Source organism: Rhamphochromis longiceps, linkage group LG14 (genome assembly GCF_057381845.1).
Source record: "Rhamphochromis longiceps isolate RC_006_pf linkage group LG14, R_longiceps_female_GT1.1, whole genome shotgun sequence".
NCBI lineage: Eukaryota > Metazoa > Chordata > Actinopteri > Cichliformes > Cichlidae > Rhamphochromis > Rhamphochromis longiceps.
The window spans coordinates 3,385,340-3,457,173 of NC_140570.1; the positions used below are offsets into that span (position 1 = coordinate 3,385,340).

Genomic DNA, 71,834 nt, shown 5'->3' on the forward strand with positions numbered 1-71,834 from the left:
TGATTCACCTATCTGAGTCCCCAGCTCACCAATAAGCTCTCATAGCTCCTTGTGTGTGCTGTCATCACTCAAAGCAGGGGTTGAAAACTGGCACCCATGAGCATTATTTTGGATAATGTCATCTGATTCTGATGGCTCATCATGAGACATTATGGATCTGTCCCTAACTTCATCTACCCCAGACAGTCTCCAACCTCTCCCAGCAACTGGTGTGAAAAGGTTAAAGGAGCCTTGGCCCCTACCAGTCATGTTACTTACAGTAAATTAACAATAACTACAAAAAGAATTGGAAACAAGAAAAATACGAAAGTGCTTATCACCCAGAAAAATACAACACATGTAAATGTAGCCCAGTTAAACTCTAACACGTGTATCTTGGAGAAATGCCTACTAACAAAACACTGAGGATTTTTTTGAAAAGGATCCACAAGATAATTTGGCTGATATCGCAGGTTTCAGAAGTGTCCAGCTCAACCTCAGCGATCGGCAGCGGCTGATCAGATGAATCCGGGTCACGGCACCACTTTTATGTAGCAGATTTCAAATGGTTGACTGCGTTGTGACGACAGACACAGACTGGCTGGAAACTGGATTTATTTCTAAAAGACAAAGTGCAGCAGCAAAATCAGTGTCACACAGCAACAGCAGGCCTCTCCTCATCCTAGTGTGGAGTCCATGCAGCACTGCTTACAATATATAAAAGAAAATACAATCCATCAAAACAACAGTGTGGTTTCTCTCAACAGCCACTAATAATAACTTGTAATATTTAAATCCCCAGTAAGATGGATCAATTACACAATACATATTCAAACAACTTTAACTTTTCCCAACATGGCTGAAAATACTATTCAGTGTGCAGCCTCAGGTCATGAACTCATTATACACATAAAACAAAACCTATACATTTACACATACCTAAAAGACAAAGTGCAGCAGCAAAATCAGTGTCACACAGCAACAGCAGGCCTCTCCTCATCCCTGTTTAGCACAAGTAAGGAACACATAAACGGATGGTGTAACAGATAAAATGCAGTTCCAATTACTATTTTTCTCGTTCAAAGCAATCAAAAACACTTTGGGAGCTTTTAGCCATAAGAACTAATACTTAGCAAAGACAAATACACCAAATTTAAACGTATAATTTAGTACAGGGAGAGGAGCTACAGAAAGTGTGCCTCACCAGTGTGGAGTCCATGCAGCTCTGGCTGGGAAACCCCACACATGCAACATGTTTACAAGTGGCGTCACACTGATTAATGCCCCACTTCAACAGTGACACGTGGAACCTTAGTTTTACAAAAATTTAATTTACACAATAAAAAAAAAAAAACTATATACAATACAGTTTTGAGAATGTTCACACTCCGTAGATTATACCTTGTTTCTGTAGAGAAGGTGATCAGGGTTTTTCTTCATTTCCTGAGACCAGCTGCTCTGGATCATCACCAGCTTGTATCTTCATCTTTTTTTTTTTTTGGGGAAGTCTGTCCTTTCCTTGGCCATTGCTCTGCACTGGGAAACCAAAGTGTGTGATCAAAGGTGAAATAAGGGATATTTTTCCATTGCAGGACTTAGAGGGCTTCAAGTAGTGATAGCTGTTGATCCATTTCTCAAATAATCTGTAAGGATCTGGATTTTTAAGAAAGATACAAATATGCCCCTCTGTTGGTCCTCCTTGGTCTCTTGTGTTCTGGGGGCCTCTGGATGTCTGGAGTTTTGATCTCCTCCATACCTGCTTCATGCCCTGGAGGACGGGGCTGTGGCCCCCCCACACCCTCTAGCAGATCATTACATGAAGGAACCTTTTAAAAAACAAAAAACAAGCTCGTCCATGCTCACAGGTGTACACACGGGTGATCACACCCACAAACTACACCCTTTTTGGCTCCTACCTCAAAGCACACTGTGTTCTGTTGATCTTATGTGCTGCACAATAATGTTTAATATTTAGTATTTACTGTCATATTCCCATATATCATTGTGATGTTGTTTATTCTATTACTCTTGTTCTCTTCTGCTTGTTTTCTTTTTTCTTTCTCAGCAGGTGATCCAGGTGATCGATATATGCATTTTTTTCTTTTTTTTTCTTTCTGCTCATTCTGTTGGTTTTTGTTTTTTGCCCTTCTCCCCCGTCCCTCTTCTCAGCTGTTTCTCTTTCCCTCTTTCTTTCTCCCCTTCTTTCCCCCAGTCAAGTCTGTCCCGTATTCAGTAAGTGAAAATAAAATAAACAATAAAAGGTGAATCAAATGGACCATTACGGCAAGGCTGGGATGGTCAATTTGGTAAAGTAAATCCGTTGGGCATCTTTCTTTGCCTTTAGACAACAATTCTGATGGCAAAAGAGCCAAACGGGACAGGCAAAAAAAAAGAAGAAAAAAAAGAAAAAAGAAAAAAGAAAGATACAAATATCTCTGCTTATATTTGGCTAAAAGCTTGATATAGATAAGGCATATAAAGCCCCTGCACACCAGCACTGCGCTTACATTATAGTTCAATCAAGAAATAGTTATTATTGATTTATTATTGAATTTTTTTAGTAATCATTATTAGTATTTAATCACATTAGCACAGTGGAGTGACAAAAATATTCCACATACTAGAAATGCTGCTCAGCATTTCATAAAATACATTTTCAACAAATGTTGGAGTAACAACACAGTTACAGGGAAAATGTGTCTGTCTGTAAATATTAACTAAACATTTCTATGTGCTACAAAATAGACATAATTGTAAATGTGCTGAGGTGAAACTATACTTTCAATAATTTTACCACTACAATCTGTTAACCACCGAAATAATCTATGCTGGTCAGCTAGCTAAAAGTATTTACTTTAGCAGCCCAAATCAGAGGCTAACATTAGCATTTGCTAGCGTCAGCCAGGAAGGTCTGAGGCTTAAACTAGGGTTAGTGTAACTTTCCCTGAAACCCTTTAAAGTATACAGTAGAGCCAACTGTAAAACACAGGTATTGATACAGTACTTATTAGAGTCCTAGAATAATTTCTAGGACCATGAAGTTCTCACTTTTCCCAGTTATCCACATTGCTGACTTTCGCTAATCAGCTAGTTAGCAGTCACAGCTGTGTAATACCCAGAGAGACACAGACAGCTAACTATAATATTTATGAAAACTGGTTCAGCCACTGAAGGGCAAAACTGGTGGTATCACAGTAAAGATTATTTTAACATTAACTAAAATGGAAAGCTTAAGTCATGTTAAACCTAAATAACAATTATTTTAAAAAATGAGTCAGCAAAATATTCCTGACTTGTCTGGAGACAGCTGAAACCAGTTAACAAATAAATTAATAATAATAATAATGGATTGCATTTATATAGTGCTTTTCGGGACCCCTCAAAGCGCTTTACAAAGCCACTATTCATTCACTCTCACATTCATACACTGGTGAAGGCAAGCTACAGTTGTAGCCACAGCTGCCCTGGGGCAGACTGACAGAAGCGAGGCTGCCATATTGTGCCATCGGCCCCCCTGGCCATCACCAGTAGGCGGTAGGTGAAGTGTCTTGCCCAAGGACACAACGACCGAGACTGTCCGAGCCAGGGCTCGAACCGGCAACCTTCCGATTACAAGAGGAACACCCAACTCTTGAGCCACGATAGTGGCATTAATTAACAATTTAGAAAGAATTAACAATTCTTTCTAAATAAAAACGCGGAGTCTTTTGAAAAACATTATTTTAATAAAAGGAAACATGAGTTTTAATACTTACCACAGAAATGTGAAGGCAGTTCCTCCAACTTCAGAGTCCAAAATCCAGATGAAGCCTGAAAGAAGCCTAATGGCTGCTCTTGTGCTTACTTTTCCCTCCTTTTCAGGTTCTTTTTCCCACAATGCATTGCAGTAGTTGAGAAATACAGAAAAATACCTGTAAATGACTAATACGGAAAATTCCTTCACGTTTATACAGTAGATTGTACTGTATCTTTACTGAATTTTTTTTACAGTGTGTGTGGTGAGGCAGTTAGATAATATGATTGTTCCAAAGTAAGACAAGAAAGAATGTTCAATGTTAAAGAAAAAAAATGACATTCAAACTTTAGTCTTAAAAATTTTAATCTAAGGGGGATGTCATGTACTGAAATATGGCTGTCTTAATGTGATGACTTTTAAACTGGATGTGGTAGTCCGAAGGAGGCCCCGTTACATGGCTAGTTGTCAGATCGACAGCATTCAATAAAGCAAGAGAAAGACCGTGCTTTATGTCCTGATTTAATTCAGCGTGCTCTGCCTAATTCAGTAATAATGTGGGCACACAACAGTTACTACTACTTTTACATGCATTACCATGTGGACCTACGATCAACACTGAAGTTCCTTCAACGGTAAAATTTCTTTTATTATGGATTTATTTTTGTGCTTACGGAGATAAATTTCCAATAAAAATGTTATAAATGCAGCAGCTTATTGAGCTTAAATACTAACCTTCATAGCAGAGGTGTGGACTCGAGTCACATGACTTGGACTCGAGTCAGACTCGAGTCATTAATTTTATGACTTTAGACTTGAAAAAATGTTCTAAGACTTGTGACTTGACTTGGACTTTTACACCAATGACCTGGGACTTGAATTGGACTTGAACCGGTTTACTTGAAAAGACTTGATATTCCACCCCAAATATAAAATTTAACATGCATATTATATAGAGATTGAAAATGTGACGTCATTCACGGGTAGAACCGCAAAGGATTCTGGGAACTCGTGGCAAGAGGTACTAGCGCACGCAGGCTTTCAATTGAAATCAGTCACACAGCGATAAAAAGAAACACAAAAATGTCAAGAAGCCGTTGTATTATTAACTGCAATAGCCGGTCGCATGACAGCCACGGGAAGCCGACGGGTAAAGAGATCGGTTGTTATCGGATTACGTCGTTGAAGAGAAATTGTTCGAGCCATGTTTCCGAAGTAACAAAGAGGCGACGGATGGCCTGGATTGCAGCCATTCAAAGACCAAATATAACGTCCCAGAACCCTCCAGCTCACAGGTTACTCTGCTCCAAGCATTTACACGAAGGTCAGTCTGCTGTTGTAGTTAATGCGTCATTTTCACAACATAACTGGTGATATAGGTTACAAGCAAGTCTGGCGCTGAACAGAAATTGTCGCGTTATGCTCCTGTCATGAATCGCTGTGCGGCAGGCAGGAGTTGGACCCAAAATGCAGGACTCACAGACTCGGGGAGGTGAACTCAAAACACAGCTTTATTTGCTGGTAGAACAAACATACAAAACTAGACTAAACTGGGAAACCATAAACTAAGAACTCACAGGGAGACACAGGGAGATCCACACACAGCATGAGGGACGACGCGACACTGACTCAGAGAAACACAGGGTTTAAATACACTGGGAAGTAACGAGGGGAATGAGACACAGAAGGAGGGCACAGCTGGGAGAAATCAGGACTGACGAGACAAGCAAAGCAGGACGCATTCACATGAGACACGGACCATCAAAGTAAAACAGGAAGTATCACACAGAGACGCGAACTTGACACAGTGGAGACAGCAACTAAGAAATACAGAGACATAAACCATAAGGCAGAGGTCTAAGAACCAAAATACACAGGGAAATACTCAGCTGGGAACACAAGAGACTAGACTAGAGAGAGTAACAAAAAACCAACCATGAGAACATAATGCACAATGCAGAGTGACAGAAAACAAGAAACTCAAACATGCAAAGACACACAATTACACAGAACAGAGGGGACACAGAGAGACATGAAGGGCAAGGGATCAAAACTAGAAGCCATAGAATAAATCACACACAAGTACAATAATACAAAAATCACAAAGAACTAAAAACGCTGGGTCAGGAGACCCAGGACCGTGACAGCTCCTTTGTTTATTGTGCATAAATAGTGAATTGTCCTGACACAATATTGCGTTTCGCTTCTGTTATTATGGTACATTGACAAAAACTATACTTTTATTCACAGGATAAAACAGGTTTTTTGTATCACTAATTGCCCAGTACGATTACAGCATACAATATTATTGTCACTGCTACATTTCTGTAATGCTACCAGAAATTATTTCCCCTACTAATTAATTACCATTGAGCTCAAAGGTCCTATTAATAAACGGTTAATGAATGTGTATTTATGAAGACAATTTGTGAGACTGGTAAACTTATGATACGTACGATGGTCTTTCGTTCTACACGGTGCATTTCAAGGTCCTGCACCCATCCGTCGGTAAACTGTACCTGGGCTTGTTGCAGTGACCTGAAGTTACTAAACTTCATGAGTGTATGCACTCACTCCAAGAACCATATAATTATAAATATGCATATAAATGTGCTACAATGAGATAGCTGACTTCATCTAACTAGCAAATGTTGTCCAGGCTACGTTGGTGATGCAGTTTTTTTTAATATGTATGATATTTTTGTCATGCGATTTTAAAGCCGGTCCTACAACCGCATCCAAGAATAACATGCAGCTTATCTCAGAACTGTCGGTGAAAATTATTCTAGGAGCTAGGTTTAATTGAGCTGCATTTTAAAGAGGTGCAATTTCACAATTTGTGTATATTTTCTAAGTTCACTATTTTGTCATGTGTTGAGAAAAACACAGCTTTTAAAATTACATGGTCTAATATTTACATTTAGCATATAACTGCAACATTATTTTTTCGTTTTGTTTTTTTTAAAGACTCGAAAGGACTTGAAATTCAAAGTTTCAGACTTGTGACTTGACTCGGACTTTTACACCAGTGACTTGAGACTCGACTCTGACTTGCCTGACATTACTTGAGACTTACTTGAGACTTGCAAAACAATGACTTGGTCCCACCTCTGCTTCATAGGCTATTGTAAAAGCTCAAGGGATCGCTATTTATTCAAGTTTCAAATTCGCGTTTGTAAAATAGTTTAAAGTCAGAGTCCTCAAAAATTGCGCATAAATCACTGTACACAAGAGTTTGAAACAAATTTCAGGTGAATTTCACTCTGTACAACTACAACGGGGAAAAGGGGAAACCTTTTTATCAAAGGCACAGTTAAATAAAGTGACATATTTCACAGTACAACGACTTTATTATACACGTTTCGTTTGTTTATATATTAATTTTTTATTCATTCATTTGAATATTTTTATTTACTTTTCCCGAATAAATGTGATTTCTTTTCTTTAAATATTTTTTTTTAAACGGAGGGACTAACTCGGTTCATTTTAACAAAGGAAATAAGCAGACTTAATTAACGTGATGAATTTTCTTTATGGCTTTCAGTTACTTGTTGTTTATAAAGAGACGAATTCATGATCAAAAAAACATTACATATTACATATTCAATAATTAAAATACTTATGATTAGAAACTGCGAAACTAAATGAGAATTATTATTTTTAAAAATCTGATAATTATAGGAAACTTATTCTGAATCACTCCGCGTCGCCTGCGTGACCCTGGGAGTCAAGGTGATGAGGATGACGTGTAGCGCGGCAGGTATAAAAGCAGAAGCCAACGTTCGAATTTGGTTTTCACATGAGAGTGCGAGCAGGAGGTTTGTTTAATAGCGCTGTGAAAATCTGTTTGTTTCCAAAGTTTTAAAACTAGTGCTTGAAACGAGGATTCAAACACCCCAAAAATGAGCTCCGGCGGAGTACGGCGTGAGCAGTACCTGCTCTCCATTGGTGTCACCCGTATTCTGGATGAGCGCTATGGTAAAGCTTAGTGAGCTAATAAGTATAATAGAATATTTAAGCAAACAAATACACCTTAGACTGGCCTTTTATTACTTTAAAGTGAGGAAGATTTCATGAGTGTGAACATTTCAGGTGAAATATGTCAAACTTTAGAAACTTCAATTTTGGTTTGAAAAATGCTAAAAAACAAACAAACACTCAATTTAATGCACGCGCCATGGAAACGACGTCAGTCATTAGAACCTGCGGGAGGCTGACGTCTGACGTCAGTGCGGTCATCCTGGAGTCCTGTTTTTGTATGTGGAGGGTTTGAGTTTACATGTTTTAGCAACTGGCCCTGAATTTGACGATTAAGTTAATAAATTACGAATCTGTATAGAAGCATGATGGAGCTGTGAGAGTTCACAGAGGCACTCGTTGCATTTATAAAGCTGGGAAATTTTGAGGGAGGTTAGGGAGTCCTCGGAGATGTGGCCAAAATTTGATCTTGCACGCATTATGTGCAAAATCAGTTATAGCTACTGATGCTGAATTAAGTATATCATATTTATGTGAGTGCATTGTGTATTGCCGTGTCTGTACAGGTGTCCAGATGTATGTTATGTGCTCGGTGAGAAATTGAAACTGTGTGCATGCAATAAGCAGGTTGGAGGTTTCTCACCTGACTTTAGCTGTTTTATTTCCAACAGACTGATGCTTAAATAAAATAAGAATAAGTGCTGAACATGAATTCATTATTAAACATCACTGAAACTCTATGCAGCCTTACTGACAATGTGTCCATAATTCACAAATATTATGGATGACATTCATTTATCATGAAATGTTGTTCACAGTCACCAAGAACACACAAAGTTATTCTTTACTATGAGCTGTACATTTTTAATTTACATGCAGCTAAAATGTGAATTTGCAAATGAATTCTATCAGCAGGACATTTTTACTGTTTAAACATGCTAACAAGCAGAGTTTGGTGCTGTGATCTTTGGTTTAAAACATGAAATTTAGTCATTTACAGTGCAAAACCATTTTTCTCACCTTCTACCAATCTTAAGGCTTTCATAAAGAGTGAGTTCTGCTGCGGGCCTCTCATTGTCTGTGTGTAGAAATAGCATATGATGATATAAAGCCATGTTTTGACATTTAAATCCGTAATTTGTCTGATTATGTCACGATTAACACAGATGATCTTTTTGTTTTCTCGTAGCTGAGCTGGTGAGTCCTGTCAGCGTACGCCAGATGTTAATCTCCAACCTGAGGAACCGTCCTTTGAGCCCTAGCCATGTGGACTCTATGAAAAATCTGGTCCTCTCATTAAACCACAACCTGGTTACGGGGACGAAGGCGTTTCCTTATATTGCCTTCAGGGGATTCTTTAACAAACTGCTGCTGACGACACCTTTCACCCATGTGCCAGAGAGCCAGTTGGAGAACACCACTCCATCTCCTCCTACCAACTCACCAGCTGGTTTAATGGTGCTGCCTGCAGGGTCCCACCTCCATTCATGGTTCCTCACACCTCTGCTTCCAGAGAAAGCAGATCTTTCTGTCCTCAAGGCAGATCAGAGGAACTGCGTCTGCACCCTGGATGTCGATGGCGACACCATCACCAGAGTCATTTCCACTGTGTATTGCACAGAGGAAAGGGAAATGACAAATCGATGGAGAGTTACAGACTACACCTCTGACGGCAGAGTAATCATGTCGGTGCTCTGCCAGTTTCTGAAGAGGTTTACACAGGGTGCAAAGAGGAAGCCTGCAGAGGAGGAGAGCAGCAGCAGGAGCCCCACTCCACCAAGGAAACGTCTCCGGCTGTGATCAGCAATGAAGCCTTTCCTGGACATATGGAACATGGATGTTACATATGGATGTTTCCTCGTGCTTTGGAGCAAACTTTCTAACTCCTCATGTCTGCGATGTGTCTGGAAAGGCTGGAAACATCTCTCCATCTTACACAGAGACCATCATGATGCGGCTAGTCTGAGGAGTTATTTCTGTACATATGTATATAGGTTTTTTTTTTTATTGAGATACACAGGTCAGCGTTTTCAGTGCGTCTTGCACTTTTCTTTATTTCTTGGTGCTGGCCTGTGTGTTTGATATGACTGCAAGGACTACAAGACTGACTTTATTATGTAATCTGCGTAAAATGAACCAATAATCCATGAAGACAGTGCAAAGTGTAAATTATCATCTTCTGCATCTCAGACATTGGCGAGAATGAACAATGTGGTAAGTAAAAAGTAATGTTCTGTCTCTAAAATGATGTCCCAAAATACTAGAAAACATCTAGTCCAGCCTAGAAGTAATAAATGCATGAAGTAGTTTTTCAGCGTCACTCTGAGACAGGATATTTCTTATTTCAGAGATATTACACAAAGATTGGAATTGGAAGAAATCAGTTCTAGATATTTGTTTAATATGTGCGTTGAAGGACATGTCCTGGTCAATAATGACTCCAAGGTTCCTCACAGCGTTACTGGAGGCCAAGGTAATGCCATCCAGAGTAAGAGTCTGGTTAGATACCATATTTCTAAGATTTTCAGGGCGAGTACAATAACCTCAGTTTGATCTGAATTTAGAGAAAATTAGAGGCCATCCAGGTCTTTGTCTTTAAGACATTCCTGCAGTTTAACTCATTGGTGTGTGTTACCTGGCTTCATAGATAAATAAAGTTGGGTGTCCTCTGCATAGCAGTGAAAATGTATGCTATGCCTTCTGATGATACTGCATTTAAATTGTAAACAGAATTGGTCCTAGCACATCCATAATTAACCTTAGATAAATATGATACAAACCACTGCAGAAATCAATAGGATGCTCTAATTGCTTTAATAAAATATTACGGTCAAAAGTTTTGAACGTTGCACTGAGGCCATGAGAAGATGATGTGTAACCTTCACTAAAGCTGTTTCTGTGCTGTGATGAGCTCTGAAATCTGACTGAAACTGTTCAAATAAGCCATTCCTCTGAAAATTATCTGTTAGCTTTTTAAAAATTATTTTTTCAAGAATCTTTGAGATAAAAGGAAGTTTGGAGATTCACCTCTAACTAGGTAGGACAGCAGGGTCAAGAGATGGCTTTTTAAATCAGTGTTTGGTTTTTTTATGTGTCTATGTACAGAACAGAAGTCTGAACAGACCAACGACCTGCCAGAGAAATCCTCCTCCAAGCGCTCTGCTTCTCCATCTGTGGAGCTGCAGCTCAACGCTGGCCGGCTGCAGCTTGACGGTCTTCCTCCAGGGGCCGGAGCTGCAGGCCCTGGTCTATGAGTGGCCCAGGTACGACTATTGGACCTCAGAACCAGCAGCAGGCCAATCAGCCGACCTGGGACTCCAAATTCCAACACTTCATCCACCCCAACCCCCTCAGAGGAGCAGAACGATGGAGAGGAGGAGGCAGCAGAGCCTGAGGATGAAGTTCAGGGTGCAGAGCTCGAGAGTTCTACAGTTTCTGCTCCGACCCTGCGACTCCTCAAGAGACTCTTTCAGCTCCTAATAGCGGCTGCTATGGAGAGAAACCCCACTCAGTTTCAGCTGGATTCAGGACGTCATCGCTCTCCAGTGCAGTATCATGCGACACCATCAAACAGAAGGCCTCATCAACAGAGTGGCACTTTGAGAAGCAAATACACAATCAAGTGGAACATCAGGGGACATGAAAAAGGCTGAGCTACAGAACAGACTGAAGGCTGGGAGAACGCCATCAGCTTCTGCCTCTGGACTGGTGAACCACATAGGAACAGAAACGGTTAAGAAGGAACCTGAGAGCACTGTAAATGCATGTGCCCAACAGAACTGCCCCACTGCCCCCACGATATGGCCCCACAGTGGCCAACAGAACCACAGGAGCCAGACAGAGCCCCAGGAGGAGTGTGTGAGCACCGATGAAAAGCCCTCCTCAATCACCAGCAGTTCCTTCACAGATGCACCATCTAGAGGCAGCCAGGAGCACGACACAGTAAAGTTTGGATCAGCACCTACTCCAGGTACACATCAGAAATGTCAAAGCTGCAGTCTAAATGTATCACTTTATACAGCTAATAATAATAATGATGATAATAATAGTAATAATGATAATAATAATAATTTATTCTAATAATACTTTAAAGTGTAAGAGATAATGTACAGTAACCATAGTGATTACGAGGGCCCCACCCTGGAGCCAGGCCTGGGGAAGAGCTCAAGGGAGTCTAACCAGAGACTGTGTTTTAGCCCATGCAGTCTGGCTGTGTACAGGCTAAAGAGATGACATAGGCCCACCCCCCATGTGCTCACCACTTGGAGGAGGTGTTGTGGGGGTTTTGAGCAGTGTGTCGGTTGGCAGCCTTTATGTACATGGGATGATCATTTTTTTTTGGTATTGAGAATTGCATAATTCTATTGTATTAGTACTGACTAGTACATTTCTGGGATGGTGACAGATGACCGAAGTGTGAATCCATTGTCACTGCTATGGTACCAATAGTATTACAGTGCAATATTAGTGACACAGCACGAGTTAAATCTAAGCACAAAAACAGCCTTTAGTGTTTTCTCTGGAAATTGTAAGTACAAGTAAAAACATAACACTGTAGTTTAACAGTAATTAAAGTAAACTAAACTTGTAATTCTAAAGTCATCATACAGGCTTGTTGTTTCTGCCTGTAGTACTAGCCAGGGCTGCAACTATTCATCGAGTAATTTGATTACAAGAAATACTCCTGCTGTTTCATTTAATGCATGACTCTTTAGAGCTTGTCACATAGAGCTTGTTAACTTAACACTGATGTCAGATCAGTTTCTTTCACCAGCAGATGCAAAATTATCAGAGTGGATGGTGTTTGGTCAGTGAATTATTTATTTAGTTTACTAAGAGTAAGACAAAAAACAGCATTTTTATTTGGTACAGACTGCTCAGGTGGGAAGCTGACTTGGTATCTGACATCTCTTTACGTTTACTTGCCACAGACTGGACAGAGCAGTGTCAGGTGACAACATACATGTCTGTCTCAAAGGGGACAGTAAATCATGGGTGGACTATTGACAGATTTTACAAACCAAAATAACTGACATGGGCAAGACCGTATCGATCGGAGGTTCTGAGTTTTGATTCATTTTCGATGTGATAGGAGAGAGGTCCAGATAAACGACTGGCATTAACTGGGAAAAAAGTGGACATTGGTGTGGTCAGAAATTACTTCTGATAACAGTGCTTCTGTCAGTTTGCTGTAACTCTTCATGCAGTAGACACAGCAGTAAGATGTGCTGTTGATTTTTATTGGGATCCTTGACTCCCAAAACCCCAAACACACTCATGATAGTTAAAGGAGATGAAATAATGTTGCAACAAGTTCTCGTGACTCTTTGAAGTGTGTTAAATGAAGTCTTTTTGTAGAAATTTTGCAAGTGTATCAACCAGTTGGAGTGACTTTTTAGACACTGAAACACTTACACAGCTGGGCCGTCATATTCAATGTCAGTTTGTCTCTTTTTTCCTCTCCTGTCCCTCAGACATAAAGGCTGCTCCTGCACTGACGGACTCACTGCTGCCCAACACACTGCCCTCCATCACCAACCTGTCCAGCTGCATGAAGGATGGAAAAGAGGAGGATGGGGGTGAGTTTGTCACTCTGCGGCCACATGTGACAGTTTAAGAGCCTTCGTATTGCTGTGTTCTGCTACGAAGCACACGAAGATGTAATTAGCTTCTAGCGGTTGTGTGTGTGTGTGTGTGTGTGTGTGTGTGTGTGTGTGTGCAGGGATCGAGCTGGACAAACTGGATGCAGAGATGATGATGTACAGCAAAGTTGATGTTACATGTTGTAAGCTGTCATCTCTGCTGGTCATGCACTTCTCCATTTTTATAATCTGGTGTGTTGTTGCATTGCTGCTGCAGCTGGGTTAAAGTCTGTTTTTAATGGCATCCTAACATCATATCAGTACAGAAGTTTAGAGGTTCACAGGTTTCACAGAGGGAGATGTTGAAACTTTGAAACTTGGCAAAAACTTTAAAATTCCTCGGCTTCCAACTTTGACTTCTTCTCCTTCTATACCAGCGCTGATTTGGAGGACGGGCAACACCTATTGTTCAGAAGAATACTGCAGCACGTACATGCACCGTAGCAGCTAGCATGAATGGATATAGCTGTGTGATGGTCTTACTGGTGACACACAAAGCTGCCAACACAGCAGGTGTACCAGGGCCCTTAGTTTGATCTGTTAGCTTTTTAAAAATTATTTTTTTTAAGAATTTTTGAGATGAAAGGAAGATTAGAGATTCATCTATAATTTGCTAAGACAGCAGGGTCAAGAGATGGCTTTTTAAATCCGTGTTTGGGTTTTGTTTGCGAATATGTACAGAAAAGAGAACAGAAGTCTGAACAGACCAGCGGCCTGCCAGAGAAATCCTCCTCCAAGCGCTCTGCTTCTCCATCTGTGGAGCTGCAGCTCAACGCTGGCCCACTGCGGCTTGAGGGTCTTCCTCCGGGGGCCGGAGCTGCAGGCCCTTGTCTACGAGTGGCCCAGGTACAACTGTTGGACCTCAGAACCAGCAGCAGGCTAAGCAGCTAACCTGGACAAATTCCAACACTTCATCCACCCCAACCCCCTCAGAGGAGCAGAACGATGGAGAGGAGGAGGCAGCAGAGCCTGAGGATGAAGTTCAGGGTGCAGAGCTCGAGAGTTCTACAGTTTCTGCTCCGACACCGCGACTCCTCAAGAGGCCCTTTCAGCTCCTAATAGCGGCTGCTATGGAGAGAAACCCCACTCAGTTTCAGCTGCCGAGTGAGCTCACGTGCACCACTGCACTACCAGGTCAGTCAGTCATAATGACTACCAAAATATGATTTCTTTCAGCACCCTAAGTTTAAAATACCTCTTTATATATGCAGTTTAGACTGTTTCTTCAATGTTGCTCTTTTGTTTGGATTTCTAGGCAGCAGTAAACGGAGGAAAAAAGAAGAGCTGCTTGGAAAGCCCTTCAGGCGGCCTCAGCATGAACTGGATCCCAATGGTCTAGTTAGTCCCTTTGCCAGTCAAAATCTGCTTTTCATGCAACAGGTCAGGAGTTCTGGAGCACAGTGCAAAGAGGTAGACGAAGCCCTGAAGTGATGACAGCAGGTACTAATTCTATTTATTTGGTCTCTCAGGAGTTGCAGGTTGGCTCCATTGATCCAGTGCGATTACTGTCCCCTCCTGTTCCACATGGACTGTCTGGACCCTCCACTCACAGCTTTACCTGCCGGCAAATGGATGTGTCCAAACCATGTGGAGCACTTAGTAGTAAGATGCACTGTGCTGATTCTAAGCTAAAGCTGCTTTCCCTTTCCTTTTATTGATGTAAATTTTTATTGATATATTTTTGTTTGCTATGCAGCTGAATCAGAGGAGCCTCAGCCTGTCCAGCCGCTGTCAGCTCTTCGATCAGTTCCAGGACAGGATGTCCCAGCACGCAGTTAAGTTGGACTTCCTGCGTAGAGTACATCGACAAAATGCTCCCAACCACCACTCACCAGCGCAACAAGAAAACCATCAAGGTAGACGTACGTCTGAGTGTGACGGTGCAGTGTGTTGGATTTCATATAATCGTTTTTTCTTGGCCACTGGAACACAGGTGGAGATCTAGGAAATGAATGGCTTTAATAATATACCGTATTTCCCGGACTACAAAGCGCACCTGAATATTAGCCGCACAAGCTAAAATCAGGGGAAAATCCTGTTTTGTACATACATTAGCCGCACCTGACTAAAAGCCGCAGGTGTTTCAATGTTGACTTATCATATGTAAGAGAATATGCACAAAGGGAATTGTCAGGAAAGAGATGGCTGTTTGGAGACACACCCCTTTTATTAATATTTTGAAAAACAAGTTATGGGTACATATTTGCACATGTAGTACATAACAGTAACCTACAGCACACCAGAACAATAGATTCGGACTACCTTTTAGGCTCAGGTGCAGCGACACGGCTTTAACAAGAAGAAAAGTCAGTCATTCACCATCTTTCTCTTCTTCCTGCGCTCTAAAACCACCAAAGTCCTCTTCTCCAATGTCGGAAACAAACAGGCTCAGGATGGCTTCGTCATCCACTCTCCGCTTCTCTCCTTCGTTGTCACTTTCAAAACCAAAGAAATCCTCGTTGTCAGTGTCAGAGTCGAACACCCTCAGAAGGGCCGTGGCAGTGTCCTCTCCATCATGCAGCAGTCCAGCCCTTCAAAATCCGTTGGTGATCGTGGATGTTTTCACACTTTTCCACGCTGTCAGAATCCACCGGTGGAGTTGAGCATAACTTGCTTTTCGCAAGTTTATCGCCGCTCGTCATCCACGACTCCCGCTGAATGCGTAGCGCTACTTTGAAGTTTGTTTTTCGCGCTACTTCGTACGGGACTACGTTGCCTGGCGGACGGACATGTGACCAACATACCACTCTTGAACCCCGATCCTTCCGCCAGGCAACGTGCAAGGTGTTACTAAAGGACAAGATCAGAGAGGCTAAGGACAATTACAGGAGGAAGCTGGAGTGGAAACTCCAGCAGAACAGCATGAGAGAGGTGTGGAGGGGCATGAAGACCATCACTGGATTCAGGCCAACCAACAGCAGGGGAGCTGAGGGAGGTGAGAATAGAGCCGACGAGTTGAATCTGTTTTTCAATAGATTCGACACCACAGTGTCTGCTCCCACCCCCACAACCTCACCTGCAGTCAGCCTGGAATCCAGAGCCACACCACTGTGCCAGCCTCTCTCCTCACATGTTGCCTCCTGTGAGATTCCTGACACCCCTCCCCCACCCATCACCTTCACTCAATACCAGGTTGAGATGCAAATGAGGAGACTTCACTCAGGCAAGTCTGCTGGACCAGACGGAGTGAGTCCCCTTGTCCTCAAGACCTGTGCCCCCCAGCTGTGTGGAGTCTTTCATAAACTGTTTATGCTGAGTCTGAGTCTGCAGAGGGTCCCGGTGATGTGGAAGACATCATGCCTCGTCCCTGTACCAAAGACGCCACGTCCCAGTGGCCCCCAGGATTACAGGCCCGTGGCACTGACCTCCCACATCATGAAGACCCTGGAAAGGCTCATCCTGGACCAGCTGCGACCCATAGTAAGACCACATCTGGATCCCCTTCAGTTCGCTTATCAGCCTCGTCTCGGAACAGAGGACACCATCATCTACCTGCTCAATCGTGTCTACACCCATCTGGACCAGCCGGCGAGCACTGTGAGGGTCATGTTTTTTGACTTTTCCAGTGCTTTCAACACCATCAGGCCGACCCTCCTGGGTGATAAGTTAGCAGCGATGCAGGTGGATGCTTCTCTGGTGTCCTGGATTGTTGATTACCTGACAGGAAGACCACAATATGTACGTCTCCCACAGTGTGTGTCTGACAAGGTGATTAGCAACACAGGGGCACCACAGGGGACTGTCCTCTCCCCCTTCCTCTTCACCCTCTACACCACAGACTTCAGCCACTGCACAGAGACCTGCCATCTTCAGAAGTTTTCTGATGACTCTGCGGTGGTTGGATGCATCAGCAGGGATGATGAGACAGAGTACTGGGCTGTGGTCGACTCCTTTGTCACGTGGTGTGAGCAGAATCATCTGCAGCTCAACGTGGCAAAGACCAAGGAACTGATCGTGGACTTCAGGAAGACCAGGAAACACTTGACCCCTGTTTCAATCCAGGGGGTCAGTGTTGACATTGTGGAGGACTATAAATACCTTGGAGTACACATTGACAATAAACTGGACTGGGCTAAAAACACCACAGCACTTTATAGGAAGGGCCAGAGTCGTCTCTATTTTTTGAGGCGACTGAGGTCCTTCAACATCTGCCAGAAAATGCTGAGGATTTTCTACGAGTCTGTTGTGGCCAGTGCGATCCTCTATGCTGTTGCATGCTGGGGGAGCAGGCTGAGGGTCGCAGATGCCAACAGACTTAATAAACTGATCCGTAAGGCCAGCAATGTTGTGGGGATGGAGCTGGACTCCCTCAAGGTGGTGTCGGAGAGGCGGATGCTGTCCAAGATAAAGACAATGTTGGATAACACCTCCCACCCACTCCATGACATGTTGGTCAGTCACAGGAGCTCGTTCAGTGAGAGACTGAGATTACCGAAAAGCACCACTGAACGACACAGGAAATCATTCCTGCCTGTGGCCATCTCCCTGTACAACGCATCCACTTAACACACTGTTTGCTGCTACAACTACACATGTTTCTTTTCCAACTATTTATTTATAAGTGACTTATGTATGTATGTATGTATATATATATGTATATATTGTACTATTCTTAGTTAGCGTATTGTCTGTCTTGTCTTAATGTTGGTTTAAAATGGAGCACTGTAACAAAAAATAATTTCCCCCAGGGATCAATAAAGTATTCTGATTCTGATTCTGATTCTGATACATGCGCACATGGCGGCGACGCAGAATGAGAAGGGCGAAAGCGGATTGTTAAATGAAACGGATGAACCAGAACTGGTTTGTAAAAATGCTGCAACTTCAGTGGTGGAACTGGTTTAGCTTTCGTCCCTCAGATACACAACAAAGCACTATTTTTGGTAGAGCATGCTAGCGGGCCGACGTTATTACCGTGTTTTTTGGAAAATACGGCACACTTAAAATCAATCCTTTGATTTTTCTCAAAATAGACAGTGCCCCTTATAATCCCGTGCGCCTTATGTATGAATTCTGGTTGTGTTTACTGACCTCGAAACGATTTTATGTACACGGCGCTCGAAAATCTGTCAAATGTTTCAGTACAACTTTGCTAAGCTACGAAGCTGCACTGCTTGATGGATTGTCGGAGCGTTACGGCTGTCGTAGGCAGGAGCCTCGCGGAGTGATATGTACTGTGCTTCAACATAATATTACCGTACACTGTGTGTATAACCTCTTAAGTTTTGTGGATATTATACATGGTTATGCTGAGGATATGTCGGCCAATTTCCACTGGAAATGTCTTTTTGGTTAAACTGTCAGCAAGGAATTTGCATTTGCACTGTTACATTTTTATATAACTTTAATGCACATAAAAAACAGCTGCTTGATTAAGTGAAAATACATTGATGGGGTTTTCTTTGCACTAATAAAGTTGAGGAGTTGTAAAGTGTTTTGTCTAGTGTCAATTATATAGTTATCGCAAATTTTCAAATGTATATTGTGATAAGTTTTAAGAACAGGCTCAAGACCCACCTTTTTAATTTAGCTTTTACTTAGCGTTTATTTATTTTTTATGCTTATTTATTCTATCCTGTTATTCTATTATTAATTTAGGATTTACCTAATATTTTTTGATTTTATTCTTATTCATTTTTTAATCTTCTTACTCTATTTATATTTATATTTATATTGTATCCTGTTGTTATTTATTTTATCATTTTACCCTGTATATATCGTATTGCGTCATATCTCCAGTGTTTCCTCGGAGGGCGCTCTCTGCACCGGGGCTGTTATTGACCGTGGCTGCTGGGTCTCTGGGGTCCTCTCAGCCTGGTTGGGGGGCTCCTTGGCCTCCCTCCTGCTGTGTGCCCAGCCCGGAGGCTGCGGTCTATGACCGGCTCCCGGTGCAGACGGCTCTCTGTTATAATGTTTCCTCACTTGGCTCATGCGAGCCCAGCCCAATTTTTACTCTTTAAGTGTGCGCGTGTGTGTATGTGTGTGTGGGTGGGGGTGGGGGGGATATATGTGTATTGAGAGTGTGGGGAGTGAGTTGGAGGGTGGGGTGGGCTGCTTTTAACTATGTAAAGCACTTTGTGCTACATTTTTTCTGTATGAAAAGTGCTTTATAAATAAAGATTGATTGATTGATTGATTGATTGATTGAAATATTTTTGGTCATATCGCCCTGCTCTACCTAGATACTGACATACTGTCTTTTTTTCAGCTTCTGAAATTTAAGCAGTTGTGCACTTGTATATGAAGTGATGCTATGTTTAGACACATCTGAACGTACTGGTTAATTTGCTAGAAAGTGTTAAATTGTCTCTAACACCAAGTGTGGTTCAATTTCTTACTCTTAAACCCCCCAAATTACTATCCAAAATATACAGAATGCTTTCTAAAACAGATGAATCAATATCACTTCCTATTGCAAAATGGGAAGCGGATTTATCAGTTAACTTAGACCTAAACTTCTGGTCTCAGATTTGCTTAAAAACCTTTCATCTAATTAGAAATCCCAGTCTTCAATTAATTCAATACAAAATATTACATAGAGTGCACTATACAGGTCATCGGATGTTCAAGATGGGCTTTACGTCTACCAACAACTGCTCACACTGCCAAACCAATTCACCGGACAATTATATCCACGCTCTTTGGTTCTGTCCACCAGTTCAGAAGTTTTGGCGCGAGATATGTGAAAACTTATCGAAGTGTCTGAAATGTAACATTCCAACTTCCCCCTTAGTGTGTTTGTTGGGCAGCTTAGATAATGTCACTTCAGAAAAGAATATCGCCCATATGGTTTTCACTGCCCTATGCATAGCCAAGAAAACTGTCCTCATGAACTGGAAAAATAAAAATAATCTTAATTCTAACCAATATAGAAATTATCTATTAGATTACATTAGTCTTGATACAGCCTCTGCCACCACATCAGATCAATTGCTCTGGGCTCCTTTGATCAGCTCCATCACCTAGTGGGGGTGGGGGGTCATAGTTTGGTCCCGCCTTCACTGTTGTGATTGGTGTGGGGGTAGGGACAGGCTTAGGGCGTCGGGGGGTTCCCCGGAGGCATCTTCCTTGGGGGGCTCAACCCGGGGTAGCGGTCATGTCCGGTTAGGGGCTCTGTTGGCTCTCAGGTGACTGTTTCCTCGCGGCTGCGTGCAGCGGGGCTAGGGGAGGGTCTGTGCTGACGGACGTGGGTTACTGACCTGGTAGCCTGGCTGCCCCTGGGTGGGTCCGGGATGGGCGTGAGGTTCTGGGGGCGCTCCGTCTCTGGGCTGGGACCCGGACCGGGCCTCGGGGGCTTGGGTCCTGGTTGGTGTGTTGCCGGGGTTGTGGGCGGGTGGGTGCATGGGGGCCCAGCCCTGGAGCAGGGTGCCGCCGGTGCGTCGAGCCACCTGGGGGGCTCTTCAACTGGTGGGGGAGATTGTCACATCTTGCAGGAGCTTTCCTCTCCTCAGGAGCTCCCTCTGCAGGAGGGGGAGATACAGGAGAGGTGGAGGAAGATCTCAGCCTGGGTGTTTATTGTCTTATGTAGTCTGGAAGATGAGTGGATGGTGGGGTGGGTGCAGTTTTCTCTGTGGTGGGGTTGGGTGGACTGTCCCGGGCTCTGTGGGGCCGGGCGGCGCTGCTGCACTGGGCCCGGTCTGGATGGGCCTGGGCCCCCTTTCCCTGGCGGGTCGCGGAGTATGGGGGTGCCTACTGGGGTCAGCGGGGGAGCTGGCCCCAGGGAGGGGTCACTTGCCCCTCCCTTCCTTCCCTCCCCATCTCCAGCTGCCTCCCTCTTCCCGCTCCACCACAACCACCCACACATGCAGGGCCTTGGAGTAGGGGTATGTCACCAGGGTGCAGAGGAGGCTACCCCCCCCCCCCCCCCCCCCCCCCCCTCTGTCCCCTTCTGGCTGCCTCTGCCTCAATTTTATCCCACAACTTAGACATTCACATTATTCACACTCTCATTACACATACATATAGGATCTTGGGGGTGGGCACGATACACGGAGTCCAAAGTACCATCAGGGTGTACACCCCACCCCTGGCATCGTTGCCCACCTCTCAATTTTAAATACACGTAGACATTGAGGGCTAGCAGGAGGGACCATGCGCTTACCTGCTGCTCTCTGGCAGGTAGCTCCATGCCCTCCTGGGTTTTAAATGCACCTTAGAACACACATGCATCAACACTACAATGAGCGGGTGGAGGGAGGTTTGGAGTCTTCTCTCACCCCCATTCTCTGCGACCTGCTGGAGCGGGGGGGCTAGGAGGAGGAGTTGGCCGTCCGACTGCGGTCTGGAGTGTGGGGCCTTCCTGCTGCTGCGGAGTTGGGGCGGTCTGCCTCCCCCCACCGCAGGGAAAAGGGAAACACCACCTGGGTCTGGGTGCAGTTCCCCCCTCCAGGGGCAAGGGTACCTAGACCCGGTTTGTAGAGTACGCTTGGGGAGTGTGATCGTGTGTACAACGTCTCTTTATGTCTGTCTCCACGTTGGTTGAGTGTGGAGTAAGTGCATATGAGAGCATGAGGGTGGGAATGGATGTTTGTATCTGTGTGTGCCTGTATGTCTGTGTCTATATGTCAGGTTGGGTGTCAGGCGCCACCTCTCTGGGGACATCTCAGGCCCTCCAAGGTTTGGAGGCCTATCTCCCCCTACCACCACTTCCCCTGCCAGTGGCGGACCCCCTCAGACATCGGTGCGTTGGTGGTTCTTTGTGTCCGGGGATGGGCGTCCAGGTACACACCGGCTCACTCCTTGGCGGCCGCTTATCGGGGCCTGGAGCCTGGGGCTCGCTCGGGCCAATTCGGAGGTGGGGTGCCCCCGGCCTCTCGGCCTGGGGCTCGGTCACTCAGGCGCAGCTGGCTGCCGGCGGAGCTCACGGGCGCGTCACTGCAACTCCCCCTGGCTTCTGCTCCGCGACTGCTGAGTGAGCCCTCATCTGGGACTCTCCTCAGCTCTTTCCGGGACAGTGGCGCGGCTGCCCCTCTGTTGGTCTTCCTTGGTCTCTTGTGTTCTGGGGGCCTCTGGATGTCTGGAGTTTTGATCTCCTCCATACCTGCTTCATGCCCTGGAGGACGGGGCTGTGGCCCCCCCACACCCTCTAGCAGATCATTACATGAAGGAACCTTTTAAAAAACAAAAAACAAGCGCGTCCATGCTCACAGGTGTACACACGGGTGATCACACCCACAAACTACACCCTTTTTGGCTCCTACCTCAAAGCACACTGTGTTCTGTTGATCTTATGTGCTGCACAATAATGTTTAACATTTAGTATTTACTGTCATATTCCCATATATCATTGTGATGTTGTTTATTCTATTACTCTTGTTCTCTTCTGCTTGTTTTCTTTTTTCTTTCTCAGCAGGTGATCCAGGTGATTGATAGATGCATTTTTTTTTCTCTGCTCATTCTGTTGGTTTTTGTCTTTTGCCCTTCTCCCCCGTCCCTCTTCTCAGCTGTTTCTCTTTCCCTCTTTCTTTCTCCCCTTCTTTCCCCCAGTCAAGTCTGTCCCGTATTCAGTAAGTGAAAATAAAATAAACAATAAAAGGTGAATCAAATGGACCATTACGGCAAGGCTGGGATGGTCAGTTTGGTAAAGTAAATCCGTTGGGCATCTTTCTTTGCCTTTAGACAACAATTCTGATGGCAAAAGAGCCAAACGGGACAGGCAAAAAAAAACAAAAAAAAATTGTCTCTAACAGTCAGTGTTTTTATTCAGGTGCCAGATGCCATCAAGTCCCAGTACCAGAATCCTCCGCCCATGCTGCTTCCTGCAGGGGTGCGCCAGCTGGAGCTGGTTTGTAGTGGCATTCCTGACCATCAGCCCACAAAGCATTTCACCACAGAGGCTGAGCAGCAGGAGGTAGGCACAAGAGAAACCAGCAGCTGCCTAACATGTTCTTTAAGTCAGATTGTAATGATAGTTCCCTCAAAACAGGCTTTTGTGTGCTACAATCTGTGTCATCTGATGTAATAGGATGTGAGATTAATAGGAGAGCAGCGTAACCTCCTAAGACCCAAACTCTTTCATGGCATGCATTTTTAATTTCTCTTTGCTATTTGGGCTGATTGGGACCTGATGAATGTAAAACCAAAGAATTATCAGATTTTATTTTTTACCTGATGTTTGTTTCTGAGAAAAATGAGATCCACATATGAGGACATTCGATTTAAATTTCAATAGAACAGTGGCAGTATAACGTCCTCGCATGTGGAAATCAGGCCTTTGTAGAGCAACATTTAGTATTTTGGTCTAGCCAACCCATAATGTGATGTTCACATATGTGGACACCAGGTCCTAGGAGGTTAAGGATGATTGATCGCTTTCCTTTTCATTTTGGATGATTGGATGAGAGTTTGGACAAGAAGTTTTTAGAGAGTTAGATTTTTGGTGTAGATGAGTGAAACACTGACACATCCTGTGTACTGTGTTTATCAGAAAGTAACAGAAAATTCAGTTTCAGAAGTTCTGAAAGCTGAACCAACTGCTTCACGGCACTTTGCAACAGTTGCATTAGAAAGTCTGTTTTTTTCACAGACTGTAGAGCTTTGAGTAATTTGAAAATTGCAGCAAAAGATAAATTCTGGTATCTGTTTGTTTGTGTGATATAAATGAATCCTTGATGAAGGGGAGGGCCTCTCAACAGAACTGCTGGTTGCTTCTTTATAAAAACATACATGTGTTGTGTTGAACAGTGGCTTCAGGATGTCATCGCTCTCCAGTGCAGTATCATGCGACACCTATCCATCAAACAGAAGGCCTCATCAACAGAGTGGCACTTTGAGCAGAAAGCAAATACACAATCAAGTGGAGCATCAGAAGACATGAAAACTCAGGCCTCATTAGAAAGGACTTCTTCCCCTGACCCCTGCTCTAAAGCTTGCAGTACACCCAGTGACTCCCAGGGGGCCTCTCTTTCCAAGGACAGCCCATCAGGGCTAGTTCTTTGCAAATGCACCGTGACACCATGTCAGAACTGTAGGAAACCTAATGGGCCTCTGGAATTGGTTCAGCCTCCCAGAGCCAATGGACCTGTAGACTGTAACAGTGCCTCAGATTCCTGCAGGCAGGCTGAGCTACAGAACAGACTGAAGGCTGGGAGAACGGCATCAGCTTCTGCCTCTGGACTGGTGAACCACATAGGAACAGAAACGGTTAAGAAGGAACCTGAGAGCACTGTAAATGCATGTGCCCAACAGAACTGCCCCACTGCCCCCACGATATGGCCCCACAGTGGCCAACAGAACCACAGGAGCCAGACAGAGCCCCAGGAGGAGTGTGTGAGCACCAATGAAAAGCCCTCCTCAATCACCAGCAGTTCCTTCACAGATGCACCATCTAGAGGCAGCCAGGAGCACGACACAGTAAAGTTTGGATCAGCACCTACTCCAGGTACACATCAGAAATGTCAAAGCTGCAGTCTAAATGTATCACTTTATACAGCTAATAATAATAATGATGATAATAATAGTAATAATATACTCAAGTAATCATTATGTTACTCTCTCCTCATTATACATGTAACGGGGGCCATGGTGTGCATGAGAGAACATTTAATTTGAGGCTATAGCAACATTATTTTGCATATTTATATTAATATAAATACATTTTTAACTTTAAGAAATTGTGTTAATAGTCATGCTGTTAGGCTGAATTATTATTAGTATTAACATCTCCACTTTCATAAAGTCTGTTTTGCATTAAAGCACAGAGAAGGCCTCAGAACTGAGAATGGTTATATGCTCACCTTTCTTCACTGCAGGCACTACATGCTTGTTTGAAGGCTTACACACATTCACTCGCACACTTTAACACACATGCATTCATACGCGTGCACACTGACCAACTCTGCTTCATCCAGGAGATGCAATACTGTCAGAACTCTTTTTTTTCCCCTTATAATGTAAGAAAGAGCTCCAAGCAGATGGGAAGAAGGCCTTTTTATTTCATGCCTCAGTCTAGGATGCATAGCTTATTTTATTTGGCAGATCACTTAAAATTGTGATTCTGTTATTTCTACTTCTAATAATTTATCAGTTTTTTGTCTTTAGGAAAATGTTTCTTCAAGAAAGTGGAAATGTGATTGTGATATGGGATGTAAATACAGTGAAAGAGTTGAGCTCTTTTGGCAGATACTGTGTATTGTTAAACTATCAAAACAAGCATTTTCTAAAGTGGAAACAAATGAAACGTTCATTTTAAAAGACCTGAGTTTTCTCTCTTTTGAATGTTTACTGTTGCTATTAATTGAATACTCACTGCTGACATAATCGATGGTGCTAACAGTTTTCTTGCATATTTTGTGTCGTGCAGCCCCATTTACCAAAAGGATACATGGCCATTTAAGAGCACATTTTATTTTCAGTTACTGAGTTATGAAGAAAAAAAAGTTATTCAGATACAACTTGCTTTGCCTTCTATCTCAGTAATAGTTCCTGTGCACTTTTTTCCTTTATAGTGAACTATCAAAACTGTCTTTTTTCTGGTCCTTCTTTTATCTCATTTCATCAGTTTGTCTCTTTTTTCCTCTCCTGTCCCTCAGACATAAAGGCTGCTCCTGCACTGACGGACTCACTGCTGCCCAACACACTGCCCTCCATCACCAACCTGTCCAGCTGCATGAAGGATGGAAAAGAGGAGGATGGGGGTGAGTTTGTCACTCTGCGGCCACATGTGACAGTTTAAGAGCCTTCGTATTGCTGTGTTCTGCTATGAAACACACGAAGATGTAATTAGCTTCTAGCGGTTGTGTGTGTTTGTGTTTTTGTGCACATTGATCGAGCTGGACAAACTGGATGCAGAGATGATCAAGCTCTTGGCCTATCAGAGGATCCAGCAGCTCTTTGCTCCCAAAGTGCCCAGCACTCAACCTCCCCCCACCACCAGCACTACCCCAAAAACCTCAGCACCCCACCCAAACAGTAAGACACCTTTGCACTACAGTTTAGTCTGTTTACTTGTCAAGAAGTCAGTTTTTCTGCTGTTTGATTGCTGTTTTGTTGTAATTATTAAAACCTACACTCTCCTCCTCCCAGGTCAGAAAAAGGTGCAAGCCAGAGCGGTCTTTTACCCTCTGACAGGAAGAGGAGCAGCTGTCAGCATGTGCTATAGGACGTTACACATAGGATCAGGTAGGACATTCAGTCGCTGTGACTTTGACCCTGCTGCATTCTGTGCCCTGGCTCTGAGCCACTCTTAGGTTTCACCTGTGATGGGGAAAGGTTCACGTAGGAGAACAGCATTAAAGCTGCTCTCACGTAGTTTTTTGAAATCATACCAGTTCACCAAACTCCAGTTAATCATGTTTGATTTAGGTTATATTCTTGCCTCGTGACTAAAGTTTAGTAAGACCGAAGTAGAACATAGGTAGGGCCCCATCATACCTGCTGTGTGGTGCCTGGCAAATGTCACCGTACAGCAAAGTTGATGTTACATGTTGTAAGCTGTCATCTCTGCTGGTCATGCACTTCTGCATTTTTATAATCTGGTGTGTTGTTGCATTGCTGCTGCAGCTGGGTTAAAGTCTGTTTTTAATGGCATCCTAACATCATATCAGTACAGAAGTTTAGAGGTTCACAGGTTTCACAGAGGGAGATGTTGAAACTTTGAAACTTGGCAAAAACTTTAAAATTCCTCGGCTTCCAACTTTGACTTCTTCTCCTTCTATACCAGCGCTGATTTGGAGGACGGGCAACACCTATTGTTCAGAAGAATACTGCAGCACGTACATGCACCGTAACAGCTAGCATGAATGGATATAGCTGTGTGATGGTCTTACTGGTGACACACAAAGCTGCCAACACAGCAGGTGTACCACGGCCCCTGGTTTGGTGTCTTGGCTCTGAGCTAATCACTCTTACAGATATAAAACTGGGAAGTGATGCAGAAGCAGTGTGATGGTCACCCCATCATTCATCAGCTTGCAGAACCACCAGACAGATTTGCTGACGTGCTTGGAGTCATTGCACTGCCTGATCCTTGGTGACTGTTTTTGGACTTTAACTCCTGGGAATGTTTTGCAGTTGTCTTGCATGTTTTCCACTTGAATAGTAAATAATCTTTCTCATGGTAGAATTATGAGCGTGTTTGGGACTGGCTTCATGCAACTTCAGATACTGACATGCAGCACTCATTTATTCTTTAAGACATCTTTCCTCTTTGGCATTATGTCGACACACACCAGAATGCTTCTGAGTTTATAGAGGTGGTCACTCGTGCTGATAATCAGTTAATCAGTTGTGTTTGATCAGCAGTATGTACCTGCTACTTGTCATCTTTATTTCTATGGAAGCAACAAGGGTTTGCTTAGTGCTTCATACACTAATTCTGCATTCTGGCTTCTTTTTTGTCAAATACATGACAGTAATGTCATATTTTATAGTTCATCTGAGGTTATATATCAAGACTTAATTTCAAGACCTGCTAAAAACAAGATGATTTTTATTTTGTCCCAATATGTAAACCTTGACAGAAGGTATCCTTTTAACCATGACTGTACTTCTGCACGACAGGCAGCAGTACACGACAGAGTATAATATAATAATGTACTGAGCCTGTACTAGCTCCCAATCTCTGCATCATTAGTCAGGTTGAGTGATAGTTGATACCGTCATCTTTAAATCGGAGTATTTTAAGCAAGTTGGCTGTGAAAGTAAGTTCTTAGACCTGTGAGGGTCACAACAGGACCATGTGGAATAAAAACTACTGAACAAAAACACAATATGTCACATTGGAGTGCAGGTCATTAAAATACATTTTGACACGGCAATACTGCAGAAAAAAATCCATGTTGCAAATCTGTATTCTTTGTGTTGTGGGAAAGGGTGTTTAAGTCTTTAACTGTTTCTTTAAGGTGCTGACATGGATGTGTGCCTTACAAACTACGGTCACTGCAACTATGTATCGGGGAAACATGCCTGTATTTTCTATGACGAGGTGAGGCTGTTAAACTACATCACTCTGCAGAGCACTCCTGTGGTTGTTAGTGACCAAGATGTAAATTGTGTGTGTGTGTGTGTCTTTGTCGTCCTTCAGAATACCAAGCATTATGAGCTTCTGAACTATAGCGAGCATGGCACCACAGTGGATAATGTCCTGTACTCGTGCGATTTCTCTGAGAAGACCTCACCATGTCCACCCGGTGGCCTGGTAGCCAAAGTCCAAGGAATCATTCGTAAGTACATCTCCGTCATCTGTTTGGATTGGCTTGAAGGAACCCAGGTCTGTGTGCCCAGTTTGACTTGGACTGCTGATGAGGTCGTCACTCATAGATTTTGTATGAACCTTTTATGAATATCCATCCATCTTCTTCCACTTAGCCACTCATCTGTATGTGTTCTGGTTAAAATAGTTAAAATTTTAATTGTGAAGAAATCATAACATCATTGCTTCTGTAAATTAAAGGAATACTTTAATTTATACTCTAATACTGAAAAGAATCAGTTTTAGTTTGGCTAGAATTTCAGGAAGTGTAGCCCCCCCCATGTGCTTAATGTCAGTGTGCTGTTTGTTACGCTGACACTGCTCCTGCAGTATTGGTCAGCTTTTAGTGTTCTTCATCCAAATTGTGGTCAAGGTCACATTTGTCATTCTTAATGGGTACATGTAATTAGTTTGAGTAGAGAACCAGTTCTCCATCTGTTGTAGGTTCTGGTTAGAGTGCCAGCTTGAAGTGCAGGAAAAAAACAAACCATGAGTTTGGTGTTGGAGTTCATCTCCATCCATAATGGCGATCTAGCCAGCGAGCCTGCTGGTAGAGAAAACACCAAATGGGAAAGAACGGGCTGGCTTATTATTAGCTATTGCAATTGCAAAGTAAAAGTAAGGATGTAGTAAACGTACAGTACAGTGGTAAACTTGGTGCATGTGGCATTGTAGCAATGAGAAAGGTAAATAAAGTGTAAAATGAGCAGTCAGATATACTTGTTCTGTGGCAGACCACGTTATGTAAAGTCTGAATGTTGCTGTATCACATAAAGCTTCCAGTCTTAATCTGTTATTAAAGATCATTTGGACAGATGTTTGATTAGTAAAGAGCTGCAGTGTGAAACAGCATTAAATCAGATTTCTCTGAAACTGTTTATAGATGATGAGTGTAAAACATGTTTGCCAGAGTTCAGCTTTCCACATGATTTTAGTCTCATTTTCAAAACAAAGTGTTCATTTTTTATTTTGTGGATAAAATGTAATCAGTGAAATCTTTTCATGGTTGCATTGTCTCCACATTAATGGAGTTTACTGTGACACTAGTCTGTACAGACGTCTTTCTCAGACCTGCTGCATTTCTTCTTTGCGTAGGTCGCAGTAAGAAACGGGAAGAGAACGAGGGAGCCAACTCCATGGTGGGGTTGTTGCCAGTAGGAGGAGTGATGAGTAGCCAACGTCAGGGTGGTGCTGAGCCGTCTTGTAGCTGCAAAGCGAGTAGCTCCAGCCTAATTGGAGGCAGCGGGGCGGGCTGGGAGGGCACGGCCCTGCTCCACCATGGCAGCTACATCAAACTGGGCTGCCTCCAATTTGTCTTTAGCATCACTGAGTTTGCCAGTAAGCAGCCCAAAGAGGAGCAGGCCACTACACCTGCTGCCAGTTGCACAAGCACCACCACCAGCAGCAGCAGTGTCATCAGCACCACCCTCAGCACCACCGCTAACACCTCCACACCACCACCACCCAGCACTGCCACAACAAGCGGCTTTTCCAACCAGGATGAGGCTGACTCTGAGACTGTACCTCCCCACCAAGTGCCCGTACTGCGTTCTAACTCTGTTCCATAATCCGCACAGGAAGCCCCGCCCTCCCTCTTATTTTGCACCTTCTGTGTCATGATGAAGGGAAAGCTGCACAGCTGGTTGGTCAACAGGGAAAAGTTCTTCTTTTTTTTCTTTTTTTTTTAAATGGTTTATATCTTTGCATGAACTTGAAGTATTATTGACAATCTCTTTTTTTCTTTTTTCTTTTAAATGACTGACGTAACCGTTAGGACCGTTAGGACTTTGAGCAAACATTACTTCCTTGGGCTCAATCTTTGTTTTTGCCAGTATATTAGTTATGTATGGTGTAACCTTTTTGTCAGTCAGCCCATTTAGCACAAACATTTTTTTTTCTTTGTAGTATTCAATTCCATACATTCTAATTTCTTTTGCTGCTTTTGCACCACAGGTAGCTATATATGTATGAAAACATACATGCTTATACACTATAACATGTATATATAATGTAAATACATTTTAATTCAGTGCCTCTCGATTGGAGAAACATTGGATTTCATGTAGATTTGCCATTTTTTGGTTTTTAACTGTACAGCTCATTGAATTTGTGATACTGTGTAGAGTACCAGACGTTTTGTGATAAAACTTGTTCTTAGTCTGTACTTTCCGCTGTAGTCCATCTGTAAATACCGTATAGTTTTAGCACTCATTTTAACATCTTGTGCTGCTGTGTATATAAGCACTCTGTCTGTACCTGCTTGTCTGTTCAAACCTGTAAATACAGAAAGATTTTCTAAGAACAAACTCAGTGTTTATGCCTGTTATTTTCAGCCTTGTTCTAGGTCCACTTTGAGCTCTAGTTTGGTTTTCACTTTCTGAGACAGCAAGTTCAGTACTGACAGGGGTGGATCTACAGGGGTGGCATTGGGTGGGCATGTGCCACCCTAAAATAATCTTTGCCACACCCTAGTTGTTTGCATATGACATGTTGTTTATTAAAATAAGCTAGCATTAACACTTTGAGCCTAGCTGCAATTAACGTTGAATATAAATTCTAAAAAATGAATATATTGCATAGCGTTATCCTCCCTCCCCTATTAGAAAATGGTTCAGCCCTGCTTTATTTCTTGTTGTCGGTAGCAACCAATGCCTATGATTGGGCAGAGCACATTTGGAATCAAGAGTTTATCAATGAGGTCGACGCGGACCTGGTCATCATACTGTTCATTCAGAATGCTGGTGGGCTCGGCTTGTTTTAGGACAAAAAAAAAAAGTAAAAATGGACAAAGTGATGACGTGCTCCATGAAAAGCAGACCGTGGGTTGGAACAGAAATAAACAGAGATGTGTTTTGTTTTAATTTCTGTACCTCATGGTTGTTTAATTCAAAAATACAGGAAGCAGCAACAGATGCAAATACAGTTATTAAGGTGTCACACATTAGGGCTTTCACAAAGTTGGTGCATTAACTGTTTAGAAATGACAGCTTTAAAAAACATTGTTGTCTCTAGCATGATTATATCTTTGATATGATTTACTTTTAAACTCAAATGTTGCACGTTCTTCACAAACAACTACGCTTTAGTTACACCACTTGACACAACATTTTACTATTTATGTAATCTGGAGTATCTGGGTGCTTCACACTATCAGCTACATTGCTTTATTAGTCCACCTGACAACTTACACCAGTTTAGTCTAGCCCATTGTTAATTATACACCGGCTACCGAACTACACACCTGAATGCAGCCAGGCTGATTTCATTCTGGCTACATTCCTGTTTCCTATCCTGTTTCCTCAGTTGTCGCCAAATCGTTGCACTGGACTCATTACTCAACCTTGGCTCCCTCGCTTGCATACTCACTTTGCTTAAATTCACCTTGGTGTCCTTTTGCCAAAGCTGCTGCTGCAGAGCTGAAGAGCTGTGGAGAGAGGGCTTGAGTGGAGCGACGTGGAAAGCAGCAAGCTGCATGGTGTTACACTCAGTGTTGGGGAGTAACGGAATACATGTACCAATGCTACGTATTTAGAATACAAAATATGAGTAACTGTATTCCGTTACAGTTACCGTTTAAAAAGGTGGTATTCAGAATACAGTTACTTTGTTGAAATAAAGGGATTACACGGCGGCCTTTTCCTTTTGCCCTCTCTATTTTTGGTAATTCCACGCTGGTGGAAACCCAAACAAAACACGCATTAAGAGGCTCTAATGCCTGTGTCTCAATCTCGTGGCCCATGTCACCTCTAATGACATGAAGAAATATTTTTAAAAATTATTATGCAAAAAATTATTTAATATGAAGGCAATAGACAGAGTGTTACAGGCATCGCCCTAAAGAATGTAGCCTCGTGGGCAGTGTAGTCCGTGCTGCAGGGAGAATGGACTGCCATACCCGTTATGTGTCTGTGAGCGAGGGAGGGAGAAAAAGGAGAGTGGAAAAGTACGAGCTGTCACTGAGCAGAAACGGGAGCTGGAAGCATGTAAATATAATAATAACCACTGCAGCCGAAAAGAGTGCCTGACGAGCCCAGTTGTAAGTAAGCTATTAAGACTCGACTGTACGCTGTGTTCGTGTTTTCCTCTGAAACAATAAGTTTTGTTGGAGCAGTCTCTGTCTCTCGCTAGCAAAGTCGACCCAGACAACACAGTAAAGCTAGTTTTCGGCTACGAGCCCGACACGAACCCGACGTATTAGCCAGAGGTCCTTTTACTACGGCCGCTGACCTGTTTTATATAAGCACGGAATAATTTTCTATATGAGATCGCTGCAAAAATGGTGAGTACCTTCAGTAATAGTAATAAATCACACAGCAATAGTACATTCATGTAGTTGTAAAAAGCATGATAATATCTCAAGTAATCCAAAGTATTCAGAATAGGTTACTCTCACTGAGTAACGTAATGGAATACGTTACAAAATACATTTTAGGGCATGTATTCTGCAATCTGTAGTGGAATACATTTGAAAAGTAACCTTCCCAATGATGTTGCCTCTCTCCTGACACTTTTCGTGTTCCTTGTTTGCCTTTGACAGGAACTGCTGCCAAGCCTTCCCGTTTCCCCAGGTCAAGACTGTTTTTACAAGTTCTGTCATATCTGGGATAATTGTAATGGTTAAGTCAGTCACCTAATCTCAGAGTGTGCTTTTCAGTTTCTGAAGTCAGCAGGACCCACAAATAAGCACGATGAACAACTGAAGGTGGCTGCAGCAAATGCCTAGCAGAGCAAGGGAGGGAGTCCAGCATTTGGTGATGTCCATGGCTTCTTCAGACAGTCATTGATATTAAGGATTTTCATCCAAGTATTAGAAAATATTAGAAAACCAGCATCTTTGTATAAAAAGTGCTGTACTTCCTAACCATTAAATTAAATTAAAGCTGAAAGTCTGCCTTGAATCACATGTTGATTGTTTTATTTGAAATATATTGTGGTGGTGTAAAGAGAAAAAGTTTTTGAAAAGTGTCTTGTCCAACAAATTATAGACTTATGTATACTTCATGCTATACACATGTCTTATGTTAACAATTAGACATTTAAAATTCTGATTTGCTTTGCTGATTTTGAAACATTTAGCTTGTTATATGCAATGCTGTGCAAGTCTTGAACCATTGGTCATTTAATTATATTTTGCTTGCAGGGAGCCAGACCTTCATGTAGTTTTTAAACATGATCTTGAGCAGCAGTTCTCCAAAGCTTCCAAAGTTCTTTCATAGTTTTTCTTTGGACATTAGCTGCATTTTCACTCATTTTCAAATGTTGGTTTGATCAACTGCTGAAAACCTCTGTTTGAGGTTACCTGTCAAGAAGCTCTTCTTAAGGAAGGCAGGTGGGACGAAAAGCCTGAGGAGCCAAGTTACACAAGAAGTGGACTGAAAATCAGTGGCATATAGAGGGATGAATCGGACTTAGAATTGGTCCAGACTGCCATCAGTATGTGCAAATGAGGTCAGGACAGAGGCAACAGTGAGTGTTTATGATTATCTCTAAAACACAGGGGATGCTGTTTCACAGATGGGAGCTGGATTTTAGCCAGTGCTCTTGGGAATCTTGTCAACACTGATGACATTTTAAACACAAAAATACTGTCAAATTTTGATCCACCATGCAGTCCCATCAGGGAAGCATCTGATTGGCAACAGCTTCATTTTTCTGTATAGCAGTGATCCCAAACACACTGCCAATGAAGTAAAAACCCACCTGGATAGAAAAATACACACTAGGAGCCTATGAGTGATGGACTGGCCTCCCCAACCTAGATGTCGACATTATTGAAGCCGTGTGGGATCATCTTAACAGAGAATAGAATAAAAGGCAGCCAACATAAAAAAGAGCATCTTTGAATGTTCTTCAAGAAGACTAGAGATCCAGAATACCCTGTTATATTTATTAACATCATTAAACACTAGTGACCTGGTTCCACTAGAAGGAAGCAGGAATTCCAAAACAGGTGTGCTTAAGAGAGTTTGGGCGGGTTTGAAGAATAAAGAAAATGCCAAATGTCAACTTTCAAGCTTGTTAAAATGGTGCAAACTCTGTTTTTGCCTTATATACTGTAGTTCCTATCCAATATTATCCATGCACTATGGAAGGTGTAATCGGGATTAGCTAATGTTGAGCTAACAAAGTAAGTGAGATTAAACTGAAAGACAGAACTGGCTGACCTCAGTGAGAAAGGTGTTACCTTATATTACAAGGGTGGAAATGATAGGCATACTGTACATAACTGCAAAACTGAGGGCAAAGAGAGGGAGCCTTTCAGGTCTGGCATTAGACTAAACTTGGGTGTAATATTTCTTTATAACCAGCATAAGCTAATTATTGGATGATTTTCTGCTAAAACCATATTCATACGTGCAAGTTTGTTTTCCAAATGAGACATCAACACCAAATGTGTGGATGATGTTTTCAGTATGGAGGTAGAAACAGTAACATGGCTCGTGTGTCATTAGTTAAAACAGAGTTTATTCAAAATGCTGAGCAAATTTTAGGGTAAAATATACATAAACACAGAAAGAATCCCAATGTTGTACTTGCTGCATTTTTACATGCCACAGTTTAGCATATGTTGCTCATTGTGCATTCACTCTTGTGACTCTCGTCCTAGATACAATGTAGCATCTCAAAAGGGTTTCGTTCTCAAAACACGAGGTACACTACAAACAGCAAAGTCTACCATCACCTTTTATTCGACATAATGAATGAGTCAATTGAATCACTGACCAACATAAATACTCATCTTGGTTTACACACACAGATACACAAAGATAGAGTGAGAGGAAACCATTCAGCATGAGTTGTTGTGATGTAATTACTTTTCATTTGATGTGAAAAATTATTCAAAGTCAATGAGATGGAAAGTGTTCTGCAGTCTATCACAGGAACTGGCATTGTTTACTTCCCCTCCAGCTCATCATTTGCTCTATCTCGCAGTCACAATTATTCTCTCTGTCTTACTGTCACACACATTCCACTACAGTGTATCACATGCCTCATTTAACTAGACACCATGTGCGCATGCATGTGTGCAAACCCTTATGTTTCTGCTGCTGTATTGTGTTTTTTGTCTATTTGTTTTCATTGGGATGTCACTTGGTGTTGGGATGCATCTGTTAGAAGATAAATCTCCCTCATGCTGAGCTGTACTAACAAACATCATTGTATTGTACATTCTTTTAAATCCTATTTAAACCTGGAATGAGGTTTTGATATGTGTTTGTGTGTGTGTGGACATCTTATTTGGATCAAGACAACTGTATGAAAATACATTTTACTGTAAACGCAGCATTGTGTCCTTTAATTTCAAATCATCGATAGGCTGGTTTGGATAAAAGCTGTGACCACATCCTTCCTGTTTTGTGACATGCCTCCACACTACATCATGGGTAAAGTTTGGTTGTTTGGCTGGGTGTAGTGAGGGACAAGTGAAGGCCCTGAAAACCCATTTCTTAACATTCATGTTAAATTTGACAAAGTCAAACAGTTTTTTTTAGAATAATTAACTAACTCGGTGCAGTCCGGACACATGTGACATATGTCTAATAACCAGAATTTAATAGCATTTTAATTTACAATCTGACGTTTGTAGAATTGTTAGTTTGTGTTTCATTACCATATTTTTCAGTACTGGACTTTTTCTTGTTGTGAAAGTACAAAAAAGAATAATTCGTGTTAACTTTAATTTCCACATCTAACACCCTCCAGTGGAGGTTATGGTCAGAGTTTCAGAATAAATTCACCTTTTTTCTGACAATATGCTGTAAGAGCACTGCAGATTCTCAGGTGAGGGAAGGCGTCTCATATAGGCAAAAAACAAAGCCTTGCCATAGCTCACACTGTCAGAATTGTATTACCACAGGGAGTTTACATGCATTCAGTTGGTGATGCAAAACCATATATGGCTGACTAGTCTGCATTTGCACTGCTGGTATTAATTGTACACAGATATATTTTTTGGGTAATTTCAGTAAAATGACTGGATATTCATTTTGATTGCATTATTGCAGATTTCCTCTTTATTTTAAATTGATCAAGTTTAAAGGTTCTCATGTATAGTGTGAAACTGTAATGTTAAACAAGGAGAAAACAACAACAATAGCAAAAAACCATCACACAAAACGCCTTTTAGATTTTTGCTTGTTGAAGAATTATTTTATTCTAGGGTCTACCCTTACAGTACAAAGCGCCTTGAGGTGACTGCTGTTGTGATTTGGCACTGTATAAATAATACTGAAATGAACTGAATAGTCCACGTCCAGATATTAGCCAAGTGTAAATGAAAGGTTAAGTAAAGATAACCCAACCCATCTTAACTCTAATGTCCTTTGCAAAGGAAAAGAGACAATTACGAAAGCAGAATGCTTTGCTCTGGTTGCATGCACCGAAGCTAGATGTAATAAATATATGTTTCTATTCGTTAAAGTGAATTGAAGTGGCACTTTGACTTCTACTGTATAAGGAATGGAATGGCACTAGTAGGCCATCAGAGTGCTTTTATACAACAAGCTGTTTATTTTACCTTTACTGACACCTACGACGATTTGAAACCATCGTTAACCTAACGTGTATATCTCTGGACTGTGTGGCATAGCTGCAGTACCCAGTGGAAACCCACACATGTACAGGGAGAACATGCCACAAACATTAAAGTTCCAGTCAGCTAGAATATTTCAACTAAATCTCATTTGCCGCGAGCTGCTAATCATTGCACCACCGTGCCGCAGTAACTCCTAACTAATGGCAAATCTAGTCTGTTTTGAGTATTTTTCTATTTGAATTTTTCCCTGTCAAATTAAAGTACTAGTTACATCTTTCATCATTAAAACATTTGCACACTATCGATATAACCAGGTGCAGTGTGATGCAGAAAACTTGTAGGCCCACGTGACACTGCTGAAGCACAGCACACAAATATCTAATTATGGTTATCATGAGAACAAGATTGTTGAATGTGGAGACGATGCATAAATGAAAACAGCACTGTGGCTGCACTCTCCTTCACAGAAATACTTTCTTACACATTTCCTGTCAGATCTGCAGTGTTAGCTGATGTCCACCTGATGGCAGTGTGACTCCAACTCTGGGACTTCAGCCGAATCCTCTGTCTTTGTTCTGCTCCCAATTTCTCATCTTCTGTTGTCCCCACCACCCCTCACTCCCCCACCCCATTTACAACGCGTATGAGAGGAAAGAAAAAGAGAGAAAAAAAATGTATCCCCAGGTCAAAATAAATAGCCTTTCACAGTTAATTTAATTGACTATTTTGTACAAAATCGAGGTAATTCCGCCTCGGCTGCAATAGCAAACAAGAATAGCACTGCCTTGGCAATCAGTTACCACGCAAACATAGAGAAAAGCTTTAATCTGCTTTTATCACAGAGGAGCCACGGCTGAAGTTTGTTAGACACTGTGAGGCACCTGTTTTCTTAATTGTTGTAACATCTCTGCAGCAAAAAAACCCCCACACTCTCAGTGGAGCAAAGGTTAAAGAAAAACATGTAAAATAGCATTCAGGAGTTAGAGAACAACGCAGGGTAAAGGCCAAAAGGACAATAAAAACTCAGTTTGCATGTACAGGTCAAGAAAGCTTCAGCTCCCTCATCTAGTGCTCTTCTGTTTCCATAACTATGAATTAATACTGTAAAACCTCAGGGGGAAATGGTTAAAGGAGAAGAAATGATTGTCTGTTAAATTTTATGTTTTGTTGCATTTTTGGGCAAAATTGTGAAATCACCTCTTTGTGTAATTTTAGAGGTTCAGAGTTCATGTCACTGTCCAGAAGTGCTCCATCTCCTCCACTCTAACTTCTTAATCATCTTTCTCTCCTACCGGCTGGGTGTGTGTGTTTGTATGTGTGTGTGTCCCTCAGTGTCTGCCTGTGAAACAGAGAGCATGTCCGTTGGAGGTGTTGCTGTTCTCGCCTGTCCTGCTACCTCCAGCTGCGCGTCTACCGCCCCCCGCAGGCTGGCCACGGTTACCCCACGCTGACCTGTTTAATTGTCTGCCTGTCCCAGGGCCCACCAGTGAGCGAATGTGCGTGTTCCCACTGCGTCGAGGAGGACACGTGCACATATGCACACTCACAAGCTAGACACAAGAAGTGAGTGCATCACGATATGGAGAAAACCACAGTGTCTCAATCAGATACTGTCAAGCACGCTATAAGTGTGTGTCCCATTAAAATGTGGTTATATCAAAGAGCCTCTCTCAAGTCTGCCTATTGTTTTAAGGCTGCTGAAACAAGTGCACACATCCCACCCGCAGATTTACAAACTGCAGCTTCACACCAGCAACTAGAGAATCAACCATCACACAGAGTGTTAAGTCTGCACTTGCTTCTTCTAAATCTTTTTTTAGTAATAGACATGCTGCATCTTGATTTGCCACTACATACAAATTAGTTTCTATCTTTAATCATGCACATGGTATCGAATTTCTTAATCCAAAAAATTGGAATAGAATAAATGTACAGATCCTAAGGTATTTATCTGCATGTTTAGAAGATGACCAGTGCAACATTGTGCCAACATCATTTCAATGCACATGCCATAAAATCCCTTTACATATTAACAAGAACTGGTTGTACAAAAGAAATCCCTGAAATGATCTTGAGATCATCTTGCCTGGTTGGATTGATCGCAAATGTTACCAGACTGAGATCCCTGAGCTCCATGCCGTCTTTGAATGTTTTTCTGGTGAGTTCATACAATTCTAATCTTATTTAATACGACATGATGCTTATTTTGTGACGTTTGTTTGTCATTACTGTCTGAAAAGACAATAAAAACTATGGTTGTGGGTGGGCCTACCTTATGACTGAAAGGTTATCTACCATGTGAGCATGAAGCGCAGCTTGTTAAATATCCCCCAGAAAAACACTTTGCTCATGGTTTCAAATATTAAACGTCAAAAACTGATGTGTGACATTACAAAGGCTGTGTTCATACTTTAAAGTTAAAATGGTTTTCTTTTTTTTTTGCATTACGACTTTATTATTTTGGTTAAGTAGAATATAGCAACAACTTGCAGACAAAAATTACAACACTAACCATCCTGTGACAGAAGGTTTGGTTCTCACAGAGCTCTGATCTTAATACCATTGAGTAAGTCTTGGATTATAAAAGACAACGCAGAAGAAATCAACAACCTATTAGGTACCTGCCACTAAGGACCAGACTCTTGGGATAAACAGGTGAATGTAAAAATGGACCTTTATTTGAGTTTGAATCCAAAATGCATGGGATCAGAAATCTAACAGAAAGTAACAAGAATCTTCGTCGTCCTGTCGTCCAAAAAACATGAACATAGAAGAGAAGAGAGCAATGCTCTGACAAAGGACAGTCTGGATTTATAACCTCCAACCTACCAGCCGAGTGCCACCATGGCCTCGGAGATTCCTGCAGTTTGTCTCAGGAAAATGAGGAGCTTGATGGAACCTCTGCACCTTAAATATTTCCTCTAAGTTGTTAAGATCAAGACTCTGTGTGACATTTCTTCTTTTTATAGTTGGAGTCAAAATTCTCATTTTTATGCCAGATTTGCAGTTCATGCATTTGAATAGTGTTAAAGCCTAAAATAAGGGATGTGGCTGCATTGATGGGAATCTGTAGCTGACTGCTCTCTGTTAGGAATAAGCTTTGCTAATTGCAGTCTCTGAAGTGGATCTCCTGACGGTGTTTGTACTGCTTCTTCCTTTTGGAGTATTTTTAATTGAATAATTGCACAACAGCAAATTTTTGCCCACTTCTTGGTGAGTGAAAATGTATTTTTGTTAGTATGCTACTTACCACTAATCACCACATATCTGTGTCTGCGTATTTCACCTGTACAGTTTATCCTTGCGTCTTGCTAACCAAAAATCAAAAAATAAACATGGCGGCAGAGTACAGAACCCAAAGATGACTGTTTTTTATTTACAGTCTATGATATTAACAGTACCTCAGTATTCACTGGTCAGCCATCTTTTGTCAAGAGAAGCAGGAAGATTGTGGATCTGCTGTACATACTGAATTTACTCATGGCTGAGATGTGATCACATATAGAAGTGACGATATCCAGATGTAGTCCGATATGGTCATTCCCATCCCACGGTGTCCTTCTGCAGTTATACTTGCAGTAACATGTTAATTCCACTAAATCAAGGAGAAAGTTTTTTACTCTTTTGGTTGGACAAGAGACAAATCTTCTGAACAAACTGTTATACTTTTATTCAAAAAAACTACTAAAAATAGCTTTAAATGCCACAGCAAATCACAAGGAGAAATATAGTATAGATTAATATGAAATCCATACTTTGTGTCATGGTGGAGGAGTGGATACTTTCCAGCGTGTCTGTGAAGTGGGAGCTGCGAGGGATTTCATATTGTGCTCTCAGTTGCGGATCATAGATGCTCAGCCACCCCAGGGCAACATGGGGCATCAGGATGAACTACAGGCCAAGGGAGGGAGGCTGATGTGTTTCTTAACTGTGTGTGTATATATCTATATATGTATGTGTGTCTGTGTATGTGGAGGCTATTAGTGGGAGGTGTGTGACTTGGGGGGTGGTAGCGGTTGCGGTAGGGTGGATACTGAGAGATGGTGTGTGTGTGTGTGTGTGTGTTTGCACTTCCATGCCAGCCCCCAGGCCGGCCCCATAGTAATTACACACTCCAGTGGCTGGACTGGGAGGGAAATTGAAGGCCTGGGCAGGAGGCCCCAGCTGCCTCACTCTCCCTCACCATCAGCCTGCTGCTGATTGAGCTTGCCTAACACACACACACACACACACTCACAAATGTACACATGCACACGCACACACACTTTGGAAACAGCCATGCCTGCACATGCACACTTGTGCTCTATTTCACTTTTGCATACACAAACACTGTCTCACTCTCTCTTTCACCAATCCTCAGAGGAAACTCGGCTTTGTGTTGCGGTAATGAGATTCTCACACACCCGGCCCTATTTACCAGCCCAGGCCAGTAAAGGGTGGGACTGAGTGAGTGAGGGGTTGGTTTTCATGTGTGTGCATGCAGGCGCACAGTGTGTGTGATTGAAGGTTGTAGTGTGAGCTCATCCAGCAGCTCGTTTTCTTGATGATGACATTCTCAGATTCAAAAATGTTCCTTCTCTTCCATCATCCAGACTGAGGAGGTTCAGGTGGTGTGGTTTAAAAAAAAGAGGATGGGACATGATTTTCTGAAATACATTTTTAAAGAGAAGAAGAGAAAAAGAACAGCAACATGGCTTTCTGGAATTACCCTACTATGTTTTTCTTTGGAGAGATGTGTCCATATCCATCATGTGTCAGTTAAAAGGCTCTGGCCTGCACCCAAGCTCTGTCATTCCTGATCAAGATAGTTAGGTATGGCGGAGGGGAAGGGTTGAGGTGAATTCAGGTTGTTTGTTTCACAGCCAAATTGGCATTTGTAACCCATCCATCTCTATCTTTGTCTGTCACACCTACACTTGTGCCAGCTTTCTCCACTACAATCTCAAATCAGTTACTTTTTATACATTTCTGGTAATGTTTTTATGTTTGTGTCAGATTATTTGTTTTATAATTAAATGTCTTTTTCATATTTATTTTGACTAAACATGGTCATTATACTTTTACACTGTATTCGTGAATGCCATCTCAAAATGTCATCACCTTTTTCAATTTTGCTCTGTAATGCACCTGGATGGAATTAAATACATGCAAATGGGTGTGATGCCGATGACTGGCTGGTTCATCCAGGCCATGTCCACACTAAACTTTGGTTAGAAAACGCATCTGCTTCTTTCCGTTTTGGCCTTCTGTCCACACTGAGACCCCTATTTTGGCGTTTTAAAAACGCTCTCCAAAGCGGATACGTTTGAAAACGCCGTTTTCACGTTGCAGTGTGTACAGCGAACCCGGAGCCTTTCGAAAATGATGACGGATTTTAATCACATGATGCAGTCATGTGACCACTCAAACTAAGATAGATAACTAAGATCAGTTTTGACAGCCCTACTAAAATATCACTTTGTACATGCTCCAGATAGCTTTTCTTAGCTAGCCCCAAACAGAACAATTAGAAACTAACCAATGGAAAAAAAAGAATAAGATGAAGTAAGATTGATTGATTGATTGGTAATTTATTTCAACATGTGAACAATATACAAGTACATTTAGAAAAGAAAATAAGAGAGAAAAAAATACTATACAAATTACATACAAAAAAAACATTATGTTGTGAGTGCAACAACATTAATTTAATTGATCTGTACAGTAAATAATTGTGTTGGCTTGATTGAACTGATTATACAGCATTGCATATGTGGACTTCTTAATTTGAATGTGAGGAACAGAAAGACATAAAGTTCATAAAAGAACAATGTAAACGTGTTTGGATGTGTAAGTTGTATTAAGCTACTTAGGGATAAGAAAGTCTGATAGTTTGTCAGTCAGGGTGATGACTATATATGATGCGTCCAGCTTTCCAAGAAGGGTTTCGTTTTTGGTTAAATGGTGATTTATAGAGAAGATTTCTAATATCAATAGCTGTGCCTCTGTTTAAAATCATCTGACTATTTCACTTTCATGTCGAGCCCAGCTACTCTACTGCAGATCCCAAACAGTGAGACATTGTTGCATCTTTTTAAGTTGCACTAAATATATAAATGTTATGTCACAATGTCAGTTTTGAAGCTGCTCATCTTCACACAAGTGAAAGACATTTCTTGTGTTACGTGTCTGCAGGCTGAATGCTTTCTTTCCCTCTTCTTTTGTTTGCCATTTCCTCAGGTACACATACTGCAGGCTGGTGTCAATTTGGGGATCTCCAGCTAATCAGAGGAAGGAGGCTTTGATTGGACAAACCAGGAGTGCACACCTTGATAAGGAGACTCACCTGTGGCTGGGTGTGGCTCTCTTCCCTTAGAATTGTTTGGCACATATGTAATACGCCTCTGGTGTCTTTCTTTTGTTTGAAGGTTGTGGTGGGAGTAAAGAGGACTAGGTAAGTCTGGGGACCCCATACACTTCCTCACGTAGAGTCCTTTCTGTTAGAAACACTAGGGTAAGTAGGTTGGTGCCACCCATGTAATTTTGAGCTTGTTTTGAGTTGAGGGTTAGGGTCTTTTCCTTTTCTTGATTTTCTAGGATAAGAGCTCAGCTAAGTTTTGGTTTTGTCTTTTTGGTGTTTTTTTTTTTTTTTGGCACAACCTAACTGTCCCTTTCTCCCCCGCATGTATGAATTTGGGTTACTGTTTTTGTGAGAAAGCTGCCATTAAACTTGTTTTTGTTATTACACTTGTACCGAGTTTCTGGAGTTGTTGTGTTACCCCCTCCTGCGTAACATCTGGGTTCTTGACAAGATTTCCCGTCTGTTGTTAGATTTTAGCTTGGTAGTCTGTTGCATTCCTGTGTTCATCAATAAATTACATCAATAAAAGCAGTCAAGTATTGATTAGTAAAAATGTATATAAACAATGTAAAGATAGGATGTGAACACACGAGGATCCACACCGGATGCATTTTGTTTTTTCCTTGTTGGTTGTAGGGCTTACAGTGCCCCATCAGTCTTCTCGACACTGCCCCTTGAACCCGTTGCACCTCCAGCCAAAGACCACACCCCCAATGCACGCCTGAGGGGCCCCATCTGGCCGAAATCAGCCACAACCATGTGCGCCCCCGGCCTATGGACCACGTTAAACTTAAAGGGCTGCAAAGCCAGATACCACTGGGTGCGTTGGCATCTTTCATGCGGTGGAGCCAGTACAGCGGGGCGTGGTCTAAGCAGAGGGTGAATGAGCGTCCCAGGAGGTAATATTGAAAAGAGTTTTTTTTTTCACCTGCACAAATGGCACCGCTCCATCCACTGGACCAGATCTGGGGCACCCTTGTGGGTGAGGTGGGTTAAGTGGCGGGTCAGGTCCACGAACCCAATCACGAAAATAAACGGCCAGCCACAGGAACCACCTCACCTCCTTTTTGGACTTAGGACACGGGCAGGATGCAATGGCGCCCATTTTCTCCACCTGTGGACGCACCTGCCTGCCTCCCAGGTGGTACCCCAAATACTGTACCTTCCTCTATCCAACTGCACACTTCTTCAGGTTGACTGTGAGCCCCGCCTGCCTCAGAGACTTCAGAACCGCAGCCATCCACTGCACATGCTCTGCCCTGGTGTCCCTGTAGATGATAACATCATCCAGGTAGGCAGCAGCGTGTGCACGCAGCACCCAGATCACGAGGCACTGGAAAGTGGCAGGGGCTCCAAACAAGCCGTGCGGCTGGGCAAGGGAGGGAACACATCTGCAAAATGCTTTGCAATGCAGATGGCTTTCACAATGGAGGGAGGTGGGAATGGTGGAATTTGGCACCTCTGGCCCCATCTCCTCTCTTTCCTTAACCAGGCTCACCAGAGAAGCGGTTTCAGCCTCTCTCCATGCTTTAAGGAGATTGAGGTGATATATCTGTATAGCTCCTACCCTGTCCAACCGTACCACTACATGGTCAACATCGCCTACCCGCTGTGTGCCCTCAAAGGGTCCTTGCCACTGCTGATTTTCCCTTGACAGCCTCCCCTAACTGTGCAGCTTGCTCGCAGGTCCGGAACGTACTGAATCTCATTTTTTGGCTGGGCTTGGACCTTCCGCCCAGTTTTCTTTAATAAGGTCCAGCACCCCCCGTGGCTTCCTGCTGAACAGCAGACTGTAGAGGCCTGGGGCACCTCCACCTCAAACAACAGAGGGTCTTACCAGCAATCCCAATTGTCTTCATCCTTGTGAATGAACTTACAAATCATTGACTTCTGATTCAGCTGCTCCACCAACCCGATAGTCTAAGGTGGTACACACTAGTCCGAACAGATTTAACACCCAATACTTCATACATTTCCTTTAGTGTGCGAGACATGAACAATGTGCCCTGATACCGATTCCCGGTGGCTCACTTAACTAGGTGTGTTTCTCCTCTGTGCAAGTGTCATGACTCACTTGATAAAGCCTATCATTTAACAATATGAAGGTCCGCGTGCCTTCAGGGCGCCTCAAGTGACCACCATTCTCTATCACTTGGTCAAAGGATGGGCGTAAGGTGTCATACAAGACTGCTTCAGTGGAAAATCTTCCATGGCGCAAATCACCGGAGGCAGCAAGTCCTCCCTTGAAGGCCTGGAGCCAGTCCAGCTGAGCTTTGTGTGCCGCTAGCTGCTTCTGATGCATTGCAGCAAATCTCCGCCAGCATTTGCGTCAGCAGGCACAGCGGCTGCGCATGCGGCGCGAGCTGCGTGGGCTACAGTCCGGACATGACCACTTAGGGTTTTGGCACCAATGCAAAGAGACGAGGACCCACACCGGATTCAGACTGTGTTTTTTCTCATTTATTGTAGTGCATACAGTGCTTTCCCCTGCACCGGACCCAAAAACTACACTCCTGCCACATAGGACACAAACAAAGCCATCATTGCTACCATCATTCTTTTACCCTTCTGCCTACATACGCATGCTGTATGCTAGCAGCTAAGAAATAGCCTGTGAAGACAATGATGCAGTTAGCCATTAAAGAGCAATATATTTAAGTTGTATATACAAATTCAGATTAATGTTAAGTGTCCTCTGTGTCTGCTGGATGTGTAAAGAACTCTTTCTTTACACATTATCCATAAGGTCTATAACATACCACTGTTTATCAAAGCCTCCTTTATGCAAGGTTTAAGTGTGTTGAAGTAAAATGTAATCTGTCAATAATTTACACCAATGGATGTAAAATGTAGCTGAAAAATCTGAAAAAAAGTGTTCTCTAAACAATTTTTTATTGTCTCACATAGAAAATAAGCCTGTGGTTAGATTTAATGATATAGTGTACAAGCATAAGGTATATAAAAATATACCTTATACAGAAACTACGTATGCTGCATGTTTGCTGGTCTCGCCCCACAACAGAGCCTGTCACTTCTACTGAGTACATGGCTGTGATAAAGTCACTTCATTGCCTTCCTCCTCCTCCTTCTGTATTCCTTCTGCTGGCTATTTACATGTGATGGGGGGTGGGGGGTACTGAGTGGGGAGTAAAGAGGGTGTGCAGTGTGGACGAGGCAGATTGTGTTTGTGTGTCAGAGGCCGTGGTGTTAGCGGAGGAGGAGAGGGAGGCTGTCTCTTTGAGGATTCGGCCCGCTTGCTTCGCCTCGTCTCGCCTGCCTGGCTCTTTGAAGCTGTTCGATGACCGCACAGGGCAACATCACCACAGGTGGTGGTGGGGTGGGGGGATCTGTTGGTGTTGTTGTTGGTGGTGGGGAGGTATGGAAGCCTGTCATTTGTATACAGCTGTTTCTTTCATCTTGTCCAGCTCCCCTCCTCCTCCCCCTGCTCGTCTGTCTCTTCCTCTACTCTATCCTCTTGTATTCCTCTGTTGCTGTTGCTTTGCTCCATTTCTAAGACCCCTTCAAGCTCTTTAAAGGAGTCATGTGTTGGAGCTGGGCACACAGGCCGGCAGCCAGGCGAGCCGAAGGAGGTTGCAAGAAGCGGAAATAATCGCGAAAGGCATCAATACAATGGCTATCATTAAGATCAAATGAAAGAGTTGGTATGAAGTTGGATCTATTTCTTGAGCGCTGGCTATCTCATTCTGATTTTCTCTGTATCACATTGTGAATATCTTCTGCTTCTTATTGTTGATTCATAGCAGCAAACAGAAAGATTTGTTGCATCTGTTCTGCTGCTGGAGTCTCACTCTAGTATGGTCAGTAAACCATGTGACAATTATTGTCTTAATAATGTGGATATATTTACCAGCAATGCGTAGCAATGAAATGCTGTACATTTGTGTGGTGTGATGCACTTTTCATTTTTGTGGATAGTCAGTTCATATAATTACTCACACAATCATTTACATAAACGTTCACACTCGGACACCAAGTGGAATTCTATCAACCAATTGGAGAATATTAACAATACTTAGTATACTACGCTGTGACAAAAGTCAGTTGGACCAAAACACTGTGATGAAATAAAACCGTGTGCGTAGGTCATTATTTATTTATTTTTTTCCATCTACACACCTCTGTTCCATTCTGGTAATATTAAACCGCTGGTTAATCAGGTCTCTTAGTAGTTCAGTTCTTTCTTTTATAAGTTGGGAATTCAATACATTCTTAGATTGTTACATAATTACATTGTATAATTTTGAATATAATGTCATATATAACTTCCATCCTTCCATTCAAAATCTTGCAGTTATCCATTTCAGGATTTTGGTTGGTCTGGAGTCTGTTATATGACGAGAAATTGGGGACACACTGGATGGTTATCAATCTATCAGGGTGTACCCTGCCTCCTGCCCTATGGCATGGCATGGCCAAAAAGTAATACACCAAGAAGCAGGTATACCATCGCCTTGACATCCTCCGTTGATGTGTAGTTTGTGTCACATACAAAATGACGTCATGGGACTTTCAGTCGGGTTGCTGTAACAACCCCACACACATTAGGTGGTACTCAAGTGTAATGAGTAAGTAAGACATTAGTTCACTGTGGGTGCTTTTACAATCATTCAGTTTTCAATATAAGGACGGATTAAATTCAATTCAGTTTTATTTAAACAGAGCCCAATCACAACCAGTCGCCTTAAGGTGCTTTTTATATTGTGAGGTAGACCCTACAATAATACAATATGACAGAGACAGCATTACATTGCAAATATTTTATCAGCTCTGGAAAAAAAATCAGTCACCATATTTCTGATTATGAACAATAATAAAGCTCTCAGGCTTTCAGCAAGTTTCCCCACATTGGAAATACTCAAGTATTCGGTCACATTAGGGATCTTGGAGACGATGTGAATATCACAGAGACTCTAAAACGGAACTAAATGTATTTTAAAGTGTGTTTTAAACACTTAACAAAGGAAATCTGTTCACAGATTGAGATTCAGTCATTAAACTATTGTAGTGCAGGATCAGACAACATTTTAATGGTACAATGTCTTAAATTCAGCATTACCACTAACTTAGTCATGGTGGGTTTACTGGATCCACCCATGTGTTCTCTGAGTTAAACTATAGCTTAACCTTCACTATTTACATTCGAGCAGTAAAACATCTCTGCTGTGGTTTTCAGACAGCCATCGTCTGTTGAAACTGACAAATTACAAATGGTTAACCTGGGGAACATTAAAAGCTTTTTCCTGTATATCTCATTAAGCATTTGCAAGCAATGGCAAAAATAATGACATTTTCCATAATAAAACAGTGATGTTGTTACACATCCCATCAGTACGTTAAATGTTTACTGAATAGATTTACCAAAAATAAATTGCAAAGAAAAAATGTTTTATTGAATTAAAACAATAAAATCAAATGTAAATTTGGTGTTTAGCTTCATTTAATTATAAAAGATATATATGTTAAATTTTCACTATATTCATTTTTTATGTATTAATGACATTTATTTACCCCCTCCATATTACATATAAAATGTGATACTATTACAGCTGCTATTGCTAATAATAATAATGATGATGATGCACCTGCCTTAAAAAAGATTCTAATGCATGTTCAAATGCGAATATACTGCTCACCAGTAACTACTGACCACTGCTTTGACTCTGATTAAAATCACTTACAGGCTTAATGTTTCACCTGGAGTACAACATGTGTTTACACTCAGCTAGGAAAGCTGAGTGTGAGAGAAAAAGAACAACACTCAGCTAATTTTTCCAAAAAAGACAAAGACGATGGTAACTAATATGATCTTTGTTCTGATAAATGTCAAATTGTCTGTATATGCAACGTAGAGAAACGGTAAGCACAGAGCTTCTGGATAATCTTATAGGCTTCCACTGAAGCCCTTGACAATCCCCTGTTCTCACTGAAATGCACGCAGACCGGATATGCCTCAATGTGTTGCAACACCAATTAGCAGCAATTAACACTAGACCACTGAGCACCTGCGTTTGGAGCTCTGGCATCTGGGTTGCATTATCAGAAGTATGTTGTTGAATTTTAAGAATAAATGCTGGAACACTGAAGCCATTCCACTGGGCTCTTGTCTATCCCTCGAGGGCCTCCATGTTTTTCTCAGCTACAACGTGCAGCCTTTTTCTTTGGTACCGTAAAGAATGCCAAGGTGGACTTTCCAATCCTAATCACTGGATGTACCGCCCTTGTCATTTAAAGGCCAACTAAGCATCAGTGAAGCATCTATTCTTTTACATGAATGAGCTCCACCACCTCAGTGCCTGTCTGCTGGCCGTGTTGTTGTAAATGATTGTTTTGCATTGAGTTTCCTGAGTCTCCGGGACGAGTTGAGAGACTGTTCTATACAAACAGGCCAATCTGTTGTTATTTCAGCGGTGACGCCTGGCTCGCCAGACACAGAGGGCGGGATATTGATCGGCTGTCGCTGGGCATGCAAAGCAGCAATCTGAAGGAGACACTAGAAAGACAGCGCAGGCAGTGTGGAGAGGCAAGAGCAGCTCATATAAAACAAGAGCAAGAGAGGTGGAGAAGCTTGAGAGTGTGGTGGAGAATACTGACTTGTAAAAGATAGAGTTCAGGCTGTGCTGAGCAAGGTTTGCACATACAAATGCTGTTGAGTTAGTCCTTTGTGGCTGAACGTCTGCTGTTTTTTGTTTGCTGTAATCGTCCATCGTCCTCTCTCTGTGGTGTAATACATTTGCAGCACAATTACGCAATATCGATTGATCTGAGCAATCATTCAAAAGGTTACCAACGTTACCTTTAGAGCCTCTAACGGACTCGTTTTTTGTCATCTTAGTCAACCTGAAAAACAAATTCCTTTGGTAGCTGTAATAAAGAAAGACATCCTTCATACTGCATCAAAATTAAATGGATGGACTGAAATGATGGAAATGGAGCAAGCTGAGCTATATACAAGGTCTGGTCCTCTAAAGTCATTTTAGTTTTTGCATAATGTCAGTTGTGTACCTCTTAGGCCAACGCCTACATCATTATGCAAGAGCTTCAGCTATTTGGCATATAGACCAGCTACAGTTCAGGGAGTATAGGAAGTATCAACAGGAACAGATGTCAGCAGCAGTAAGTTGAGTTTTGTTGAGTGGATATTACTTTGTAGCAGTGAAAAATCAGCAGTGTCCCAAACAGCTACTTCATGGCTCTCATCCTCCAAGGAGAAAACATTTATCAGTCAGTCACACAGTAAATAGTTAGAAATGATTTCTCTAGACTTCATGTATTTGCATACAAACTCACGGAGTGTTTTCTATTTTATACAGCAGCACTTTATCACAGGCCACTTCTTATAGATGCTGGGATTGAACCAACGATTGTAAACAACTTGCTCTACCTCCTAAGCATTGGTAACTCTATAACTTTGAGAGTTAGAGCATTTATGTCTTCCTTTTGAAAATTAATTAACACAGGTTAATATATCAGAAATCACAGGTTAATATTACAAATAACTGTAATATTGGTTTTTAGGAAATCTAGTTCAGTTCTCAGCAGACTTGGTCCAAAAAGCCACCAATGAAACCACACAAACACCTGCTGTCAAATACAGAAATACAACATCAATATGTGAAATTACTGAAAAACAAATATTTGACATGTTTGCTTATACTGATGGTGCACCACATTCCTACACATTAAACAAATCAATGACAGTTGGATGTGAAGTCATGCTTTTACAATAATTTAGTGGGTAGTTGGTTTTACCACGTTAGATGTAAAACCTGGTCCTTAGCTGACCATCGAGGAAAACGAAGACAGCAAAAGTTCAAAAAGCTTCTTAGAATATATAAATATTAATATTAATCAAAACTTGTCTTTTAATCTTTTATTTTGCACCGAGGTTATAAACCATCATCTGCAATAATTATACAGAGACTGTAATATTAGCTGCTTCCAGAAGGGATGAAAATACGCTTGAATTAAAAAACGTATTTCAAAGATGGAAACAAAAGATTGCAAAACATCAAATGGAAAAATAAATGATGATAAAATAATGCGTTGTTCTGTATCATTCAGAAAAGCTCCTATCATCAATGAATAGGGTTTCAGCTTCTTTTCAAAGCAGTGTATATTTTGTATGTTTACTATACGGCTCCTTGTATATTGATGCAAGGCTTTCTACACATCTAAGTCATAAGATGAATAATAGAATAGACAATAATTTTGATAGTTTGTCTTTTAACTAATTATTAATTATTGTATTTTCTCCTAGAGTTTTATGCCTTCTACAAGTGAAACTGGCAAATTGCACAGATCCCTGAATTAAGATATGCTGTATAATCTGTATAATAAGTATAATCAAGCATTTCAATAAACTGGCAAGACTGGCCCTGCATAGCTGTTGTCTAATTTACTCTTCTGACCCACATCCTCACATCCTGTAGAACCAGGCTCAAATTCATTGCTGCAGTGTAAACACTGTGAAGGTGTTAAATTACAGCAAGAAACCGGCTGGGACTGTATTTCACACCTTGTCCCATCATACTGACAACCAATAAAATACACAAATGTGCAGGATCAGGCTGCGTTTATGCCAATCAGAACCATGTAATTATAAACACTGGAAAAAAGTTGAAGTGAACACAGGAGACACCGAGGGCCGAATCAAATTGATAGCGTGAACTGTTTATTCCAGACTATTACCAACACTGCTATAACTTCTGCTACTCATTGGATTTTTCTTTATGGTCAAATCAAACTGAAATATATGAATAGTTTCTTTTTTCATTTCCAGAGCTTGTTGCTCATAATTTACCTGCAACTCAACCAAAAAAGAGGAAGGAATGAACAGTGGCCAGTGGTATGTTTCACCTTTAATATTTATTTAAATATTTACTATTACATTGTTGTTATTTTAATTTTTAAATCCCCTTGTATAAAAAAGTTTGCATGAATAACAAGTATGTGGGCTGATGACCAGAGTTAGTTGGAGTTTTCCAGGTTTGTACAGCTGACACACTCTGCAGCATTGCAAATAATTCCTGACGTCCAACCTCATCTTAGGCACACAAGTGCATGCAACCATTTATGTTTTATGACTTTCAAGGTGGCCAGATAAGGGACGTTGTGGTAATGGTCTCTAAAGAGAGGATACATTTTTGCCTGTCTTGGTCCGAGATATCGCTTCCAAAGACAATTCCATCTGCTTCCTTCCTTAATGTTTGATGGTGAGCCATCAGGCTGTCACAAATCCTCTAATGCAGGGAATTGCTCGTAATATTATGAATGTTGCCCAGTCATGGGATTTGACATTATTGTGTAAATCCATGTAAAAATATTTTGATTAATATATTTTGAGGCAAAATGTGAAAGTGAACGAGGTACTTCCCATCAGAACAGGAAACACGTAAGAAAATAAAAAATGTTAACATACAAAATCATAGAATATTTTGACAATGATTACACTTAAATAAAGCAAGAGTCTCCTGAAGCTGGTCACAAATAAAGAAATCCTTGGACCCATGCTATTCCCCCACTTCTGTGGTTGGTTTTTGTAAACAGTATCGGACCATTTACAAAAATCAGTTCTGATGCAAATAATTTTCTGTAGCTGTGATCATTGATTATCCAATACCCCGTATTTAAGCAGGTCACCATTAATCTGCCCCTGGGGTACATGTAAACCAGGAGGACTTTTAAAGTATTTCCACATAATCTTGTTTCATATTTGTGTTTTTAAAGCCATGCTGAAGCTAAATTATTTTAAGAATGTATCTTTTGAAAATGTGTAATCACATGTAAATCACAGCGTGATTACATTCTGGAGACTTATCATGCAAAACATGCAGCACTGAACTCATGCTGCACTCTTTGTTTCATAAAATACATGAAATACCTTTTTACTGTAAGCGTTCTTTAACTGAATCTATCGCTGATCTCATGTCAAGATCAGAGCCATTTAAGCTTTAGCTCCAATCAGAGGTTAAATCTTAAAAGTTAAAACATAACTGTTAATATGCAACATGCGTGGACCCCGGGCCTTTTGTTCTCATATGGCACATTACAACTGACTGAGACTTTTCCTGCAAAACATACAATAAGCATTAGTTCAACAGCTTGCTGTTGGCACACTGCGGATGAAACACATGCAACTGAAGCAAATATCACTTCTGTTAACAGTGGCTATAGCCAGGGACCCCCTCCTGCCCCCAAAAACAGACTGTTTGAAATATAAAATAGAGGATGTATTTGCCAGCCTGGGACGATGCTTGTTCCTTTAGGACAAACCGGAGACATAAAACACTTCATAAATTGATTTGTAAAAATGTCTCCTTTAAAGATAACTCGCTAATACTAATGTACAGATGTACACTGCAGACTTCCACCATTTTCTCCTCAGCAAGTAAATATGAAAACCACCCAGGGGACTAAGTTGTGTGTACCACGCTGTAAGAGGCTCCCACTGGGCTATAATCTGATCAATGTTGTGAAAACAATTCTGATAATGCTGCAGAATTAAACCGATGAGACCCCCTGTGGACTGTTACATTTGAAACCAATGGCTTACCGGCCTGGGCTAATGACTCGGTTTCTACTTAGATTGACTGAGAAAATGGGCTTGAATAGTACTTAAGGGGGCCCTTAATATTGAATGCATTGTGAACTAATTAGCTGCGGTAAAATACTATGCATTGTACAGCGCAGTCGCTTTGCAGGACCATAAGTTTGTTTGATAGGATGGATACAGACTCTAAGTCTCCATTATGTGCTGCACACCAGAGATGTTCGTAGAATGATTTCATTTAATAGATTCTAAAAATAAACACATTGGGAACATTCACTGAATGGTGTTAGAGCTGAATTTAAGAAGTTTCTCCATTACAAACTGAAGAGTATGTAACAGTACGGTAGCTATCCTTTTGCAATTACAATAAAAACGTGTTTCATCATATCAGTGCTTCAAGATTAACGCGTAAACAATTAAATACCTGACTTACAGTGGTTCAGACACAACAAACTAACGACAGTAATCCAGCAAACATTCGTGCACTTTGGTCTTTGCTTTCGTATCACCTGTTGAGCAGACTGCCTAACACATCATTACCACTTCTTGTGCGTTTAACATTTTTTCTAAGCTAATATTTTATGATTTTGTTAGGGGTGCAACGATACACAAAATTCACGGTTCGGTTCGGTTCGATACTTTGGTGTCACGGTTCGATATTTTTTCGATACAAAAAAATGTTCATGCCTTTTTAATTTGTCATTTATTAAAATTATAAATATATATTTTAACTCAAAAGTACAGTTTTTAAATTTAACCCTAACCCTTGTGCGCGTTTTTTATTTTGACAGCGAATGCGCACCTGCGGACCACTTATGTGCAGCCCTGGTTATTTAGCTCATCATATTGCAGCCACAGAAATTCTTTTGTCCATGAAACCATAAAGCTGCACTTTCTTTTTGCCTTATAGTCTCATTTGTCATAACTTCTCCGTTTTGTGGTAAGCTTTTCTTTGGCTGTCACTTCTTCACCCCGACCTGTCTTATTTGGCTCAGCAGAACTAAAATATATATCCTGCTACTTTTACACACGGACTCACATAAGCTCAGCAATTCTCTGCGCGATCAACCTCTCACATGTTTAAGCTTGCTGCGGGAGATTTCACTTGTCATGTTTGCATAGTAAGCTAACGATTAATAAGACGATGTCAGAGGAATTGGTGCACAAATTATCATCACTCACAAGATCAGTGCTGTCATTGCAAAGTGAAAGCAAAAAAACAAGCGCAAATTCAAATGCGATTTCAATATGTCACATATTGACAGTGGCTCACCGATGCCAATGACATAATTACCCAGCTACATTTCTGAAAGAATGCAAAAGCATTGACATATATTTTTCCTACAATAGCCCGACGGGCAGGGCAGAGAGATTTTTGTAGCCCGACTGGAAAGATCGCTAGCTCCGGGACGTCGGGCTAGCGATTTTGCAAGCCCTGTATCTGATTGAGGAATCACTCATCTTTGGAAAAGAGAGTTTATTACAGAGAAATGTCTCTTTCCAAAATAAAAGCTATACTATCCGCTTCTTCTGGGCTATATTCTCAGCAGCATATTAAACATATCAGGTCCCCATAAGGAGAATCCTGTGCTAACGGCTGTCTAAATGACTCGGCTAAAGTTAGTAGCATGCTTGTTGTTTTTGTCTTTGCACTAGGATGATGTCGGCGTAAATGTGCAGTCATATTCGTTGTGTTCCCACTAGTGCTTTCAGGTTAATCTCGTTGAAATGACCTTAACGCCACAACACGGCAAATCTCCGTTAACGAGCTACCGCGGATAGCCCCGTGCATGGGGCTAGACGGCCAACACGTTAACGAGCTAACTGCGCTAACACACTAGTTCACACCAATGTAATTAAGCATTGCACGGCACATCCAACATACTGTTTTACTTTAGTCCATGACTCGCTTACCTTCAGGGTCATACGTCACATGAAAACCAAAATAATTCCAAACGCCAGATCTGAATGAGGGTGGGGGAGGTCCATCTTGCAAGGAGAGCTTAACTTCTGTCTCGCTAGCTTGCCCTGCGCTCTTCCTCCTGACTATGCTGTCTGTGTTGAGCGCTCAGTGGATCTGCGCTCGACAGTGCAGCCTAGGCGGAGTAGTCGAACGCAGATTCACTGAGCGCTCAACACAGACAGCATCGTCAGAAGGAAAGTTGATAAAATAAATTACAAATGTTGTATTGTTCGATACATATGCGTACCGAACCGAAAGCACTGTATCGAACGGTTCAATATCGATACGAATATCGTTGCACCCCTAGATTTTGTATACTTTGTTTATTCCAAAACATCATTTAAATATGACACTTTTAATCAAACAAACCACAGATATTTAAATATATATGGAATACGTTACAGAAAGCTGATTTTTTTTATCCTCAGTTTGATTTGTGGCTTTCATAAAATATTCATTGTGTTCGTCTAAATATGTTCATCTGCAGGACAGATGGTGGCACTCTTCTGTCATTTTTTCATAAAAACCTTGATGCACCTCGTGCTTTTTGCACGAGACACCGCCGCCTGATTTTCACTGAGAATTTATCTGCAATCAATCCGTCTGCTCAGCTGTAAACACTGCACTTCAAAAACCCCAACTCACACAAGATTGTCTGTGTTTAAGAGTTAATAGTACTAAATCATAGCATTCATCTGTCCATCTCAATCACTCTCTCAAAATGTCTATGAATAAAACATGGACTCTATTCTACCAAGAAATGAGTGATGAGCGGTCACGATCTAATGTTAAAGGTCACGGGCCTGCATCTGTTCCTATTGGCTGAACCTCCTCTCACGAGCACATGTGTGGGATCAATACTGATAGCAAACATAGCTGGTATCATGGTGACAATTATAGGTTTAGAGATTGAGGAGTCTCACATTCAACAGGCTGTCCAGATGTGTTTGGTCCAACAGCCAGAGCTGGGTGATTTGTTAGAGGCATCAATACAGACAGCTACACTGTAATTTTCATTACTGAAAATCCCGACTGTGGGTTATATCCTACATACAACTATTTAGAACTAAAATGTAGCTAAATACTTGTGTTTTGTTGAATATGTGGGTCAAATAAAACTGTGATAAGACTGTGTGATTACACTTTGGATTTATGTATGCATCAATAACAACAATGCACATCATTACTCAAGCAAACTACTTTAAATTATTGTATTATCATTGTTATTACTATTGTATTTTACTATTAAATTTTTGATTTTTAAATTACAATGGATAAAAGAAGCTTTACTGTTTGTATTACAGTCTACACTATAATATGATTTTTATTAATGTCAAAGCATATTTCATGGCTAGATAGAGAATCTAGGATTGTACCAAAATCCACACATAACAACAAAATACATACTCTATTTTTCAGACTAGAAGTTGTATTAAGCGAAACAAAAAGTGACTGACAGCTTTGAGTTTGAAATTGAGTTTGAGTGTGTGCCATTGTAGACACACAACAACATAATGTTGAAGCACAGTACGTATCAATCCGCGAGGCTCCTGACTACGGTAGCTGTAATATCTCCAACAATCCATCAAGCAGCTTCGTAGCTTACCAAAGTCGTGCTAAAACATTTTGACAGATTTTTGAGCGCCGTGTACCACATAAAATTGGTCCGAGGTCAGTAAGCACAACCAGAACTCATACAAAAGGTGCACTGGATTATAAGGTGCACTGTCGATTTTTGAGAAAATTAAAGGATTTTAAGTGCGCCTTATAGTGCGGAAAATACGTTAATATAAAAGCAAAGTAATCAGTGTTAAATTTCACTTTTACCTGTTTTGAAAAGGTTTGAACACAACAACCTGATGGTTGTGGGAAATATTTTTAAAAGTAAATAATTTTGATCATATGGTTTACTGTACCTCACCTTTGTGCGTGAATGGCTGCGCATTTAAACCTACAAACAACAAAATAACTTATTCTGTCCTCAGTTAATGCAGGCTAAATTGAGAAAGGCCTGGATTTGACTAGTGATGTTCAATTTCATGGCACATGTCACACCTGAGATTGCATTTAAAGTGACATTGTATAAGATGACCCTCTAGCATTTTTAAGCAGTAGCAGAGTTGGCAGCATGTTTGCATGACCAGTATCTTTGCAGCGTGAACCTGAAGAGATGAACAGGGAAGAAATAACCATTCTCACTTCAGAGATATATTAAGGTCATTGGATCCTAATTGTTCTGCATGCTAATATTATTAGATTTGTTATTAGGCATGATGGATACCAACAGACAAATGTTCTTTCTTTTTCAAGCCCAGAAAGAGAAATCACAGGTCAGTGTTTGTGGCTGTTTCTTGTTTGCTTTGAGATCGCAAATCATTTTTGGCATGTTTAACAACATGGGTTATGCTAGCAGTGTTGCTACTACACAAAGCAATATGCTACGTAGCATGCTAAGGTCATAAAAATAGTAAGCAGGCAGGTTATGATACAGATAGGAATAGACCGCCACATGGCTGTCTCTTTTGAAGCCTTTCAAATTGTGAAGCTCTCTCTATTAAAAACTCTAGATTTCTCTCATCTTTTATAACGCTCCCTCCTGGCCATCTTTACGTCCTCTGCTAAGTGTTTTTGACGGTTGCAAGCTAACAAAGGCTGTCCACTGGTGTCTCTGGAGGGAAATCACCAGCGCTAACAGGTTTTTTTTGCAGATTTTGTGAACACGCGATGATGTACTTCTTCTCCTCTCAAATCAAATTGGATTTAGTGTCGTAAAATTTCTGCCAAACTGGTGTATCAGCAACATTTAAACGCTTGCAAGTTAATACTCAGAATATTTAATATTGCTAATTATATCATTAAATATATAAACTGATGCCTCTTAAAACTATACTTTTGTGTGAATGGTTACAACTGAGGGTAGCACAGTGGTGCAGTAGTCTCTCAATAAGAAGATTCATGTTCTCCCTGTGCCTGCATGGATGCTCTGTCTTCCTCCAAAAACATGCAGAGGTATCTTCAAACCACCTCAGATCACTTAAAATACGGTAGAAACTTACACATTTTCCAGTACTGTTCGACTGTATGGAGGGGATGTACTGTATATGCTGAGGAAAATATACAAAATGCTATTTTAGAAAACAAAATAATGTCATTATTCATAAAATGAAAATATGAGTTTCTATTTGATTTGTTTTCTATTAAAAATGTGCTCAAACAGTACCGGCTGGTGAGCAGTAACACACATAAATAAGTAGCTCGTGATGCAATATGGTACAATTATAACACAAACTGAAACACACTGGGCATATTATTAAAGATACAGGTATAAACCCTCATCATGTTTATTTTCTTTGCATTGTACTGTGTGCTGACCACATTAAATTAAAACACAGTGTTGTTACAGTAAGGTTTGTGACTGTGTGTTTGGAGGTTTACCTTCACAGACTTATTCTCATCCACCTACTGTAGTTTCTGCCTTCAAGATTCTGTGTATGTGTTTAAGGCGCATTCTCACCACTACTAACCTTTTACTTAAAAATATGAATGTGGGGGAATGAGTGACTCAACGCGTAATCCACTTTGCTCTTCATGGTGGAGACCGTCAGGATTTCTTACTCTACAACACTAAATAAATACTGTGGGAGTTAAAGAGGTTTAATAGGATTTCAGCCCGCAAATGACAAACACCGCTGTCAGACAGAGTTAGCTCTCAGTTGTCTATTTCCACATCCAACAGACACAAAGTAACATTACTGTAGCACTTATTTAGAGGGGCGTTCCTGGCCAAGTGACAAACTATTTTTCTTTGTAAACAGTTTATACAGTTGTTCTATAAGAGCATTTTTACTGAAATATAGTTACTGTGCTGTGACTAGCCGCATAAAATAATGAACAAAAATGTGCTAAAATGAGTTGGAACTCTTCCTCTGGGTTAAGCCAGTGGATACAAGACTAAAGTTTGGCCATCCTACACAACTAATGGCAAATCCTATTATGGAGCTCTCTACATATTTACACGTTAGTTTTTGTGCAGTTTTTGCTCAGACACATTTCTCCAGACACATTTTAACAGCAAAACTGTAACAGTCCGAGGTCTTTGACCCAGCTGTTTTTTCTGGACTTTTCTCAAGTATATTTTTGTTTATTAAGTTCAGTGTTTCACTTCTGTTTCTAAGTTTGTTATTTATATTTTTTGGTTTCTTGTTTGATTATGTTCTTTGTGTCTCAGTATTTGTTTACCTTCTGTCGCCCCAGTCGTGTCCTCGTGTCTCTCTGGTCTCCATTTCCTGTCTGCATGATGTTCAGTTTTCCTCTGTCAGGTCAGTTACTTTCTTTTTAGTGATGTGTCGTTCACGAACGAAACGGCTCTTGGAGCCGAGTCTTTGACGTGAACGACGCAAGCCGGCTCATGTTTTTTTTTCTTTTTTTCTTTCTCTCACCCTCTCGCTCTCGTACTTTTTTCCGCTTCACTCCGCACACGAGCCTTGTGCTTTGCGCTGGGAAGAGATCGGGGAGGGGCGGTAGTTACACTCGCAGTAGCACAGGAACAGAGCGGGAGGGAGAGAGAAAGAGAGCAGGGACAACAATGTCACATTAGAAAGGTATCCGGTTGTTCAGTGATGACGCGACGAATCCTACTTCCGGGTCTAAAGTAGTCTGCGTTTAATATGGCTTTTATGTTGTTAACATGTTTAATGCTATGTATTTTCTTCTATTTGATCTCAAAAAGCTCCTAAAACAGTCAGTGATCCCTGTTGACCTCCCTCGGCTTTTATTACTGCTAATCATTTATTTAAGCTCAGTTTTTAAAACCTTAGGATGTAACTACAGCCCAGCCCATGCAGCAGTATATGAATGACTAACTTTGTATTGTGGATGAATTATCTCAGTTGTTCTCCTGGCTGAAGTTTGGTCCTTTTACAGCATCCTGCCATGCGATTACATTTGTTTCTGACCACCGAGAACACTCACGTTAACTTTTATTGAGTGGAAAAAAAGTTAGCTTGTTTATATTATGCTAACATAGCTATGTCGCTAGCGGTCACGTAGCACATCATTATATACCAGCTAGCCAAACTTCAGTAACCCTACAAACGTCACTGCTGTTTAGTTTTCTGCCTTCATTTATGCTGGAAGTGATAAGAAAGCTGTATGTTTTAATTTGTTTCCAAAACCCCGCAGTCAGGACATTCTATATTGTATTTAGATAGAAGCTAGTGAGCTAACTCCCTGCTAACTTCTAACTCCGTTAAATGTCATAAATTCCGTTTTCATGGATGCCTGGATGTTAAACTCAATTGTTACACCTGGTAGAGCAGAACGCTGATCATTTTATTAAAGATGAAAGACTTTAGACAGTTTTTCAACTCTCAGTAATGCCACAGTGATCGTTTGATATATGGACCTGCAGCGGAGTTTAGACCCAGACACGGCTAGTGACGTCAGACTGAACAACCGGATAGTAATCATCCACAACTATTTTCAGTTGCGGATGATAAAGGATTCAGAAAGTTTATTCATGCAGGCCCATATGACAGAGAATGTGCATCTTCTTTTTGTTTTCATATTTAAATTTATATTTAATTGCTTTGTGGTTTGCAGTGTTTTGTGTTGTTTCACTTTAAATTAGTTTAAAAAGAAAAAGCTGAAAATTTAAATAGTAAAAAGTTGAACTGTGAATAGTTGGTTTTTGTATTATATGATTTATTTCTTACATTTTATGTGAAGCGAATAAATAAAAGTGTGGCAGACCACCAGGTGGCTCCACACACACCCAAGTTGAACGGAAGTGTTGGGGTGGAGATTTTGGCGCTCACTATATGTGAAGTTCGGAGAGTCAGTTAATAAAGTTGGAGTGAGACACAGAGACTTCTCCTGTCGTTATTACATACCTCCACATTGGTGACCCCTGTAGCGAACATGCTAAGGCTCGACGACGAAGCCAGCTCCGGCCTGGAAGCATCGGCTGCCGCCGGACTTTCACCTCCGCCGATGGCTGCGTTTGCTGTGGCGCTTAAATTGCCGGATTTTTGGCTTCACGATCCTCCTTCATGGTTCGTGCACGTAGAAGCTCAGTTTGCTCTTCGTGGAGTTTCAGCCGACGATACTAAATACCACCATGTGGTGGCCTCACTTGACCCGCTGTCAACCCGCCGCGTGATGACTCTCCTCCGGGACCCCCCAGCCCAAGGCAAGTACGCCGCCCTCAAGGCGCTGCTGCTGCGGCGTTACTCCCTCTCTGATGCTGAGCGGGCCGAGAAACTCCTTTCCCTCGCGGGCCTGGGCGACGGCACCGCTCTCGAGCTCATGGAGAGCATGCTGTCCTTGCTGGGCGCAGATGACGGAGGATTTCTCTTCACCCACCTCTTTCTCCGACAGCTGCCGGCTCCAGTGCGCGCTGGCCTTGCCAACTCCCCGCTATTGGCCACGAAGGATTACCGCTCCCTTGCGGAAGAGGCGGATCGCATCCTCCTGGCTACCAGGACTTTCGGCGTCCAGGCGATTGTTCAGGACTCACCAGCGTTTTCCCCCGCCCCCTCACCGATGCTCCAGGGGCCCTCCGACTCGTCCACAGTGGCCGGAATCGCTGCACGGCGGCACCGCGGAAAGGGGCTTTGTTTTTATCACCAGTGTTTTGGAACGAAGGCACGGCGCTGTCTCCCGCCTTGCAGTTTCCAGACCCAGGGAAACGGGCATGTCAGCGCTCTGTAGCAGCCGCGACCGCTGGCAACAAGGAAAGGCTGCTTTTCTTAGAGGACTCACGCTCGGGGAGGCGTTTCCTGGTGGACTCCGGCTCACAGAAGAGCCTTCTTCCCCCGGCTGGCTCGGACAGGCTAGCTGAGGGCTGCGGGCCATTGCTAACAGCGGCTAATGGCTCTCCCATCAAAACCTTCGGTGAAAGGTTGGTGACTGTTTGCTTTCACGACCGTGACTTTCAGTGGAACTTTGTTGTTGCTGCTAGCTCTGTGCCTATAATAGGCGCTGATTTTCTTTGTGCTCACGGACTGCTGGTTGATGTTGCTAACAGACGTTTAATTGATGCTGTGTCATTTTCCTCATTACCCTGTTTGACTCGGGGTGCTCAGCCCGTGGTGCATGCTAACTCAGTAGATTCGGGTGACGTTTTTCAGTGTTTGCTTTCTGAGTTTCCCTCACTCTCTGTCCCCACTTTCTCGAGCACTGTGACGAAGCATGGGGTGGAGCATTACATAACTACAGTAGGGCCCCCGGTGTTCGCGCGCGTGTAACAAACCTTTTGGGTTATAGCACCACTAGGGGGGGTTGCCCAACTATTGTAGTAGCTGTGGGGGTCTCCTAGTGGGTGTGTGAGTTGTTAGCGGCAGCCATTTCATGCTGCTCATGTTCCATGCTCCAAGAAAGCACCTTACTTACTGTTGTGACAAGCTGGCACTGGTGGTACCAATCCCCGCGCATGTAGGTTCGGACGAGTACAGCCGAGGAGACCTGGCTTATAAAGTGTAATGTTGCTGACGGCGAATAAAGGTCTGTTATTGGATTTAACCGACTGGTTCCGTGTTATCCGGCTAACCTCCACACCACATGCCCGCTGGACCGGCTAGCCGCTCCTTCCTCGCCAGACTGCTGTTACAAAGTGGCGCCCGAACATTGTTCTCTGGATCTTCATCGTCATCCGGACCGACAGACGGTGGGCTCGGATGTTTTTCCCGTGTTTTTCAACGATCGACACTTCGGCAGAGGTGGCGTGTTTTTTTTTCTCTTCGTCTGGCTGTATTTGCCGGGCCAATAGAACCCCGTGAAGGAGCCGACTCCCCGCGATTTCAGCGATATTTGCAGGCACGGAAGAGCGCCGACCCATCGCTTGAGACGCTCGCCTGCCGAGGGAGAGTACTCCGTGAGTAACTGTACGGTCCGTCGGACCGCCAACTCAGTGCTGTTGGACCGTTACGACATCGGCGGCGCTAAAGCTAAGGCTAATGCTGCAGTGACTTTGACTCAGTGTTTATTCAGAAGGACGTGTTGTTTTGTGTCAAGCATTGAAGCATCAGAGTGTGCATGGACGCTCTCGGTCTGACTGATATATGCGCTTAGGTACTGTGTGTGAACGCTCTTTTCACTTCGCCATAACTTTTGTGGGAGCGAGTTGTTTCCACACTTTTAAAATGGCGTCCCACGCAGACACGAGGAGTGAGGAAGATGGCTGCGACCCGGATGCTGAGGCGCCTGGCCTGACAAAGTACATCATCCCTCACTCTACACCTCTTTACCTCAACCTTGAAGTGGTAAACTTGAAAGGGGAGGTCAAGAAGCCACGAGTTTGCTTACAGGCTTCGCTGGAGCGGCAGAAGAGCCTGCTGAAGTGTTTGGATCAGGGAGCTACGGGAGAGCCGGGAGAGCGGCCATCTCCCCAACGAACCCCGCCGGTGCCCCGTAATGACCGCTGGTTGGACGGGTACCAGGTGGACTAACTGTTATCATACGGACAATCTTGAGGTTGACTAAGGGTTGGTTTCATGCAAGATGTACATGCTGTAATTGTTCTGTTCATAAGGGGTGATTACTTGTTCTGTTCCACTGAGCCCTGGTAATCGTGGCCCGTGAGAGCCTTTGTTTGGTTTTCTGTTATACTGATTTGAGTGACCGGTTGTGTTGTATGTCTGACTGTTTCCCTTGTCTATGACCATCTCTGGAAGATGGATTGGCAGTAATACTGCATGTTCTATATTGTTTGCTTCAAGCGCTAATTTTGTTTATTGACTGTACCAATGCTATAAGGTAAGGGTGTCTAACAATTCCTCCACAACCTGCTTAGTACCTAATGTAACTATGTATAGTGAAGAAGGGTAGCGGGAGGAGGGTCACCTGGGTCCGGCTGAGGACAGCCTGCGAATTGCCGGGGGGGTGATGTAACAAACCTTTTGGGTTATAGCACCACTAGGGGGGGTTGCCCAACTATTGTAGTAGCTGTGGGGGTCTCCTAGTGGGTGTGTGAGTTGTTAGCGGCAGCCATTTCATGCTGCTCATGTTCCATGCTCCAAGAAAGCACCTTACTTACTGTTGTGACAAGCTGGCGCTGGTGGTACCAATCCCCGCGCATGTAGGTTCGGACGAGTACAGCCGAGGAGACCTGGCTTATAAAGTGTAATGTTGCTGACGGCGAATAAAGGTCTGTTATTGGATTTAACCGACTGGTTCCGTGTTATCCGGCTAACCTCCACACCACATGCCCGCTGGACCGGCTAGCCGCTCCTTCCTCGCCAGACTGCTGTTACACGCGCGCCGCCTCGTCCCTGCCAAACTGGCTGTCGCTCGGGAAGAATTTGCCACCATGGAGCGTCTGGGCATCATGCAGCGTTCGAACAGTGCCTGGGCTTCTCCGTTGCACATGGTGCCTAAATCTGATGGTCGGTGGCGACCTTGTGGGGATTTCCGCCGTCTTAATAATGTCACAGAGAACGATCGTTATCCCATTCCCCACATCCAAGATTTTTCCGCCCATCTTGCGGGGACCTCGGTTTTTTCGAAGATCGATTTGGTACGGGGATATCACCAGGTTCCCGTGCGCGCGGAGGATGTCCCCAAAACCGCCGTAATTACACCTTTCGGCCTTTTCGAGTTTCTGCGCATGCCGTTTGGCCTGAAAGGTGCCGCCCAAACCTTCCAGCGGTTGATGGACTCGGTCTTGCGCGGGCTGCCCTTTGTTTTTGTATATCTTGATGATATACTGGTGGCCAGCAGCTCGAAGGAGCAGCACATGTTCCATCTGCGGCAGGTTTTTCAGCGTTTGGCGGAGCATGGACTGATTATTAATCCGTCTAAATGCCAGTTTGGGTTGCCCGTTCTCGATTTTCTTGGGCACCGTATTTCCGCCGAGGGCACGGTTCCGTTGCCTGACAAAGTCCGAGCTGTTTCGGAATTTCCGCGTCCCACGAATGTTAAGGCGCTGCAGGAATTTTTGGGGATGGTGAATTTTTACAACCGTTTTCTCCCCAGAGCGGCACATCTGCTGAAGCCCCTTTATGGGGCGTTAAAAGGTAAGAAAGCTAATGACTCCGTTGACTGGTTTCCGGAAAGCATCCAAGCGTTTTCTGATGCTAAGTCAGCGTTAGCTAATGCTGCCCTTCTGGCCCACCCATCCCCCTCAGCGCCGATTGCGTTGACCACCGATGCGTCGGACATAGTGAATCTCCGGTGTCTGGCAACCGCTCGCCTTTTTCAGCCGTACGCTACGTGACAGCGAACGCAATTACAGCGTTTTTGACAGGGAGCTACTGGCGCTCCACCTGGCGACTCGTCATTTCCGGTTTTTTCTCGAGGGTCGTCACTTTACCGCATACGTGGACCACAAACCCTTGACGTTTGCCATGTCCAAGGTTTCTGATCCATGGAGTGCACGCCAGCAGCGCCAGTTGGCAGCCATTTCTGAGTTTACCATGGACATTCGGCACGTGGCTGGTAAATCCAATCATGTGGCTGACTGTTTGTCCCGTGCGCTGGTTTCTCCCGTCTTTCTCGGCATAGACTACTCCACCATGGCTGCCGATCAGAGCGGTGACCCGGACATCCTCGCGCTTAAATCCACCCAGACGGGCCTTGTACTAGAGGACAGACCCGTGCAGGACGGTGGTCCCCTCCTCGTCTGTGACGTTTCCACCGGCCGCCCTCGCCCAGTGGTTCCCGCTTCCTGGCGTCGTCAAGTTTTTGACTCGGTACATTCTCTCTCTCATCCAGGGGTCCGGGCCTCTGTTAAACTGGTCAGCTCTAAATTTGTTTGGCCAGGCCTTCGCAAATCTGTTAAGGAATGGGCGTCGGCGTGCATTCCCTGCCAGCGTGCGAAGGTTCATAAACACACCAAGGCGCCCCTGGAGCCGTTCTTCATACCCGGCAAACGTTTCGATCATGTGCATGTCGATCTGGTGGGTCCTCTGCCGCAGTCACAAGGTTTTACGCACCTTTTGACTGTTGTTGACCGGACCACCAGGTGGCCGGAGGCGGTCCCCCTGGTGTCCACTACCGCAGCAGTGGTGGCCAAGGCGTTTTTGTCAAGCTGGGTCTCGCGTTTCGGCCCACCCGCGGACATTACGTCAGACAGAGGCCCCCAGTTCATATCCGAGCTTTGGACAGAGGCCCCCAGTTCATATCCGAGCTTTGGTTGGCCATGGCTGATGGACTGGGGGCTAAAGTCCACCGCACAACCGCATACAACCCGCAAGCTAATGGGATGTGTGAACGGTTCCACCGGTCGCTTAAGGCTGCTTTTCGCGCCTCCTTAAAGGATGGCAATTGGGTTGACCGCCTCCCGTGGGTTTTACTTGGGCTGCGCTCTGCGGTTAAGGAGGATCTCGGCGCTTCCCCAGCTGAGCTAGTGTTTGGTCAGCCCCTCCGCGTGCCTGGAGAATTCTTGCCCGAAAATCCTCCTCCCTGCTTTGATCCATCAGTGCTATCTCTCAACCCGCTTTTGCACTCGCTTCGGGTTCCTGGTCCTGTGCACCATTGCGTGCCTGACACCTTTGTTCCAAAGACTTTAGAGACTGCTAAGTTTGTTTTTGTCAGGCACGATGCCCACAGGACACCGCTGCGGCCGCTGTATGACGGCCCATTCAGGGTTATTGAACCGGGCCAGAAACATTTTGTTTTGGATTTTGGGGGTCGAAGGGAGACTGTGTGTGTTGACAGACTTAAACCTGCACATGTTCTTCCGGACAGTAATGTAGTGCCGGCCCAGGCCCCTCGCCGTGGCCGCCCTCCTTCGATGGGGTTGACAGACTCTGGTTTTCCCCCCAGGACTACCCCCGGACCACCGGCGTTTGAGCCTCCTCCTGCCTTTCCTGCTCGCCTTCACCAGCCTCGTTCACAGGATGGACCTTCCTCTGCCTGTTCTCTCCCTCCCAGGTTCAGTCGTTCGGGTCGTTTGCTTAGACCCAGGGTCCTGGACTGAATAGAGACCTAACTGTGTTCAGGGGGGGGGGGTATGTGTGGCGGACCACCAGGTGGCTCCACACACACCCAAGTTGAACGGAAGTGTTGAGGTGGAGATTTTGGCGCTCACTATATGTGAAGTTCGGAGAGTCAGTTAAAAAAGTTGGAGTGAGACACAGAGACCTCTCCTGTCGTTATTACATACCTCCACAAAAGTATATTTACGGTGGCCCCTAGAGACAAAGCACGTAAAAACTCCAAAACACGTACGAACTCCTAAGCACGTATAAAAGACAACAGAAGTGCTCCAGGATGCTGGGCGCAGTGTTGAGCTTTTGTTACCTCGTGGCTACACAAGCAAGGAAGTACCAACGACCGGATTTGGTGTGTGGTTGTAACAGGTAAATGAACATATTTTAAATTATTTGAATATATATGAGTGCTTGTGTATAAATACACAAACAATACACACATGCTTTCATGCTTTCAATTGTGTAATTTAAGTGAGCAAGGTAGCTCTGTTATGGAAGTTCAGTTCATGCTAGAAATGTGTTTTGGAGTTTGTACGTGTTTTGTCTCTAGGGGCCACCGCATATATTTATATATAAACATATATAAATAAAACCACTTTTTTTTTTTTTTACATTAGTATTCCTTTTGTGCATAATTTTATATTATTGTTAATAATAAATTAATTAAAGCAACAAAACAACCCGAAGAGCCGGTTGGGAGCCGAAAGATCCGGTTCTCTAAAAAGAACTATTTCTTTTCAGCTGTCCTCCCAGGTATGTATAGAACTCTATGGTCAGGTGATAGGTTGCTTGTGATTGACCCTAGAAGGAGGCTAAAACACAGAGGAGACCGGGCCTTTGCTATTGCTGTGCCCAAACCCTGTCCAACACTTGACATCTTTAAAACCCGTCTGAAAACACATCTTTACTCACGAGCTTTTAATTGTGACAGAGTTTTTGTTTTGCTCTTTGTGTGTCTTTGTTCTTTTTACATTTTTACTATGTACAGCACTTTGGTTCGCCCGTGTTGTTTTTAAATGTGCTTATAAATAAATTGATTGATTTTAGGCCACTTAGTCCTAATTTTCCCTTCTGTGTAAATATTGTTTGCCTCTCCCTCTGTTGTTTTTTGTTACCTTTATACCAGCAAATAAAGCTATGACGTTGAGTGAGACCCATTCTGGGTCCACACCTGTTTCATGACAACAACGAACATTTTAAGTTGTAAATATTTTATGAGTTCTGTCAAGAGTTTCAGTAATTAGTTCAGATATTTTTGTCATAAAAATATCAAAGTGCTGTAGAAAATAGAAATGATATCTTCTGAAGAACAACATTTAACAAAGGAACCATTTATATAGCAAGATGTTAAGTTGATAGAAAATAAAATTTCACATAGTGTACAGTGTCAATAACACATTTTCCTTTCCTGCAGGATTAGTACAACTGCTTTCTCTTTTCTTCGTGGTTTCACATTCAACTACACTTTCATCATTTTGAGCAATAGCCAACTAGATTAAACTGTCGTACTGTGCATACGCAGCAAGGGCATTCACATTTTAATTTTATGAGTAATTGATGTCATCCATATTCAAGCTGGTTTAAGCAGGTTAAAATCTCTCTTTTTGTAATCAAAAATAATCCGAGGACCCACTGTTGACCCAATGTCAAAATCCTGCACCGTGTTGAAGAATGTCCATACAATGAACCGGCCCTACTGGCTGGCAGTGCTTGTTTGGCTGAGTAGCTCCAATCCCAGTAAAAGTGATACAGAGAAGATATGGCTCCTAATGTATCATAAACTCTTGACAAGGCCCCAGTTTCCTCCCAGGCAAAAGGAAAAGGGATTCGCGGTCCGAGCATTTCCAGAGATCATAGCATTTGAATAATATGAGTTGAAGGCACCTTTCTTAGTGAGCTGAAGAGATTAAAAATTGCCAAACGTGTAAACGTCTTTAAGAAGCTGAGGCTCACTGATAAAACATGATGCGTGCCTCAGAGGTTGAGAGGAAGGCGGGCAAAGCGGGCGGAGGGAAACACATGGACTTTGGCAAATGTGGTCTCAACAGGATGTTCTGGGCTGGGTTATACCTTCACTTTGACTGCTACCCTTTTTACGGTTGCTGGTAAGCCTTCAATTAAATGACGGCTACCTTTTTCAAGTCGCTAATCCTCTTACAGTTTGGAACCCTACCCTTTGCCATGTGGAAAATACACACACACACAGATGTGCTGTGTTTTTATGGGTGAGTGTGTGTGCGAGAGAGAGCAGCGAGTCTTCTTTACCCTCGTGTTGCCTGTCTTGCAGTCCTCCTGCCTTCTGGTACCTTCTTAATTTGACAAAAGAGGCTGTTCTTGTCACAAACTTAGCCTGAAGTCTGCATGAAAAAAATAAAAGTGTGAGTCTTTGTAGCAAACCTGATACTGGGTCATAAATAAAACATGCTGTCAAGACTACATTTGCATTTAGTCTTCTTTTTAACAGTTTAATTTAAATTATAATGAAACATAAAGCACAGATTTTATTTATTTAGTTAAATTATAATTTATATGTGTAGATGCCATGTAGAAAATAATAAACTAATTAGAAAAATGCAGTGGAGTTTTTTCATGTTTCTACAGCTTTTTAGTATAATGCAAGGCAAATATGCAATGCATGCAGGGAGTGTGTGCAAATGTGTACCACGTGTTTGAAAACTGAGCTTTACAGCATAAACTCTACTAAAATTAGATGCCACTATAAAGTTTATTATTCCAGTTTTATTTATAAAGCACTTTAAAATACCCAGCACAGGACCAAAGTGCTGTACAGAAAATAAGTTAAAAACTAAAAATAAATAAGTAAATAAATAAATAAATCATACATAAAAATTGAAACAAAAATTAAAACAGACCTATATTAAAAAAGAAAACAAGATAAAACAGCATAAAATCAACTAAAAACAACTAAAATAAAGGAGAAAGCTACTGCAAATAAACCCATATTTTCGTAACCCTCTGACCAGACAGCTGGAGAAACTACACCAGAGCAAGGCTACTGTCCTGTGCTAACCAGCTGTTTGTGATCTCAAACATCCTGTCTACTAAAGAAGCTGACACCATAAGAGCTTAATGATTATCGACCAGCTGCCCTCACATCACATTATTAACAGGAGAAACTGTAGTGTGGTGACATATTTATATTTTTTGGGATATTTGTCCCACTCAACATGTCTCAGATCATCAAACAAATTTTAATATTGGAAAAAAACTAACTAGAATTTGTTTGGAAAGCTGGGCTCAATTTCACTAGCCAAACCCAGGCCTGATTATCTGATGAATCAAGTAGTCTCTTAAATTGAACACTTCTTTCAAATTGAAAAGAGCTCAACAGCACATCATACCACAATCTAAGCAGCTGCGAAACAAAGTCATTGCCATGTATCAGTCTGGAAAAGGTTACAAAGCCATGTCAAAGGCTTTCTGACTTAAGCAGAGAGCAATTATCCACAAATGGAAAAAAAACTAGGAACAGCAGTGAACCGAGTGCCCAGCTATCAAAATCATATTAATGACTCATCCAGGAGATCATGAAAGAACCCAGAACAACATCTAAAGACCTACAGCCTCTCTTGCCTCAGTTAAGGTCAGTGCTCAAAATTCAACAACGAGCAAGAGACTGGATAAAAATGGCTTCCATGAGTCTCGAAGAGGAAAAACACTGCTGACGACAAACCAAAACACAAAAGCTTGTCTCACGTTTACCAAAAAACAAATGTAAAACAAGACTTTTGGGGAAATAGTTTTAGGGAAAATATTCTGTTGACTGACAAGTCACAAGCAGAACTTTCCTTTTTGATACAGCACATAGTTAGGACTGGATCAAGTGAACCAGAAACCTCCCTTAGTTACACTGCAATAGGCTTAGGCTGCTCAGGGCTTCCCATAATGCACTGAATATTTCTTCACTCACCTTTTTCACCCACTGTGTCTTTCAGAATCAGAGAAACTTTAT

The 71,834-nt window shown here is 42.4% G+C and overlaps 5 protein-coding genes and 1 pseudogene across 6 annotated transcripts in view; all 6 read left to right on the forward strand.

The window, feature by feature from the left end:
* Positions 1-666, forward strand: part of LOC146653421 (uncharacterized) — a gene marked incomplete at its 5' end in the record, with an annotated part of 1,542 nt that extends 876 nt beyond the window's left edge. Inside the window, one exon of the mRNA XM_085380498.1 lies at positions 1-666. This exon is cut by the window's left edge and continues 876 nt beyond it.
* Positions 667-8,869: 8,203 nt separating this feature from the next.
* On the forward strand, positions 8,870-9,490 carry LOC146653422 (uncharacterized; the record flags this gene model as incomplete). Its single annotated transcript, XM_085381082.1, has 1 exon — positions 8,870-9,490. A coding segment is annotated over one exon (621 nt), but the record flags the coding sequence as incomplete, so codon positions are not given.
* A 1,839-nt stretch (positions 9,491-11,329) lies between these two features.
* On the forward strand, positions 11,330-13,307 carry LOC146653423 (uncharacterized). The gene is made up of 2 exons (XM_085380603.1): positions 11,330-11,660; positions 13,165-13,307. The coding sequence occupies exons 1-2, from the start codon at positions 11,330-11,332 to the stop codon at positions 13,305-13,307; spliced, it is 474 nt and encodes a 157-aa protein (XP_085236729.1).
* Positions 13,308-13,784: 477 nt separating this feature from the next.
* On the forward strand, positions 13,785-26,089 carry LOC146653424 (PHD finger protein 12-like; annotated as a pseudogene). The gene is made up of 8 exons (XR_014907276.1): positions 13,785-13,817; positions 14,014-14,466; positions 14,588-14,712; positions 14,802-14,934; positions 15,029-15,188; positions 23,039-23,182; positions 24,016-24,712; positions 25,863-26,089. The product of XR_014907276.1 is annotated as a PHD finger protein 12-like (transcript).
* Positions 26,090-26,102: 13 nt separating this feature from the next.
* On the forward strand, positions 26,103-30,820 carry LOC146653425 (PHD finger protein 12-like). Its single transcript, XM_085380578.1, has 5 exons — positions 26,103-26,241; positions 26,356-26,451; positions 28,173-28,255; positions 28,355-28,493; positions 29,618-30,820. Exons 1-5 carry the CDS (start codon positions 26,124-26,126, stop codon positions 30,088-30,090), a joined length of 909 nt encoding a protein of 302 aa, XP_085236704.1. The 5' UTR covers positions 26,103-26,123; the 3' UTR covers positions 30,091-30,820.
* Positions 30,821-61,850: 31,030 nt separating this feature from the next.
* On the forward strand, positions 61,851-64,845 carry LOC146653426 (uncharacterized). Its single transcript, XM_085380606.1, has 2 exons — positions 61,851-62,220; positions 62,271-64,845. The coding sequence occupies exons 1-2, from the start codon at positions 61,851-61,853 to the stop codon at positions 63,176-63,178; spliced, it is 1,278 nt and encodes a 425-aa protein (XP_085236732.1). The 3' UTR covers positions 63,179-64,845.
* The last annotated feature ends 6,989 nt before the right edge of the window (positions 64,846-71,834 follow it).

Excerpts from the sequence above, each read along its gene's own strand:
- LOC146653423 (XM_085380603.1), top strand. The coding sequence starts at position 11,330 with ATGAAAAAGGCTGAGCTACAGAACAGACTGAAGGCTGGGAGAACGCCA. Across the intron at positions 11,661-13,164 it reads TGGATCAGCACCTACTCCAG|ACATAAAGGCTGCTCCTGCA; the intron begins GTACACATCAGA and ends CCTGTCCCTCAG.
- LOC146653425 (XM_085380578.1), top strand. The coding sequence starts at position 26,124 with ATGATCAAGCTCTTGGCCTATCAGAGGATCCAGCAGCTCTTTGCTCCC. Across the intron at positions 28,256-28,354 it reads CCTGTATTTTCTATGACGAG|AATACCAAGCATTATGAGCT; the intron begins GTGAGGCTGTTA and ends GTCGTCCTTCAG. Across the intron at positions 28,494-29,617 it reads CAAAGTCCAAGGAATCATTC|GTCGCAGTAAGAAACGGGAA; the intron begins GTAAGTACATCT and ends TTCTTTGCGTAG.
- LOC146653426 (XM_085380606.1), top strand. The coding sequence starts at position 61,851 with ATGCTAAGGCTCGACGACGAAGCCAGCTCCGGCCTGGAAGCATCGGCT. Across the intron at positions 62,221-62,270 it reads CCTCGCGGGCCTGGGCGACG|GACGGAGGATTTCTCTTCAC; the intron begins GCACCGCTCTCG and ends CTGGGCGCAGAT.